The sequence below is a fragment of the Aristolochia californica genome, unplaced genomic scaffold, assembly GCF_029961685.1.
Source record: "Aristolochia californica isolate CCGP_79_NKW_82.1479 unplaced genomic scaffold, dmAriCali1.0.hap1 SCAF_4, whole genome shotgun sequence".
In the NCBI taxonomy this organism is placed as follows: Eukaryota; Viridiplantae; Streptophyta; class Magnoliopsida; order Piperales; family Aristolochiaceae; genus Aristolochia; species Aristolochia californica.
In genome coordinates, this window is record NW_027182103.1 from 29,095,862 (window position 1) to 29,167,950 (window position 72,089).

Consider the following 72,089-nt stretch of genomic DNA (forward strand, 5'->3'; position numbering starts at 1 on the left):
AAATTTTCATTTTGTTGTGATCTATTTGGCTTTTTTCTCTTCTTTTTTTTACCAGATGCAGGGATAATGAAATCTCAAGTTTTGATTTAAGAAAAAAGTATACATAAAAAATGGAAGTGCATAGTGCACAAATGTAGAGAGAGATAATTCAAAAAAGTGTATGTAATTTTTAAGGATTGTAAACTCTTTTTAGTTTTTATATATCAGGTTCTGCAATCGTTAGGAAAAGGGGGAGGTTGGGGATTTTTAATTGAGTGTAGAGTTCGGATTCATAAGTCATTCCTTATAAAAATATAGCTCATTACGCATGATAAATCACTTTATAATCATCTATGATCGTTAGGTCAGGTTTTTGTAAATGGGCAAAATAATGGCTTGTTTGACTCGGGTAAATATCCCATTGCACATTCACTTGGGAATTTAATGTTATTATCTTTAAAAGGTTTGGATCTGTAGGTCATTTGCATCTTTAACTTGTTTCAGGCATGCGTATCCATTTTTTAAAACGTGTAGAAAAATCTTTTTGTTATTAAATTCCTAGGTATTAGGCTTAAACTAGTGGAATTTCCCAAACTTGTATAACAAAACTTTTGTGTTCATTTGTGGTGTGTGAATAAATTTTGTTTACTTACATTTTTTATTGCCTTGATTTATTTCCATATATAAACTGTAAAATTTTCATTTTCCTATGATCAATTTGCCTTTTATCTCTTTTTTTGTTTACGACGTGGATGAAAAGTGAATAATCAAGTTTTGATTTATGAAAAGAGTACATCTAAAATGGAAATGCATAATGCATAAATGTTGGGAGAGATACAACCAATAAGGTGTCTGTAATTTTTAGGGATTGTAAACTCTTTTTAGATTTTACAAGTCAGGTTCAGCATTCGTCAGGAAAAGTGGTAGGCGGGGGATTTTTAACTGAGTGTTGACTCCCAATCCATAAGTCATTCCTTAAAAAAATATAGCCAGTTAAACATGATAAATCAATTTATAATCATCTATGATCGTTAGGTCAACTTTTTGTAAATGCGTAAAGTAGTTTGACTCAGGTAAATATCCCACCGCACATTCACTTGGGAATTTAATGTTATTCTCTTTAAAATGTTTGGATCCATAGGTCATTTGCATCTTTAACATGTTCAAGCATGCATATCCATTTTTTAAAACATGTGTAGAAAAATTTCTTTCTTATAAAATTCCGAGCTATTAGGGTTGAACCAGAGGAATTTCCCAAACATGGATAACAAAACTTTTCTATTCATTTGTGGTGGGAGAATAAATTTTCTTTACTTAAATTTGTTATTGCTTTAAATTCTTTCCATACATAAACTCTAAAATTTTCATTTTGTTGTGATCTATTTTTCTTTTATCTCTTCTTTATTTACGAGATGCAGCGAATGTGCAATCTCAAGTTTTGATTTAAGAAAAAAGTATACATAAAAAATGGAAGTGCACAGTACACAAATGTAGAGAGAGATAATTCCAAAAAGTTTCTCTAATTTTTAGGGATTGTAAGCTCTTTTCAGTTTTTATATATATGTTTCGCAATCGTTGGAAAAAGGGGGAGGCGGGGGATTTTTAATTAAGTGTTGAGTCCGAATCCATAAGTCATTACTTACAAAAATATAGCTCATTACGCATGATAAATCACTTTATAATCATCTATGATCGTTAGGCCAGGTTTTTGTAAATGGGTAAAATAATGGCTTGTTTGACTCGGGTAAATATCCCACCGCACGTTCACTTGGGAATTTAATGTTATTCTCTTTAAAAGGTTTGGATCCATAGGTCATTTGCATCTTTAACATGATTCAAGCATGCATATCCATTTTTTAAAACATGTGTAGAAAAATCTCTTTCTTATTAAATTCTGAGCTATTAGGGTTGAACTAGAGAAATTTCCCAAACTTGTATGACAAAACTTTTGTGTTCATTTGTGGTGTGTGAATTAAATTTCTATACTTAGATTTTTTATTGTTTTAAATTCAATCCATACATAAACTTTAAAATTTTCATTTTGTTGTGATCTATTTGCCTTTTATCTCTTTTTTTTTTTACGAGATGAATGGAAAGTGAAAACTCTAGTTTTTATTTATGAAAAAAGTATACATCTAAAATGGAAATGCACAATGCTGAAATATAGAGAGAGATAAATTCAAAAAGTGTCTGTAATTTTTAGGGATTGTAAACTCTATTTAGTTTTTTATATATCATGTTCTGCAATCGTCGGGAAAAGGGGGATGGAAGGGATTATTAACTGAGTGTTGACTCCATATCCATAAGTGATTACTTACAAAAATATAGCCCATTACGCATGATAAATAACTTTACAATCAACTATGATAATTAGGTTAGCTTTTTGTAAATGGGCATAATAATGGCTTGTCAAACTCGGGTAAATATCCCACCGCACGTTTAGAAGGGAATTTAATGTTATTGTCTTTAAAATGTTTCGATCCATAGGTCATTTGCATCTTTAACATGTTTCAAGCATGCATATCCATTTTTTAAAACAGGTGTAGAAAAATCTCTTTCTTATAAAATTTCGATCTATTATGGTTGAACTAGTGGAATTTTCCCAAACTTAGATAAATAAACTTTTGTGTTCATTTTTGGTGTGTGAATAAATTTTCTTTACTCAACTTTGTTATTGCTTTAATTTCTTTCCATACATAAACTCTAAAATTTTCATTTTGTTGTGATCTCTTTGCCTATTATCTCTTTTTTTGTATTTGAGACGAAGGGAAAGTGAAAATTCAAGTTTTGATTTAAGAAAAAAGTATACATCTAAAATGGAAATGCACAATGCAAAAATGTAGAGAGAGAAAATTCCATAAAGTGTTTGTAATTTTGAGGGATTGTAAACTCTTTTTAGTTTTTATATATCAGGTTCTGGAATCGTCGGGAAAAGGGGCAAGCGGGGGATTTTTGATTGAGTGTTGAATCCCAATCCATAAGTCATTCCTTACCAAAATGTAGCCCGGTACGCATGATAAATCACTTTACAATCGTCTATGATCATTAGGTCAGCTTGTTTTAAATGGGCAAAATAATGGCTTGTTTGACTCGGGAAAAAATCCCACTACAAGTTCATTTGAGAGTTTAAAGTTATTTTTTTTAAAAGGTTTGGATCCATTGTTCATTTGAATCTTTAACATGTTTCAAGCATGCATGTCCTTTTTTTAAAACATGTGTAGAAAATTCTCTTTCTAATAAAATTCCGAGCTATTAGGGTTGAACTAGTGGAATTTCCCAAATTTGGTTAACAATACTTTTTGGTTCATTTGTGAAGTGGGAATAAATTTTCTTTACTTAAAATTGTTATTTCTTTAAATTCTTTCCATACATAAACTCCAAAATTTTCTTTTTGTTGTGATCTATTTGCCTTTTATCTTTTTTTCTTTTTTACGAGATAAAGGGAAAGTGAAAACTCAAGTTTTGATTTAATAAAAAAGTACACATACAAAATGGAAATGCACAATGCACAAATGTAGAAAGAGTTAATTCCAAAAAGTGCCTGTAATTTTTAGGGATTGTAAGTTCTTTTTTATTTTTTATATATCAAGTTCTACAATCGTCGGGAAAAGGGGGATGCGGAAATTTTTAACAGAGTGTTGACTCCCAATCCATAAGTCATTCCTTACAAAAACATAGCCCCTTACACATGATAATTAACTTTACAATCATCTATGATCGTTAGGTCAGCTTTTTGTAAATGGGCAATCTAAGGGCTTGTCTGACTTGGGTAAATATTCCACCGCACGTTCACTAGGGAATTTAATGTTATTCTCATTATAAGGTTTGGATCCAAAGGTCATTTGAATCTTTAACATGTTTCTAGCATGCATATCCATTTTTTAAAACATGTGTTGAAAAATCTCTTTCTTTTAAATTTCCGAGCAATTAGGGTTGAACTAGTGGAATTTTCCCAAACTTGGATAACAAAACTTTTGTCTTCATTGGTGGTGTGTGAAAACTTTTTCTTTACTAATATTATTTTGCCTCAAATTCTTTCCATTCATAAATTTTATTTCCCTTTTTTCTATTTTTTTGTTTACGAGATGAAGGGAAAGTGAAAAATCAAGTTTTGTTTTAAGAAAAAAGTATGCATCTTAAAAGGAAATGCACACTGCACAAATTTAGAGAGAGATAATTCCAAAAGGTGTTTGTAATTTTTAGGGATTGTAAACTCTTTTTAGTTTTTATATATCTGGTTCTGCGATCGTCGGGAAAAGGGGGAGGCGGGTGATTTTTAACTGAGTGTTGACTCCCTCTCCATAAGTCATTCTTACAAAAATATAGCCCGTTACGTGTGATAAATCACTTTTCAATCATCCATCATCATTGGGTGAGCTTTTTGTAAATGGGCAAAATAATAGCATGTTTGACTCATGCAAATATCCCACCACATGTTCATTTGGGAGTTTAAAGTTATTCTCTTTAAATGGTTTGGATCAAAAGGTCATTTGAATCTTTAACTTGTTTCAAGCATGCATATCCTATTTTTAAAACATGTGTAGAAAAATCTCTTTCTTATAAAATTACGAGCTATCAGGGTTGAACTAGTAGAATTTCCGAAACTTGGATAACAAAACTTTTGTGTTGATTTGTTGTGTGTGAATAAATTCTCTTTCCTTAAATTTTTGATTGCTTTAAATTCTTGCCATACATAAACTCTTAAATTTTCATTTTGTTGTGATCTATTTGCCTTTTATCTCTTTTTTTTTTATACGAGAAGAAGGGAAAGTTAAAAAACAAGCTTTTATTAAAGAAAAAATTATACATCTAAATGGAAATGCACAATTCACAAATGTAGAGAGAGATAATTCCAAAAACATGTCTGTAATTTTAAGGGATTGTAAACTTTTTTTAGTTTTTATATATAGTGTTCTGCAATCATCGGGAAAAGGGGGAGGCGGGGGATTTTTAACTTAGTGTTGACTCCCAATCCATAAGTCATTCCTTACACTAAATATAGCCTGTTACGCATGATAAATCACTTTACAATCATCTATGATCAATAGGTCAGCTTTTTGGATATGGCAAAATAATGACTTATTTGACTCGGGTAAATATCCCACCGCACGTTCACTTGGGAATTTAAAGTTATTCTCTTTTAAAGCTTTAGATCCATAGGTCATTTGAATCTTAAACATGTTTCAAGCGTGCATATCCATTTTTTGAAACAAGTGTAGGAAAATCTCTTTCTTATAAAATTCCAAGCTATTAGGGTTGAACTAGTGGAATTTCCCAAACTTGGTTAACAAAACTTTTGTGTTCATTTGTGGTGTGTGAATAAATTTTCTTTACTTACATTTGTTATCGCTTTAAATTATTTCCATACATAAACTCTTAAAGTTTCATTTTGTTGTGATCTATTTTTCTTTTATCTCTTTTTTTGTTTACGAGTTGAAGTGAAAGTGAAAACTCAAGTTTAGATTTAAGGAAAAAGTATACACCTAAAATGGAATTGCACAATGCACAAATGAAGAGAGATAATTCCAAAAAGTGACTGTATTTTTTAGGGATTGTAAACTCTTTTTAGTTTTTTATATATCATGTTCTGCAATCATCGGGAAACGAGGGATGCAGGGGATTTTTAACTGAGTCTTCACTCCCAATCCATAAGTCATTTATTACAAAAATATAACCCATTACGCATGATAAATTACTTTATAATCATCTATGATCGTTAGGTCAGCTTTTGCTAAAAGGGCAAAATAATGGCTTGCCTGACTCGGGTAAATATACCACCGCACGTTCACTTCGCAATTTAATTTTATTCTCTTTAAAAGGTTTGGAACCATTGGTCATTTGCATCTTTAACATGTTTCGCACATGCATATCCATTTTTTAAAACATGTGTAGAAAAATCTCTTTCTTATAAAATTCCGAGCTATTAGGGTTGAACAAGTGGAATTTTCCCAAACTTGGATAACAAGAATTTTGTGTTCATTTGTGGTGTGTGAATAAATTTTCTTTACGAATATTTTTTTTGCTTTAAATTATTTCCATACATAAACTCTAAAATTTTCATTTTGTAGTGATCTATTCCCTTGTTTCTATTCTTTTTTACCAGATGAAGGGAAAGTGAAAATCAAGTTTTGTTTTAAGAAAAAAGTATACATCTTAAATGGAAAAGCACAATGTACAAATTTAGAGAGAGATAATTCCAAAAAGTGTTTGTAATTTTTAGGGATTGTATACTCTTTTTAGTTTTTATATATCAGGTTCAACAATCATCAGGAAAAGGGGGAGGCGAGGGTTTTTAACTGAGTGTTGACTCCCAATCTATAAGTCATTCCTTACAAAAATATACCCCGCTACACATGATAAATCTCTTTACAATCATTTCTGATTGTTAGATAAGCTTTTGGTAAATGGGCAAAATAATTTCACGTTTGATACGGGTAAATATCCCACCGAACGTTCATTTGGGAATTTAATGTTATTAACTTTAAAGGGTTTGGATCCATAGGTCAATTTAATCATCAACATTTTTCAAGCATGCATATCCATTTTTTAAAACATGTGTAGAAAAATCTCTTTCTGATAAAATTCCAAGCTTAAGGGTTGAACTAGTGGAATTTCCCAAACTTGGATAACAAAACTTTTGTGTTCATTTTTTGTGTGTGAATAAATTTCATTACTGAAATTTTTTATTGCTTTAAATTATTTCCATACATAGACTCTAAAATTTTCATTTTTTGTGATCTATTTACCTTTTTCTATTTTTTTGTTTACGAGATGAAGGGAAAGTGAAAAATCAAGTTTTGATTTAAGAAAAAGTATACATCATAAATGGAAATGCACAATGCACAAATTTAGAGAGAGATAATTCATAAAAGTGTTTATAATTTTTAGGGATTGTAAACTCTTTTTAGTTTTTATATATCAGGTTCAGCAACCGTCGGGAAAAAGGGGAGGTGAGTGATTTTTAACTGAGTGTTGGCTCCCAATCCATAAGTCATTCCTTACAAAAATATAGCCCGTTACGGATCATAAATCACTTTACGATCTATGATTGTTAGGTCAGCTTTTTTTATATGGGCAAAATAATGGCTTGTTTGACTCGGGAAAATATCCCACCGCACGTTCATTTGGGAGTTTAAAGTGATTCTCTTTAAAAGGTTTGGATCCATAGGTCATTTGAATCTTTAACATGTTTCAAGCATGCATATCCTTTTTTTAAAACATGTGTAGAAAAATCTCTTTCTTATAAAATTCAGAGCTATTAGGGTTGAACTAGTGGAATTTTCGAAACTTGGATAACAAAACTTTGGTGTTGATTTGTGGTGATCGAATAAATTTTCTTTCCTTACAACGGTGATTGCTTTAAATTCTGTCCATACATAAACTCTAAAATTTTCATTTTGTTGTGATCTATTTGCCTTTTATCTCTTTTTTTGTATACGAGAAGAAGGGAAAGTCAGAACTCAAGTTTTTATTTAAGAAAAAAGTATACATCTAAAATGTAAATGCACAATGCACAAATGTAGAGAGAGATAATTCCAAAAACATGTCTGTAATTTTTAGGGATTGTAAACTTTTTTTAGTTTTTATATATAGTGTTCTGCAATCGTCGGGAAAAGGGGGAGGCAGGGGATTTTTAACTTAGTGTTGACTCCAATCCATAAGCCATTCCTTACAAAAATATAGCCCATTACACATGAAAAATCACTTTACAATCATCTATGATCATTAGGTCAGCTTTTATTAAAAGGGCAAAATAATGGCTTGTCTGACTCGGGTAAATATCCCGCTGCATGTTCACTTGGGTATTTAATGTTATTCTCTATAAAAGGTTTGGATCCATAGGTCATTTGCATCTTTAACAAGTTTCAAACATGCATATCCATTTTTTAAAACATGTGTAGAAAAATCTCTTTCTTATAAAATTCTGAGCTATTAGCGTTAAACAAGTGGAATTTTCCCAAACTTGGATAACAAAACTAGTGTTTTCATTGTGTTGTCTGAATAAATTTTGTTTACTAACATTTTTTTTTCTTTAAATTCTATAGTGATCTGTGTGCCTTTTTTCTATTTTTTTTGTTTACCAGATGAAGGGAAAGTGAAAAATCAAGTTTTTATTTAAGAAAAAGTATACATCTTAAATGGAAATGCACAATGCACAAATTTAGAGAGAGATAATGCCAAAAAGTGATTGTAATTTTTAGGGACTGTATACTCTTTTTAGTTATTATACGTCAGGTTCTGCAATCGTCGAGAAAAGAGGAGGCGGGCACTTTTTAGCTGAGTGTTGACTCCCAAACCACAAGTCATTCCTTACACCATTATATCCTGTTACACATGATAAATCTCTTTACAATCATCTATGATCGTTAGGTCAGCTTTTTGTAAATGGGCAAAAAATGGCATGTTTGACTCAGGTAAATATCCCACCATACGTTCACTTGGGAATTTAATGTTATTATCTTTAAAATGTTTGGATCCATAGGTCATTTGCATCTTTAACATGTTCCAAGTATGCATATCCATTTTTTAAAACATGTGTAGAAAAATCTCTTCCTTATAAAATTCCCGAGCAACTAGGGTTGTACTAGAGGAATTTTCTCAAACTTGGAGAACTAAACATTTGTACTCATTTGTGGTGAGTGAATAAATTTTCTTTACTAAAATTTTTTATTGCTTTAAATTCTTTTCATACATAAACTCTAATATTTTCATTTTGTAGTGATCTCTTTGCCTTTTATCTCTTTTTTTGTTGAAGAGATGAAGGGCAAGTGGAAACTCAAGTTTTGATTTAAGAAAGAAAGTATAAATCTAAAATGCAAACGCACAATGAAATTGTAAGTGATTGTAATTTTAAGTGATTGTCAACACTTTTTAGTTTTTATATATCAGGTTCTGTAATTGTCGGAAATAGGTGGAGGCGAGGGATTTTTAACTGATTGTTGACTCCCAATACATAAGTCATTCCTTAAAAAAATATATCCTGTTACACATGATAAATCACTTTAAAATCATCTATGAACGTTAGGTCAGTTTTTAGTAAATGGGCAAAATAATGGCTTGTTTGACTCAGGTAAATATCCCACCGCACGTTCACTTGGGAATTTAATGTTATTTTCTTTAAAAGGTTTGGATCCATAGGTCATTTGCATCTTTAACATGTTTCAAGCATGCATATCCATTTTTTATAACATGTGTAGAAAAATCTCTTTCTTATAAAATTCCGAGGTATTGGGGTTGAACTAGAGGAATTTTCCAGAACTTGAATAACAAAACATTTGAGTTCATTTTGGGTGTGAGAAAAATTTTCTTTACTAATATTTTTTTGCTTTAAATTGTTTCCATACATAAACTCTAAAATTTTCATTTTTTAGTGATCTATTTGCCTTTTGTCTATTTTTTTGTTTACGAGATGAAGGGAAAGTGAAAAATCAAGTTTTGATTTCAGAAAAAAGTATACATCTTAAATGGAAATGCACAATGCAAAAATTTAGAGTGGGATAATTCGAGAAAGTGTCTGTAATTTTGAGGGATTGTAAACAGTTTTTAGTTTTTATATATCAGGTTCTGCAATCGTCGGGAAAAGTGGGAGGCGGGGGATTTTTAACTCGGTGTTGACTCCCAATCCATAAGTCATTCCTTAAAAAATATAGACCGTTACGCATGATAATTCTCTTTACAATCATCTATGATCGTTAGGTTAGGTTTTTATAAATGGGCAAAATAATAGCTAGTTTGACTTGGGTAAATATCCCACCGAACGTTCACTTGGGAATTTAATGTTATTATCTTTAAATGTTTTGGATGCATAGGTCATTTGCATATTCAACATCTTTCAAGCATGCATATCCATTTTTTTAAAACATGTGTTGAAATATCTCTTTCTTATAAAATTTCGAGCTATTAGGGTTGAACTAGTGGAATTTCCCAAACTTGGATCACAAAACTTTTGTGTTCATTTGTGGTGCGTGAATAAGTTTTCTTTACTTAAAATTTGTTATTGCTTTAAATTATTTCCATACATAAACTCTAAAATTTTCATTTTGTTCTGACTTATTTGCCTTTTTTCTCTTTTTTTTTACGAGAAGAAAAGAAAGTGAAAACTCAAGTTTTGGTTTAAGAAAAAAGTATACATCTAAAATGGAAATACACATTGCACAAATGTAGAGAGAGATAATTCCAAAAAGTGTCTGTAATTTTTGGGGATTGTAAACTATTTTTAGTTTTTATATATCAAGTTCTGCAATCGTCGGGAAAAGGGGGAGGCGGGGGATTTTTAACATAGTGTTGACTCCCAATCCATAAGTTATTCCTCACAAAAATATATCACGTTACACAAGATAAATCACTTTACAATCATCTATGATCGTTAGGTCAACTTTTTATAAATGGTCAAAATAATGGCTTGTTTGACTCGGGTAAATATGCTACGCACCTTCATTGGCGAATTTAATGTTATTATCTTTAAATTGTTTGGATGCATAGGTCATTTGTCGCTTCAACATGCATATCCATTTTTTTAAAACATGTGTAGAAAACTCTCTTTCTTAAAAAATTCCGAGCTATAAGGGTTGAACTAGTGGAATTTCCCAAACTTGGATAACAAAACTTTTGTGTTCATTGGTGGTGTGTGAATAAATTTTCTTTAATTACATTTGTTATTGTTTTAAATTCTTTCCATACATAAACTCTAAAATTTTCATCTTGTTATGATCTATTTGCCTTTTATCTCTTTTTTTTTTTACGAGATGAAGGGAAAGTGAAAAATCAAGTTTTGATTTAAGAAAAAAGTATTCATATAAAATGGAAATGCACAGTGCTCAAATGTAGAGAAATATAATTCCAAAAAGTGACTTTAATTTTTAGGGATTGGAAACTCTTTTTAGGTTATAAATATCAGGTTCTGCAATCGTCGGGAAAAAGGGGAGGTGCGAGATTTTTAATTGAGTGTTGACTCCCAATCCATAAGTCATTCCTTAAAAAAAGTATAACCCGTTACACATGATAAATCACTTTGCAATCATCTATGATCGTTAGGTCAGCTTTTTGTAATTGGGCAAAATAATGGTTTGTTTGACTCGGGTAAATATCCCTTCGAACGTTCACTTGGGAATTTAATGTTATTATCTTTAAAAGGTTTGGATCCATAAGTCATTTACATCTATAACATGTTTCAAGCATGCATATCTATTTATTAAAACATGTGTAGAAAAATCTCTTTCTTATAAAAGTTCGAGCTATTAAGGTTGAACTAGTGGAATTTGCCAAACTTGGATAACAAAACATTAGTGTTCATTTGTGGTGTGTGAATAAATTTTCTTTACTAAAATTTTTTATTTCTTTAAATTCTTTCCATACATAAACTCTAAAATTTTCATTTTGTTGTGATCTATTTGCCTTTTTTTCTCTTTTTCTGTTTACGAGATGAAGGTAAAGTGAAAACTCAAGTTTTGATTTACGAAAAAAGTATACATCTAAAAAGGAAATGCATAATGCATAAATATAGAGAGTTAATTCCAAAAAGTGTCAATAATTTTAAGGGATTGTAACTCTCTTTTTTATGTATATCAGGTTTTTCAATCGTTGGGAAAAAGGGGAGGCGGAGGATTTTTAACTGAGTGTTGACTCTCAATCCATAAGTCATTCCCTACAAAAATATAGCCCGTTACGCATGGTAAATAACTTTACAATCATCTATGATCGTTTGGTCAACTTTTTGTAATTGGGACAAATATTGGCTTGTTTGACTCGGGTAAATATCCCACCGGATGTTCACTTGGGAATTTAATGTTATTCGCTTTAAAAGGTTTGGATCCATAGGTCATTTGCATCTTTAACATGTTTCAAGCATGCATATCCATTTTTAAAACATGACTAGAAAAATCACTTTCTTATAAACTTCCGTTGTATTAGGGTTGAACTAGTGGAATTTACCCAAACATGGATAACTAAAATTTTGTGTTCATTTGTGGTTTGAATAAATTTTATTTACTTAAAATTGTTATTTCTTAAAATTCTTTCCATACATAAACTCTAAAATTTTCATTTTGTTGTGATCTATTTGCCTTTTATCTCTTTTTTTGTTTTCCAGATGAAGGGAAAGTGAAAACTCAAGTTTTGATTTAAGAAAAAAATATACATCTAAAATGGAAATGCACAATGCAAAAATGTTGAGAGAGATAAATCCAAAAAGTGTTTGTAATTTTTATATATAATAATTTCTTTTTAGGTTTTATATATGAGGTTCTGCAATCATCGGGAAAAGGGGGAGGCGGGGGATTTTTAACTGAGTGTTGACTCCCAATCCATAAGTCATTCCCAACAAAAATATAGCTCATTACACATGATAAATAACTTTACAATCATCTATGACCGTTAGGTCAGCTCATCGTAATTGGCACAAATAATGGCTTGTTTGACTCGGTTAAATATCCCGTCGGCCATTCACTTGGGAATTTAATGTTATTATTTTTTAAAGGTTTGGATCCATAGGTCGTTTGAATCTTTAACATGTTTCTAGCATGCATATCCATTTTTTAAAACATGAGTAGAAAAATCACGTTCTTATAAATTTCCGAGCTATAAGGGTGGAACTAGTGGAATTTTCCCAAACTTGGATAACTAAACTTTTGTGTTCAGTTGTGGTGTATGAATAAATTTTATTTACTTAAATTTCTTAATGCTTTCAAATCTTTCCGTACATAAAATCTTAAATTTTCATTTTGTTGTGATCTATTTGCCTTTTATCTCTTTTTTTTTTTTTTTTGAGATGAAGGGAAAGTGAAAACTCAAGTTTTGATTTAAGAAAAAAGTATACATCTAAAATGGAAAGGAAAAAACCAAAAATGTAGAGAGAGATAAATCCAAAAAGTGTCTGTAATTTTTAGGGATTGTAATTTCTTTCTAGTTTTTATATATTCTGCAATCGTTGGAAAAGGGGGATACGGTTGATTTTTAACTGAGTGTTGACACCCAATCCATAAGTTATTCCTTCCAAAAATATAGCCCGTTACGCATGATAAATCACTTTACAATCATCCATGATCGTTAGGTCAGCTTTTTGTAAAATGGAAAAATAATAGCTTGTTTGACTTGGCTAAATATCCCACCGATAGTTGGGAATTTAAAGTTATTCTCTTTAAAAGGTTTGGATCCATAGGTCATTTGAATCTTTAACATGTTTCAAGCATGCATATCCATTTTTTAATACACGAGTAGAAAAATCTCTTTCTTATAAAATTCCTAGCTATTAGGGTTGAACAAGTGGAATTTCCCAAACTAGTTTAACAAAACTTTTTTGATCATTTTTGGTGTGTGAATAAATTTTATTTGCTTACATTTTTTATTACTTGAAATTCTTTCCATACATAAACTCTAAAATTTTCATTTTGTTGTGATCTAGTTGCCATTTATCTATTTTTTTTACGAGATGAAGTGAAAGTAAAAACTCAAGTTTTGATTTAAGAAGAAAGTATACATCTTAAATGGAAATGTATAATGCACAAATATAGAGAGAGATAATTCAAAAATGTGTCCGTAATTTTTAGGGATTGTAAAATCTTTTTAGTTTTTATATATCAGGATGTGCAATCGTCGGGAAAAGGGGGAGGCGGGGATTTTTAACGGAGTGTTGACTCCCAATCCATAAGTCATTCCGTACAAAAATATAGTTCGTTACGCATGATAAATCACTTTACAATCATCTATGATGGTTAGGTCAGCTTTTTTTAAATGGGCAAAATAATTGCTTGTTTGACTCGGGTAAATATCCCATCAAACGTTCACTTTGGAATTTAATGTTATTATCTTTAAAAGTTTTGGATCCATAGGTCATTTGCATCTTGAACTTGTTTCAAGCATCCATTTCCATTTTTTAAAACATGTGTAGAAAAAATTTCTTTCTTATAAAAATCTGAGTTATTTGGGTTGAACTAGTGGAATTTTCGAAACTTGGATAACAAAACTTTTGTCTTCATTTTTTGTGTGGGAATAATTTTTTTTTACTTACATTTATTTTTGCTTTAAATTTTTTCCATACATAAACTCTAAAATGTTCATTTTGTTGAGATCTATTTTCCTTTTATCTCTTTTTTTGTTTATGAGATGACAGGAAAGTGAAAACTCAAGTTTCTATTTAAGAAAAAAGTATATATCTAAAATGGTAATGCACAATGCACAAATGTAGAGAGGTAATTCAAAAAAGTGTCAGTAATTTTTAGGGATTGTGAACTCTTTTTAATTTTTATATATCAAGTTCTATAGTCGTTGGGAAAAGGAGGAGACGGGGGATTTTTAACTGAGTGTTGACTCCCAATCCATAAGTCATTCCTTACAAAAATATAGCCCGTTACACCTGATAAATCACTTTACAATCATATATGATCGTTCGGTCAGCTTTTTGTAAATCGGTAAAATAATGGCTTATCTAACTGGGGTAAATATCCTACCGCACGCTCACTTTGGAATTTAATTTTATTCTCTTTAAAAGGTTTGAATCCATAGGTCATTTGCATCTTTAACATGTTTCAAGCATGCATATCTATTTTTTAAAACCTGTCTAGAAAAATCTCTTTCTGATAAAATTCTGATCTATTAGGGTTGAACAAGTGGAATTTTCCCAAACTTGGATAACAACACTTTTGTGGTTATTTGTGGTGTGTGAAAATTTCTCTTTACTTACATTTGTTATTGCTTTAAATTATTTCCATACATAAACTCTAAAATTTTCATTTTGTTGAGATCTATTTGCCTTTTATCTCTTTTTTTTTTTTACGAGATGAAGGGAAAATGAAAACTCAAGTTTTGATTTAAGAAAAAATTATACACTGAAAATGGAAATGCAAAATGCACAAATGTAGAGGGAGATAATTCCAAAAAGTGTCAGTAATTTTTAGGGATTGTAAACTCTTTTTAGTTTTTATATATCAGGTTCTACAATCGTCGGGAATAAGGGGAGGCGGGCACTTTTTAACTAAGTTTTGACTCCCAATCCATAACTCATTCCTTTCAAAAATATAGCCCGTTACGCATGATAAATCTCTTTACAATCAACTGTGATTGTTAGGTCAGCTTTTTGTAAATGGGCAAAATAATGGCTTGTTTGACTAGGGTAAATATCCCACAACACGTTCACTTGGGAATTTATTGTTATTCACTTTATAAGGTTTTGATCCATAGGTCATTTGAATCTTAAACTTGTTTCTATCACACAAATTCATTTTTTAAAACATGTGTAAAAAAATCTCTTTCTTTTAAAATTTCAAGCTAATAGGGTTAAACTAGTGGAATTTTCCCAAACATAGATAACAAAACTTTTGTGTTCATTTGTGGTGTGTGAATAAAATTTCTTCACTTACATTTGTTATAGCTTTAACTTCTTTCCATACATAAACTCTAAAATTTTCATTTTGTTGTGATCTATTTGCCTTTTATCTCTTTTTTTGTTTACCAGATGAAGGGAAAGTGAAAATGCAAGTTTTGATTTAAGAAAAAAGTTTACATCTAAAACGGAAATGCACAATGCACAAATGTAGATGGAGATAATTCCAAAAACTGTCTGTAATTTTTAGGGATTGTAAACTATTTTCAGTTTTTATATATCAGTTTCTTTAATCATCGGGAAAAAGGGGGAGGTGGGGGATTTTTAACTAAGTGTTGACTCCCAATCCATAAGTCATTCCGTACAAAAATATAGATCATTACGCATGATAAATCACTTTACAATCATCTATGATCATTAGGTCAGCTTTTTGTAAATGGGTAAAATAATGGCTTGTTTGACTCGGGTAAATATCCCACCGAACGTTCACTTGGGAATTTAATGCTATCATCTTTAAAAGGTTTGGATCCATAGGTTATTTGCATCTTTAACATGTTTCAAGCATGCATATCCATTTTTAAAAACTTGTGTAGAAAAATCATTTTCTTATAAAATTTTGAGCTATTAGGGTTGAACTAATGGAATTTCCCAAACTTGGTTAACAAAACTTTCATGTTCATTTGTGGTGTGTGAATAAATTTTCTTTACTTACATTTTTTATTACTTTAAATTCTTTCCATACATAAACTCTCAAATTTTCATTTTGTTGTGATCTATTAGCTATTTTTTTTTTTTACGAGATAAAGGGAAAGTGAAAACTCAAGTTTAGATTTTAGAAAAAATTATACATCTAAAATTGAAATGCACAGTGCACAAATGTAGAGAGAGATAATTCAAAAAAGTGTCTATAATTTTTAGCGATTGTAAACTCTTTTTAATTTTTATATATCAAGTTCTACAATCGTTGGGAGAAGGGGGAGGTGGGAGAGTTTTAACTGAGTGTTGACTCCCAATCCATAAATCATTTCTTACAAAAATATAGCTCGTTACACATGATAAATCACTTTACAATCAACTATGATTGTTAGGTTAGCTATTTGTAAATCGGCAAAATAAGGGCTTGTTTGACTTGGGTAAAAATCCCACAACACGTTCACTTTGGTATTTAATATTATTATCTTTAAAAAGTTTTGGATCCATAGGTTATTTGCATCTTCAACATGTTTCAGGCATGCATAGCCATTTTTTAAAACATGTGTAGAAAAATCTCTTTCTTCTAAAATTCCAAGCTATAAGGGTTGAACAAGTGGAATTTCCCAAACTTGGATAACATAACTTTGGTGTTCATTTGTCGTGTGTGAATAAATTTTCTTTACTTACATTTCTTATTGAATTAAATTCTTTCCATACATAACCTCTAATATTTTCATTTTGTTGTGATCTATTTGCCTTGTATCTCTTTTTTTGTTTACGAGATGAAGGGAAAGTGAAAACTCAAGTTTTGATTTAACAAAAAAGTATACATCTAAAATGGAAATGCACAATGCGCAAATGTAGAAAGAGATTTCCAAAACGTGTCTGTAATTTTTAGGGATTGTAAACTCATTTTAGTTTTTTTATATCAGGTTCTGCAACCATTAGGAAAAGGGGGAGGCGGGGGGTTTTTAACTGAGTGTTGACGCCCAATCCATAATTCATTCCTTACAAAAATTTTGCTCGTTACACATGATAAATCACTTTACAATCATCTTTGATCGTTACATCATATTTTTGTAAATGGGCAAAAAAATGGCTTGTTTCACTCGCGTAAATATCCCATCGCACGTTCACTTGGGAATTTAATGTTATTCTCTTTAAAAAGATTGGTTCCATAGGTCATTTGCATCTTTAACATGTTTCAAGCATGCACATCCATTTTTGAAAACATGTGTAGAAAAAACTCTTTCTTATAAAATTCTGAGCTATTAGGGTTGAACTACTTGAATTTTTCCAAACTTGGTTAACAAAACTTTAGTGTTCATTTGTAGTGTGTGAATAAATTTTCTTTAATTTCATTTGTTATCGCTTTAAATTCTTACCATACATAAACTCTAAAATTTTCATTTTGTTGTGATCTATTTGCCTTTAACATCTTTTTTCGTTTAGGAGATGAAGGGAAAGTGAAAAAGTCAAGTTTTGATTTAAGAAAAAAGTATAGATCTAAAATGGAAATGCCCAATGCAAAAATGTAGAGAGATATAATTCCAAAAAGTGTCTATAATTTTTGGGGATTGTTAACTCTTTTTAGTTTTTTTATATCAGGTTCTGCATTCGTTGGGAAAAGGGGGAGGCTAGGGATTTTTAACTGAGTGTTGACTCCCAATCCGTAAGTCATTCCTTAAAAAATATAGCCCATTACGCAGGATAAATCACTTTAAAATCACCTATGATCGTTTTGTCAGCTTTTTTTAATTGGGCAAAATAATGGCTTGTTTGACTCGGGCAAATATCCCACCGCACATTCACCAGGGAATTTAATGTTATTCTCTTTAAAAAGTTTGGATCCATAGGTCATTTGCATGTTTAATATGTTTCAAGCATGCATATCCATTTTTTAAAACATGTGTAGAAAAATCTCTTTCTTATAAAATTTCGAGCGACTAGGGTTGAACTAGTTGAATTACCCAAACTTGGATAACAAAACTTTTGTGTTCATTTGTGGTGTGCGAATAAATTTTCTATACTTACATTTGTTATCGCTTTAAATTATTTTCATACATGAACTCTAAATTTTTTTTTTTGTTGTGATCTATTTGCCTTTTATATATTTTTTTGTTTACGAGATGAAGGGAAAGTGAAAACTCAAGTTTTGATTTAAGAAAAAAGTATACATCTAAAATTGAAATGTACAATGCAATAATGTAGAGAGAGATAATTCCAGAAAGTGTCTGTAATTTGTAGGGATTGTAAACTCTTTTTAGTTTTTATATATCAGGTTTTGTAATCGTCGGGAAATGGGGGAGGCGGGGGATTTTAAACTGAGTGTTGACTCCCAATCCATAAGTCATTCCTCACATAAATATAGCTCGTTACGCTTGGTAAATCACTTAAAATCATCTATGATCGTTAGGTCAACATTTTCTAAATGGGAAAAATAATGGCTTGTTTGACTTGGCTAAATATCCCATCGCACGTTCACTTGGGAATTTAATGTTATTATCTTTAAAAATTTTGGATCTATAGGTCATTTGCATCTTTAACATGTTTCAAGCATGCATATCCATTTTTTAAAACATGTGTAGAGAAATCTCTTTCTTATAAAATTCTGAGCTATTAGGGTTGAACTAGTGTAATTTCCAAAACTTGGATAACAAAAATTGTGTGTTCATTTGTGGTGTGTGATTAAATTTTCTTTACTTACGATTTTTTATTGCATTAAATTCTTTCCAAACATAAACTCTAAAGTTTTCATTTTGTTGTGATCTATTTGCCTTTTAAGTTTTTTTTTTCGAGATGAAGAGAAAGTGAAAACTCAATTTTTGTTTTAAGAAAAAAGTATATCTAAAATGGAAATTCCCAATGCACAATGTAGAGAGAGATAATTCTAAAAAGTGTCTCTAATTTTTCGGGTTTGTAAACACTTTTTAATTTTTTTTATATCAGGTTTTGCAATCGTTGGGAAAAGGGGGAGGCGGGGGATTTTAACTGAGTGTTGACACCCAATCCATCAGTCATTCCTTAAAAAAATATAGCCCGTTACGTATGATAAATAACTTTACAATCATCTATGATCGTTATGTCATCTTTTTGTAAATCGGCAAAATAGTGGCTTGTTTTACTCAGGTAAATATCCCACTGCATGATCACTTGGGAATTTAATGTTATTCTCTATAAAAGGTTTGGATCCATAGGTCATTTTCATGTTCAACATGCTTCAAGCATGCATGCCATTTCTTATAAATGTGTAGAAAAATATCTTTCTTTTACAATTCCGAGCTATTAGGGTTGAACTAGTGAACTTTCCAAAACTTAGATAACAAAACTTTTGTGTTTATTTTTGGTTTGTGAATAAATTTTCTTTACTTACATTTGTTATCGCTATAAATTCTTTCCATACATAAACTCTAAAATTTTGATTTTTTGTGACCTATTTACCTTTTATATCTTTTTTTGTTTACGAGATGAAGGGAAAGTGAAAACTCAAGTTTTGATTTAAAAAAAAAGTATACATCTAAAATGGAAATGCACAATACACAAATGTAGATAAAGATAATTCTAAAAAGTTTTTATAATTTTTAGGGATTGTAAACTCTTTTTAGTTTTAATATTTCAGGTACTGCAATCGTCAGGAAAAGGGAGATTGGGGGATTTTTAATTGAGTGTTGACTCCCAATCCATTTGTCATTCCTTACAGAAATATAGCTCGTTACGCATGATAATTCACTTAAAAATCATCTACGATCCTTAGGTCAGCTTTTTGTAATTGGGCAAAATAACGGCTTGTTTGACTCGGGTAAATCTCCCACCGCACGGTCACTTGGGAATTTAATGTTATTCTCTATAAGAGGTTTGAATCCATAGGTCATTTTCATGTTAAACATGTTTCCAGCATGCATGTCCATTTTTTATAACATGTGTAGAAAAATCTCTTTCTTATAAAATTCCGAGCTATTAGGGTTGAACTAGTGGAATTTCGCAAACTAGGATAACAAAACTTCTGTCTTCATTTGTGGTGAGTGAATAAATTTTCTTTACTTACATTTTTTATTGCTTTATATTATTTTCATACATAAACTCTAAAATTTTCATTTTGTTGTGACAATTTTGCCTTTTATTTATTTTTTTGTTTACGAGATTAAGGGAAAGTGAAAACTCAAGTTTGATTTTAGAAAAAAGTATACATCTAAAATTGAAATGCACAACAGAAAAATGTAGAGAGAGATAATTCCAAAAAGTGTCTTTAAATTTTGGGGATTGTAAACTCTTTTTAGTTTTTATATTTTAGGTATTGCAATCGTCAGGAAAAGGGGGAGGCGCTGGATTTTTAACTGAGTGTTGATTCCCAATCCATAGGTCAATCCTTAAAAAAATATAGTTCGTTATGCATGATAAATCACTTTAAAATCATCTATGATCGTTAGGTCATATTTTTGTAAATGAGAAAAATAATGGCTTGTGTGACTTGGGTAAATATCCCACTGCACGGTCACTTGGGAATTTAATGTTATTTTCTTTAAAAGGTATGGATCTACAGGTCATTTTCCTCTTTACCATGTTTCAAGCATGCATATCCATTTTTTAAAATATGTATAGAAAAATGTCTTTCTTATAAAATTCCGTGCTATTAGGGTTGAACAAGTGGAATTTCCAAAACTGGATAAGAAAAATTTTGTGTTCATTTGTGGTGAGTGAATAAATTTTATTTACTTACATTTGTTATTGCTTTAAATTATTTCCATACATAAACTCTAAAATTTTCATTTTGTTGTGGTCTTTTTTCCTTTTATCTCTTTTTTTGTTTACGAGATGAAAGGAAAGTGAATACTCAAGTTTTTATTTAAGAAAAAAGTATACACCTAAAATGGAAATGCACACTGCACAAATGTAGAGAGAGATAATTCCAAAAAGTGTCTGTAATTTTTAGGGATTGTAAACTCTTTTCAGTTTTTATATATCAGCTTCTGCAATCGTCGGGAAAAGGGGAGGATGTGGATGTTTAACTGAGTGTTGACTCCCTATCCACAAGTCATTCCTTATAAAAATATAGCATGTTACGCAAGATAAAGCACTTTAAAATCATCTATGATTGTTAGGTTTGCTTTTTGTAAATGGGAAAAATAATGGCTTGTTTGACTGGGGTAAATATCCCGCTGCACATTCACTTGGGAATTTATTGTTATTCTCTTTTAAAGTTATGGATCCATAGGTCATTTACATATTTAAAATGTTTCAAGCATGCATATCCATTTTTTAAAACATGTGTTGAAAAATTTATTCCTTATAATATTCAAGCTATTAGGTTTGAACTAGTGGAATTTTCCACACTTGGATAACAAAACTTTTGGGTTCATTTTTGGTGAGTGAATAAATTTTATTTACTTACATTTGTTATTGCTTTAAATTCTTTCCAAAAATTTTCATTTTGTTGAGATATAATTGCCTTTTATCTCTTTTTCTTACGAGATGAAGAGAAAGTGAAAACTCAAGTTTTGATTTAAGAAAAAAGTGTATATCTGAAAAGGAAATGCATAATGCACAAATTTTAATGAGAGATAATTCAAAAAACTGTCAGTAATTTTTTGGGATTGTAAACTCTTTTTAGTTTTTAAATATCTGGTTCTGCAATTGTTAGGAAAAGGGGGAGGCGGGGGAATTTTAATTGAGTGTTGACTCCCAATCCATAAGTCATTCCTTACAAAAATATAGTCCGTTTCTCATGATAAATCACTTTTCAATCATCTATGATCGTTAGGTCAGCTTTTTGTAAATGAGCAAAATAATGGCTTGTTTGACTCATGTAAATTTCCCATCACACATTCACTTGGGGATTTAATGTTATTCTCAATAAAAGGTTTGGATCCTAGGTCATTTGCATCTTTAACATATTTCAAGCATGCATATCCATTTTTTAAAACATGTCAAGAAAAATCTTTCTTATAAAATTCCGAGCTATTTGGGTTGTACTAGTGGAATTTCCAAAACTTGGATAACAAAACTTTTATGTTCATTTGTGGCGGGTGAATAAATTTTCTTTACTTACATTTTTATTGCTTTATATTCTTTCCATACATAAGCTCTAAAATTTTCATTTTGTTGTGATCTATTCGCCTTTTATCTCTTTTTTTGTTTACGTGATGAAGGGAAAGTGAAAACTCAAGTTTTGATTTAATAAAAAATTATACTTATCAAATGCAAATGCACAATGCACAAATTTAGAGAGTGATAATTCCAAAAACTGTCAATAATTCTTAGGGATTGTAAACTCTTTTTAGTTTTTATATATCGTCGGGAAAAGGGGGAAGCAGGGGATTTTTAACTGAGTGTTGACTCCCAATCCATTTGTCATTCCTTAAAAAAATATATCCAGTTACACATGATAAATCACTTTACAATCATCTATGATCGTTATTTCTGTTTTTTGTAAATATGCACAATAATGGCTTGTTTGACTCGGGTAAATATCCCACTGCACGTTCCTCTGGGAATTTAATATTATTCTCTTTAAAAGGTTTAGATCAATAGGTCATTTGCATGTTTAACATGTTTCAAGTATACATATCCATTTTTTAAAACATGAGAAGAAAAATCTCTTTCTTATAAAATTCCGAGCTATTAGGGTTGAACTAGTGGAATATCCCAAACTTGGATAACAAAACTTTTGTATTCATTTGTGGTGTGAGAATTAATTTTCTTTACTTGCATTTGTTATCGCTTTTAAAAATCTTTCCATTCATGAACTCTAAAATTTTCATTTTGTTGTGATTTATTTGCCTTTTATCTCTTTTTTTGTTGACGAGATGAAGGGAAAGTGTGAACTCAAGTTTTTTTATTAAGAAAAAAGTATACATTTAAAATGGAAATGCACAATACACAAATTTAGAGAGAGATAATTCCAAAAAGTGTCTATAATTTTTAGGGATTGTGTCCTCTTTTTAATTTTTATATATCAGGTTCTGTAATCATCGTGAAAAGGGGGATTCGGGGGATTTTTAACTGAGTGTTGACTCCCAATCCTTAAGTCATTCCTTAAAAAAATATAGCCCGTTACACATGATAAATCACTTTACAATCACCTATGATTGTTAGGTCAGCTTTTTGTAAATGGGCAAAATAATGGCTCTTTTGGCTCGGGTAAATATCCCACCGCAAGTTCATTGGGAATTTAATGTTATTCTATTTAAATGGTTTGAATCCATAGGTCATTTGCATGTTTAACATGTTTCAAGCATGCATATCAATTTTTTAAAACATGTTTTGAAAAATCTATTTCTTATAAAATTCTGAGCTATTAGGGTTGAACTAGTGGAATTTCCCAAACTAGGATAACAAAAGATTTGTGTTCATTTGTGGTGTGTGAATAAATTTTCTTTTCTTACATTCATTATCGCTTTAAATTCTTTCCATACATAAACACTAAAATTTTCATTTTGATGTGATCTTTTTGCTTTTATATCTTTTTTTGTTTACTAGATGAAGGGAAAGTGAAAACTCAAGTTTTGATTTAAGAAAATAGTATAGATCTAAAAAGGAAATGCACAATGCACAAATGTAGAAAGATATAATTCCAAAAAGTGTCTGTGATTTTTAGGGATTGTGAACTCCTTTTAGGTTTTATATATCTGGTTCTGCAATCGTCAGGAAAAGGGGGAGGCGGGGGATTTTTAACTGAGTGTTGACTTCCAATCCATAAGTCATTCCTTACAGAAATATAGCCCATTATGCATGATAAATCACTTTAAAATCATCTATGATTGTTTGGTCAGCTTTTTGTAAACAGGCAAAATAATGGTTTGTTTGACTCAGGTAAATATCCCACCGCACGTTCACTTAGGAATTTAATGTTATTCGCTTTAAAAGGTTTGGATCCATAGGTCACTTGCATTTTTAACATGTTTCAAGCATGCATATCCATTTTTTAAAGCATGTGTAGAAAAATCACTTCCTTAAAAAATTCTGAGCAATTAGGGTTGAACTAGTGGTATTCCCAAGCTTTAATAACAAAACTTTTGTGTTCATTTGTGGTGTGGGAATAAATTTTCATTACTTACATTTGTTATTTCTATAAATTCTTTCCATACATAAACTCTAAAATTTTCATTTTGTGGAGATCTATTTGCCTTTTATATCTTTTTTTGTTTACGAGATGAAGGGAAAGTGAAAACTCAGGTTTTGATTTAAGAAAAAAGTATAGATCTAAAAAGGAAATGCACAATACATAAATCAAGAGAGAGATTTTTCAAAAAAGTGTCTATAATTTTTAGGGATTGTAAACTCATGTTAGTTTTTGTATATCAGGTTCTCCAATCAGCGGGAAAATGGGAGGTGGGGGATTTTTAACTGAGTGTTGACTCCCAATCCATAAGTCAGTCCTCACAAAAATATGGCCAGATACGAATGAGAAATCACTTAACAAACACCTACGATCGTTAGGTAAGCTTTTTATAAATGAGAAACTAATGGCTTGTTTGACTCCGGTAAATATCCCACCGCACGTTCACTTGGGGATTTAAATATTATTTTCTTTAAAAGTTTTGGATCCATAGGTGATTTTCATCTTTAACATGTTTCAATCATGCATATCCATTTTTTAAAACATGGGTATAAAAATCTCTCTCTTTTAAAATTCCGAGCTATTAGGGTTGAACTAATGGAATTTCCCAAACTTGGAAAACAAAACTTTTGTGTTCATTTGTGGTGTGTTAAAAAAATTTCTTTATTTAGATTTGTTATTGCTTTAAATTCTTTCCGTACATAAACTCTAAAATTATCATTTTGTTGTGATCTATTTGCCTTTTATCTCTTTTTTTTGTTTACGCGATGAAGGGAAAGTGAAAACACAAATTTTGATTTAATAAAAAATTATACATCTAAAATTTAAATGCACAATGCAAAAATTTAGAGAGAGATAATTCCAAAAAGTGTCTGTAATTTTTAGGGATTGTAAACTCTTTTTAGGTTTTATATATAAGGTTTTTCAATCGTCGAGTAAAGGAGGAGGCGGGGGATTTTTAATTGAGTGTTTAATCCCAATCCATAAGACATTCCTTACAAAAATATAGCCTGTTACACATGATAAATCACTTTACAATCATCTATGATAGTTAGGTCAGCTTTGTGAAAATGAGCAAAATAATGGCTTGTTTGACTCGGGTAAATATTGCACCACACGTTCACTAGGGGATTTAATGTTATTCTTATTAAAAGGTTTGGATCCATAGGTCATTTGCATCTTTAACATGTTTCAAGCATGCATATCCACTTTTTAAGACATGTCTAAAAAAATCTCTTTCTTTTAAAATTCCGACCAATTAGGGTTGAACTAGTGGAATTTCCCAAACTTGGACAAAAAAACTTTTGTGTTAATTTTTCGTGTGTGAATAAATTTTATTTACTTAAATTTGTTATTGCTTTAAATTCTTTCCATACATCAACTCTAAAATTTTCATTTTGTTGTGATCTATTTGCCTTTTATCTCTTTTTTTGTTTATGAGGTGAAGGGAAAGTTAAAACTCAAGTTTTGATTTAATAAAAAAAGTATAATTCTAAAAAGGAAATGCACAATGCACAAATATAGAGAAAGATACTTCCAAAAAATTTCAATAATTCTTAGGGAATGTAAACTCTTTTAATTTTTATATGTCAAGTTCTGCAATCGTCGGGAAAAGGGGGAGGCGAGGGATTTTTAACTGAGTGTTGACTCCCAATCCATAATTCATTCCTTACAAAAAAAATAGTCTGTTATGCATGATAAATCACTTTACAATCATCCATGATCGTTAGGTAAGCTTTTTGTAAATGGGCAAAAAAATAGCTTGTTTGTTCGGGTAAATATCCCACCGCACGTTCACCTGGGAATTTATTGTTATTCTCTTTAAAAGGTTTGGACCCATAGGTCAATTGCATCTTTAACATGTTTCAAGCATGCATATACATTTTTTAAAACATGTGTAGAAAAATCTATTTCTTATAAAATTCAGAGCTATTCGGGTTAAACTAGTAGAATTTAGGGTGTAGGGTTTAGGGTCAATAAATTTTTGTGTTCATTTGTGGTCTGTCAATAAATTCTCTTTAGTTACATTTTTATTGCTTTAAAATCTTTCCATACATAAACTCTAAAATTTTAATTTTATCGTGATCTATTTGCCTTTTATCTCTTTTTTTGTTTACGAGATGAAGGGAAAGTGAAAACTTAAACTTTGATTTAAGAAAAAGTATACATCTGAAATGAAAATGCAGAATGCACAAATGTAGAGAGAGAGTTCCAAAAAGTGTATGTAATTTTTAGGGATTGTAAACTCTTTTTAGTTTTAATATATCAGGTTCTGTATTAGCCAAGAAATGGGGGATGCGGGGAATTTTTAACTGAGTGTTGACTCCCAATCCGTAAGTCATTCCTTACCAAAATATAGCCCGTTACGCATGAGAAGTCACCTTACAATCATCTATGATCGTTATGTCAGCTTTTCGTATATGGCAAAATAGTGGCTTGTTTGACTCCGACAAAGATCACACCGCACGTTCACTGGGGAATTTAATTTTATTCTCTTTAAAAGGTTTGGATCCATAGGTCATTTGCATCTTTATTATGATTCAAGCATGCATATCCATTTTTAAAAACATGCATAGAAATATCTTTTTCTTTTAAAATTTCGAGCTATTAGGGTTTAACTAGTGGAATTTCCAAAACTTGGATAAAAAAACTTTTGTGTTAATTTTTGGTGTATGAATAAAGTTTCTTTACTTACATTAGTTATTGATTTAAATTCTTTCCATACGTAAACTCTAAAATTTTCATTATTGTGAGATCTATTTGTCTTTTATCTCTTTTGTTCTTTACGAGATGAAGGGAAAGTGAAAACACTTGTTTTGATTTAAGAAAAAAGTTTTCATCTAAAATGGAAATGCACAGTGTAAAATTGTACAGAGATATAATTCCAAAAAGTGTCTATAATTTTTAGGGATTATAAACTCTTTCTAGTGTTTATGTATCAGATTCTGCAATAGTCGGGAAAAGGGTGAGGCGGGGGAATTTTATGTGAGTGTTGACTCCCAATCATTAAGTCATTCCTTAAAAAAATATAGCCCGTTACGCAAGATAAATCACTTTATAATATTCTATGATCGTTAGGACAATTTTTTTAATGGGAAAAATAATGGCTAGTTTGAATTGGGTAAATATCCCACGTCACGTTCACTTTGGAATTTAATGGTATTCTCTTGAAAAGGTTTGTATCCATAGGTCATTTACATCTTTAACATATTTCAAGCATGCATATCCATATTTAAAAACATGCGGAGAAAAGTCTCTTTCTTTTAAAATTTTGAGCTAATAGGGTTGAACTAGTGGAATTTCCCAAACTTGGATAGCAAAATTTTTGTATTCATTTGCTGTGCGTGAATTAATTTTCTTTACTTACATTTATTATTTCTTTAAATTCTTTCCGTACATAAACTCTAAAATTTTCATTTTGTTTTGATATATTTGCCTTTTATCACTTTTTTTGTTTACGGGATGAAGGGAAAATGGAAACTCAAGTTTTAATTTAAGAAAATAGTATACATCTAAAATGGAAATGCACAATGCACAAATGTAGAGAGAGATAATTCCAAAAAGTGTCAGTAATTTTTGGGGATTGTAAACTCTTTTTAGTTTTTATATATTTGGTTCTACAAACGTCGGGAAATGGGGGAGGCGGGGAATTTTTAACTGAGTGTTGACTCCCAATCGACATGTCATTCCTTACAAAAATAAAGCCCATTTAGCATGATAAATTACTTTAGAATCATCTATGATCGTTAGGTCAGCTTTTTGTATATGGGCAAAATAATGGCTTGTTTGACTCGGGTAAATATCCCACCGCATGTTCACTAGGGAATTTAATGTTATTCTCCTGAAAAGGTTTGGATCCATAGGTCATATGATTCTTTAACATGTTTTAAGCATGGACATCCATTTTTTAAAACATGCGTTGAAAATTCTCTTTCTTGTAAAATTCTGAGCTATTAGGGTTGATCTAGTGGAATTTGCCAAACATGGACAACAAAAATTTTGTGTTCATTTGTGGTGTGTGAATAAATTATCTTTACTTACATTTGTTTTTGCTTTAGATTTTTTCCATTAATAAACTCTAAAATTTTAATTTTGTTGTGGTCTATTTGCTTTTTATCTCTTTTTTGTTTACGAGATGAAGGGAAAGTGAAAACACAAACTTTGTTTAAGCAAAAGGTATATATCTAAAATGGAAGTGCACAATGCACAAATATAGAGAGAGTAATTCGAAAAAGTGTCTATAATTTTTAGGGATTGTAAAGTCATTATAGTTTTTATATTTCTTGTTCTGGAATCGTTGGGAAAAGGGGGAGGCGGGGGATTATGAACTGAGTGTTGACTCCGAATCCATAAGTAATTCTATACAAAAATATAGCCCATTATGCATGATAAATCACTTTACAATCATCTATGATCGTTAGGTCAACTTTTTGTAAATGGGCAAAATAATGGCTTGTTTGACTCGAGCAAATATCCTACCGCACGTTCACTTGGGAATTTATTGTTATTATCTTAAAAATGTTTGGATCCATAGGTCATTTGCATCTTTAACATGTTTCAAGCATGCATATCAATTTTTTAAAACATGTGTAGAAAAATCTCTTTCTTATAAAATTCCGAGATATTAGGGTTGAACTAGTGAAATTTCCAAAACTAGGATAACAAAACTTTTGGCTTCATTTGTGGTGTGTGAATAAATTTTATTTACTTACATTTAGTATTTCTTTAAATTCCTTCCATACTTAAACTCTAAAATTTTCATTTTGTTGTGATATATTTGGCTTTTCTCTCTTTTTTTTACGAGATGAAGGGAAAGTGAAAACTCAAGTTTTTTTTTAAGAAAAAAGTATATATCTCAAATGGAAATACCCAATTCACAAATGTAGAGAGTGATAATTCCAAACATTTTCTGTAATTCTTAGAGATTATAAACTCTTTTTAGTTTTTATATATCTGGTTTTGCAATCGTCGGGAAAAGGGGGAGGCGGGTGATTTTTTACTCAGTCTTGACTCCCAATCCATAAGTCATTCCTTAAAAAAATATAGCCCATTACACATGATAAATCTATTTATATTCTTTTATGATTGTTAGGTCAGCTTTTTGTAAATGGGCAAAATAATGGCTTGTTTGACTCGAGCAAATATCCAACCGAACGTTCACTTGGGAATTTAATGTTATTCTCTTTAAAAGTTTTGGATCCAGAGGTCATTTGCATCTTTAACATGTTTCAAACATACATATCCATTTTTTAAAACAAGTGTACAAAAATCTCTTTCTTATAAAATTCCAAGCTATAAGGGTTGAACTAGTGGAATTTTCCATAACTTAGATAACAAAACGTTTGTGTACATTTGTGGTGTGTGAATAAATTTTATTTACTTTCATTTTTCATTTCTTTAAATTATTTCCACACATCAACTCTAAAATTTTCATTTTGTTGTGATCTATTTGCCTTTTATCTCTCTTTTTTCTTTACGATATGGAGGGAAACTGAAAACTCTAGTTTTGATTTAAGAAAAAAGTATGCATCTAAAATGGGAATGCATAATGCACAAACGTAGAGAGAGATAATTCCAAAAAGTGTCAATAATTTTTAGGGATTGTAAACTCTTTTTAGTTTTTATATATCAGTTTCTACGATCTTCAAAAAAAGATCGTTAACTGAGTATTGACTCCCAATCCATAAGTCATTCCTTACAAAAATATAGCCCATTATGTATGATAAATCACTTTACAATCATCTATGATTGTTAGGTCAGCTTTTTGTAAATGGGCAAAATAATGGCTTGTTTGACTCGGGCAAATATCCTACCGCACCACTTGGGAATTTATTGTTATTATCTTTAAAATGTTTGTATTCGTAGGTCATTTGCATCTTTAACTTGTTTCAAGCATGCATCTCAATTTTTTAAAACATCTGTAGAAAAATCTCTTTCTTATAAAATTCCGAGATATTAGGGTTGAACTAGTGGAATTTCCAAAACTAGGATAACAAAACTTTTGGGTTCATTTGTGGTGTGTGAATAAATTTTATTTACTTACATTAAGTATTTCTTTAAATTCTTTCCATACTTAAACTCTAAAATTTTCATTTTGTGGTGATATATTTGCCTTTTCTTTTTTTTTTGTTACGAGATGAAGGGAAAGTGAAAACTCAAGTTTTGTTTTAAGAAAAAAGTATATATCTAAAATGGAAATACCCAATTCACAAATGTAGAGAGTGATAATTATGAAAAAATTTTGTAATTCTTAGAGATTATAAACTCTTTTTAGTTTTTATATATATGCTTCTACGATCGTCGGGAAAAGGGGGAGGCGGGGGATTTTTTACTCAGTCTTGACTCCCAATCCATAAGTCATTCCTTAAAAAAATCTAACCCATTACACATGATAAATCTCTTTACATTCTTTTATGATCAGTAGGTCAGCTTTTTGTAAATGGGCAAAATAATGGCTTGTGTGACTCGGGTAAATATCCCACCGCACGTTCACTTGGGAATTTAATGTTATTCCCTTTAAAAGGTTTGGATCCATAGGTCTTTGCATCTTTAATATGTTTCAAGCATGCATATCCATTTTTTAAAACATGTGTAGAAAAATCCCTTCCTTATCAAATTCCGAGATATTGGAGTTGAACTAGTGGAATTTCTCAAACTAAGATAACAAAACTTTTGTGTTCATTTAAATTTTCTTTACTTACATTTGTTATTGCTTTAAATTCTTTCTATACATAAACTCTAAAATTTTCATTTTGTCGTGATCTATTTGCCTTTTATCTTTTTTTTTTATGAGATGAAGGAAAACTTAAAACTCAAGCTTTTATTTAAGAAAAAAGTATTCAACTAAAATGGAAATGCACAATGCACAAAAGTAGAGAGAAAAAATTCAAAAAAATGTTTGTAATTTTTAGGGATTGTGAACTTTTTTTAGTTTTTATATATCAGTTTCTGAATTCGTTTTGAAAAGAGGAAGGTGGGGGATTTTTAACTAAGTGTTGACTCCCAATCTATAATTCATTCCTTACAAAAATATATCCCGTTACGCATGATAAATCACTTTACAATCATCTATGATCGTTAGGTTACCTTTTTGTAAATGGGCAAAATAATCGCTTGTTTGACTCGGATAAATATCCAACCGCACGTTCACTTGGGAATTTAATGTTATTCTCTTTAAAAGGTTTTGATCCATAGGTCATTTGCATCTTTAACCTGTTCCAAGCATGCATATCCATTTTTTAAAACAAGTATAGAAAAACCTCTTTCTTATAAAAGTCCAAGCTATAAGGGTTGAACTAGTGGAATTTTCCATAACTTAGATAACAAAACGTTTGTATACATTTGTACTGTGTGAATAAATTTTATTTACTTACATTCGTCAATTCTGTAAATTCTTTCCACACATCAACTCTAAAATTTTCATTTTGTTGTGATCTATTTGCCTTTTATCTCTCCTTTTTCTTTACGATATGAAGGGAAACTGAAAACTCCAGTTTTGATTTAAGAAAAAAGTATACATCTAAAATGGGAATGCATAATGCACCAATGTAGAGAGAGATAATTCCAAAAAGTGTATATAATTTTTAGGGATTGTAAACTTTTTTTAGTTTTTATAAATCAGTTTCTACGATCTTCAAAAAAAGAGGGTGGCAGGGGATTTTTAACTGAGTATTGACTCCCAATCCATAACTCATTCCTTACAAAAATATAGCCCATTACTCATTATAAATCACTTTACAATCATCTATGATCGTTAGGTCAGCTTTTTGTAAATGCGCAAAAAAATAGCTTGTTTGACTCGGGTAGGAGGGGGATTTTTAACTGAGTGTTTGCTCCCAATCCATAAGTCATTCCTTACCAAAATATAGCTCGTTATGCAGGAGAAATCACTTTACAATCATCTATGATCATTATGTCAGCCTTTTGTAAATGGCAAAATAATGGCTTGTTTGACTCCGACGAATATCACACTACTCGTTCACTTGGGAATTTAATGTTATTCTCTTTAAATGGTTTGGATCCATAAGTCATTTGCATTTTTAACATGTTTCAAGCATGCATATCCATTTTTTAAAACATGCATAGAAAAATCTATTTCTTATAAAATTTTGAGCTATTAGGGATGAACTAGTTGAATTTCCAAAACTTGGATAAAAAAACTTTTGTGTTAATTTTTGGTGTGTGAATAAATTTTCTTTACTTACATTAGTTATTGCTTTAAATTCTTTCCATACATAAACTCTAAAATTTTCATTATTGTGAGATCTATTTGCCTTTTATCGTTTTTGTTGTTTACGTGATGAAGGGAAAGTGAAAGCACATGTTTTGATTGAAGAAAAAATTTTACATCTAAAATGGAAATGCACAGTGTAAAATTGTACAGAGATATAATTCCAAAAAGTGTCTGTAATTTTTAGGGATTATAAACTCTTTCTAGTTTTTATTTATCAGATTCTGCAATCGTCGGGAAAAGGTGAGGCGGGGGAATTTTATGTGAGTGTTGACTCCCAATCATTAAGTCATTCCTTAAAAAAATATTGCCCGTTATGCAAGATAAATCACTTTTTAATATTCTAAAATTGTTAGGTCAATTTTTTTAATGGGAAAAATAATGGATAGTTTGAATTGGGTAAATATCCCACGGCACGTTCACTTAGGAATGTAATGGTATTCTCTTTAAAAGGTTTGGATCCATAGGTCATTTACATCTTTAACATGTTTCAAGCATGCATATCCATTTTTTAAAACATGCGGAGAAAAGTCTCTTTCTTATAAAATTTTGAGCTATTAGGGTTGAACTAGTGGAATTTCCCAAACTTGGATAGCAAAAGTTTTGTGTTCATTTGTGGTGTGTGAATTAATTTTCTTTACTTACATTTATTATTTCTTAAAATTCTTTCCAATCTTAAACTCTAAAATTTTCATTTTTTTTTATCTATTTGCCTTTTATCACTTTTTTTGTTTACGGGATGAAGGGAAAATGGAAACTCAAGTTTTAATTTAAGAAAAAAGTATACATCTAAAATGGAAATGCACAATGCACAAATGTAGAGAGAGATAATTCAAAAAAGTGTCTGTAATTTTTGGGGATTGTGAACTCTTTTTAGTTTTTATATATTTGGTTCTACAAACGTCGGGAAATGGGGGAGGCGGGGAAGTTTTAACTGAGAGTTGACTCCCAATCCACATGTCATTGCTAACAAAAATAAAGCCCGTTTAGCATTATAAATTACTTTACAACCATCTATGATCGTTAGGTCAGCTTTTTGTACATGGGCAAAATAATGGCTTTTTTGACTCGGGTAAATATCCCATCACAGGATCACTAGGGAATTTAATGTTATTCTCTTTAAAAGGTTTCGATCCATAGGTCATTTGATTCTTTAACATGTTTTAAGCATGGATATCCATTTTTAAAAACATGCGTTGAAAAATATCTTTCTTGTAAAATTCTTAGCTATTAGGGTTGATCTAGTGGAATTTGCCAAACATGGACAACAAAACTTTTGTGTTCTTTTGTGGTGTGTGAATAAATTATCTTTACTTACATTTGTTATTGCTTTAAATTCTTTCCATTAATAAACTTTAAAATTTTAATTTTGTTGTGATCTATTTGCTTTTTATCTCTTTTTTGTCTACGAGAAGAAGGGAAAGTGAAAACACAAACTTTGTTTAAGAAAAAGGTATATATCTAAAATCGAAGTGCACAATGCAAAAATATAGAGAGAGTAATTTCAATGGGCAAAATAATGGCTTGTGTGACTCGGGTAAATATCCCACCGCACGTTCACTTGGGAATTGAATGTTATTCTCTTTAAAAGGTTTGGATCCATAGGTCTTTGCATCTTTAATATGTTTCAAGCATGCATATCCATTTTTTAGAACATGTGTAGAAAAATCCATTCCTTATCAAATTCCGAGATATTGGAGTTGAACTAGTGGAATTTCCCAAACTAAGATAACAAAACTTTGTGTTCATTTAAATTTTCTTTACTTACATTTGTTATTGCTTTAAATTCTTTCCATACATAAACTCTAAAATTTTCATTTTGTCATGATCTATTTGCATTTTATCTCTTTTTTTGTTTTATGAGATGAAGGGAGAGTGAAAATTCAAGCTTTTATTTAAGAAAAAAGTATTCAACTAAAATGGAAATGCACAATGCACAAAATTAGAGAGAAAAAATTCAAAAAAATGTCTGTAACTTTTAGAGATTGTGAACTCTTTTTAGTTTTTATATATCTGTTTCAGAAATCGTCTAGAAAAGGGGAAGGTGGAGGATTTTTAACTAAGTGTTGACTCCCAATCTATAATTCATTCCTTACAAAAATATTTCTTGTTACGCATGATAAATCACTTTACAATCATCTATGATCGTTAGGTTACCTTTTTGTAAATGGGCAAAATAATCGCTTGTTTGACTCGGATAAATATCCAACCGCACGTTCACTTGGGAATTTAATGTTATTCTCTTTAAAAGGTTTGGATCCATAGGTCATTTGCATCTTTAACCTGTTCCAAGCATGCATATCCATTTTTTAAAACAAGTGTAGAAAAATCTCTTTCTTATAAAATTCCAAGCTATAAGGGTTGAACTAGTGGAATTTTCCATAACTTAGGTAACAAAACGTTTGTGTACATTTGTGGTGTGTGAATAAATTTTATTTACTTACATTTGTCATTTCTTTAAATTCTTTCCACACATCAACTCTAAAATTTTCATTTTGTTGTGATCTATTTGCCTTTTATCTCTCTTTTTTCTTTACAATCTGAAGGGAAACTGAAAACTCTAGTTTTGATTTAAGAAAAAAGTATACATCTAAAATGGGAATGCATAATGCACAAACGTAGAGAGAGATAATTCCAAAAAGTGTCTATAATTTTTAGGGATTGTAAACATTTTTTAGTTTTTATAAATCAGTTTCTACGATCTTCAAAAGAAGAGGGTGGCAGGGGATTTTTAACTGAGTATTGACTCCGAATCCATAACTCATTCCTTACAAAAATATAGCCCATTACGCATTATAAATCACTTTACAATCATCTATGATCGTTAGGTCAGCTTTTTGTAAATGCGCAAAAAAATAGCTTGTTTGACTCGGGTAGGAGGGGGATTTTTAACTGAGTGTTTGCTCCCAATCCATAAGTCATTCCTTACCAAAATATAGCTCGTTACGCAGGAGAAATCACTTTACAATCATCTATGATCGTTATGTCAGCCTTTTGTAAATGGCAAAATAATGGCTTGTTTGACTCCGGCGAATATCACACTACTCGTTCACTTGGAAATTTAATGTTATTCTCTTTAAATGGTTTGGATCCATAAGTCATTTGCATTTTTAACATGTTTCAAGCATGCATATCCATTTTTTAAAACATGCATAGAAAAATCTATTTCTTATAAAATTTTGAGCTATTAGGGTTGAACTAGTTGAATTTCCAAAACTTGGATAAAAAAACTTTTGTGTTAATTTTTGGTGTGTGAATAAATTTTCTTTACTTACATTAGTTATTGCTTTAAATTCTTTCCATACATAAACTCTAAAATTTTCATTATTGTGAGATCTATTTGCCTTTTATCGTTTTTGTTGTTTACGAGATGAAGGGAAAGTGAAAGCACTTGTTTTGATTTAAGAAAAAAGTTTACATCTAAAATGGCAATGCACAGTGTAAAATTGTACAGGGATATAATTCCAAAAAGTGTCTGTAATTTTTAGGGATTATAAACTCTTTCTAGTTTTTATTTATCAGATTCTGCAATCGTCGGGAAAAGGGTGAGGCGGGGGAATTTTATGTGAGTGTTGACTCCCAATCATTAAGTCATTCCTTAAAAAAATATTGCCCGTTATGCAAGATAAATCACTTTTTAATATTCTATGATCGTTAGGACAATTTCTTTAATGGGAAAAATAATGGCTAGTTTGAATTGGGTAAATATCCCACGGCACGTTCACTTAGGAATGTAATGGTATTCTCTTTTAAAGGTTTGGATCCATAGGTCATTTACATCTTTAACATGTTCAAGCATGCATATCCATTTTTTAAAACATGCGGAGAAAAGTCTCTTTCTTATAAAATTTTGAGCTATTAGGGTTGAACTAGTGGAATTTCCCAAACTTGGATAGCAAAAGTTTTGTGTTCATTTGTGGTGTGTGAATTAATTTTCTTTACTTACATTTATTATTTCTTAAAATTCTTTCCAATCTTAAACTCTAAAATTTTCATTTTTTTTTATCTATTTGCCTTTTATCACTTTTTTTGTTTATGGGATGAAGGGAAAATGGAAACTCAAGTTTTAATTTAAGAAAAAAGTATACATCTAAAATGGAAATGCACAATGCACAAATTTAGAGAGAGATAATTCAAAAAAGTGTCTGTAATTTTTGGGGATTGTGAACTCTTTTTAGTTTTTATATATTTGGTTCTACAAACGTCGGGAAATGAGGGAGGCGGGGAATTTGTAACTGAGAGTTGACTCCCAATCCACATGTCATTCCTTTAAAAAATAAAGCCCGTTTAGCATGATAAATTACTTTACAATCATCTATGACCGTTAGGTAAGCTTTTTGTAAATGGGCAAAATAATGGCTTTTTTGACTCGGGTAAATATCCCACCACAGGATCACTAGGGAATTTAATGTTATTCTCTTTAAAAGGTTTCGATCCATAGGTCATTTGATTCTTTAACATGTTTTAAGCACGGATATCCATTTTTAAAAACATGCGTTGAAAAATATCTTTCTTGTAAAATTCTTAGCTATTTGGGTTGATCTAGTCGAATTTGCCAAACATGGACAACAAAAATTTTGTGTTCTTTTGTGGTGTGTGAATAAATTATCTTTACTTACATTTGTTATTGCTTTAAATTATTTCCATTAATAAACTCTAAAATTTTAATTTTTTTGTGATCTATTTGCTTTTTATCTCTTTTTTTGTTTACGAGATGAAGGGAAAGTGAAAATACAAACTTTATTTAAGAAAAAGGTATATATCTAAAATGGAAGTTCACAATGCAAAAATATAGAGAGAGTAATTTGAAAAAGTCTCTATAATTTTTAGGGATTGTAAAGTCATTTTAGATTTTATATTTCATGTTCTGGAATCGTTGGGAAAAGGGGGAGGCGGGGGATTATGAACTGAGTGTTGACTCCGAATCCATAAGTAATTCTATACAAAAATATAGCCCATTATGCATGATAAATCACTTTACAATCATTAATGATCGTTAGGTCAACTTTTTGTAAATGGGCAAAATAATGGCTTGTTTGACTCGGGCAAAATAATGGCTTGTGTGACTCGGGTAAATATCCCACCGCACGTTCACTTGGGAATTTAATGTTATTCTCTTTAAAAGGTTTGGATCCATAGGTCTTTGCATCTTTAATATGTTTCAATCATGCATATCCATTTTTTAAAACATCTGTAGAAAAATCTCTTTCTTATAAAATTCCGAGATATTGGAGTTGAACTAGTGGAATTTCCCAAACTAAGATAACAAAACTTTTGTGTTCATTTAAATTTTCTTTACTTACATTTGTTATTGCTTTAAATTCTTTCTATACATAAACTCTAAAATTTTCATTTTGTCATGATCTATTTGCCTTTTATCTCTTTTTTTGTTTTATGAGTTGAAGGGAGAGTGAAAAATCAATCTTTTATTTAAGAAAAAAGTATTCAACTAAAATGGAAATGCACAATGCACAAAAGTAGAGAGAAAAAATTCAAAAAAATGTTTGTAACTTTTAGGGATTGTGAACTCTTTTTAGTTTTTATATATCTGTTTCTGAAATCGTCTGGAAAAGGGGAAGGTGGGGGATTTTTAACTAAGTGTTGACTCCCAATCTATAATTCATTCCTTACAAGAATATATCTCGTTATGCATGATAAATCACTTTACAATCATCTATGATCGTTAGGTTACCTTTTTGTAAATGGGCAAAATAATCGCTTGTTTGACTCGGATAAATATCCAACCGCACGTTCACTTGGGAATTTAATGTTATTCTCTTTAAAAGGTTTGGATCCATATGTCATTTGCATCTTTAACCTGTTCCAAGCATGCATATCCATTTTTTAAAACAAGTGTAGAAAAATCTCTTTCTTATAAAATTCCAAGCTATAAGGGTTGAACTAGTGGAATTTTCTATAACTTAGGTAACACAACGTTTGTGTACATTTGTGGTGTGTGAATAAATTTTATTTACTTACATTTGTCATTTCTTTAAATTCTTTCCACATATCAACTCTAAAATTTTCATTTTGTTGTGATCTATTTGCCTTTTATCTCTCTTTTTTCTTTACGATATGAAGGGAAACTGAAAACTCTAGTTTTTATTTAAGAAAAAATTATACATCTAAAATGGGAATGCATAATGCACAAACGTAGAGAGAGATAATTCCAAAATGTGTCTATAATTTTTAGGGATTTTAAACTTTTTTTAGTTTTTATATATCATTTTCTACGATCTTCAGAAAAAGAGGGTGGCAGGGGATTTTTAACTGAGTATTGACTCTCAATCCATAAGTCATTCCTTACAAAAATATTGCCCATTATGCATTATAAATCACTTTACAATCATGTATAATCGTTAGGTCAGCTTTTTGTAAATGGACAAAAAAATTGCTTGTTTGACTCGGGTAAATATCCCACCGCACATTCACTTGGGAATTTAATTTTATTCTCTTTAAAAGATTTGGATCCATAGGTCATTTGCATCTTTAACATGTTTCAAGAATGCATATCCATTTTTTAAAACATGTGTAGAAAAATCTCTTTCATATAAAATTCCAAGCTATTAGGGTTGAACTAGTAGAATTTAGGGTGTAGGGTTTAGGGTCAATAAATTTTTGTGTTCATTTGTGGTCTGTCAATAAATTCTCTTTAGTTACATTTTTATTGCTTTAAATTCTTTCCCTACATAAACTCGAAAATTTTAATTTTATTTTGATCTATTTGCCTTCTATCTCTTTTTTTGTTTACGAGATGAAGGGAAAGTGAAAGCTCAAACTTTGATTTAAGAAAAAAGTATACATCTGAAATGAAAATGCAGAATGCACAAATGTGGAGAGAGAGATTTCCAAAAAGTGTATGTAATTTTTAGGGATTGTAAACTCTTTTTAGTTTTTATATATCAGGTTCTACATTAGCCAAGAAAAGGGGGATGCGGGGGATTTTTAATTGAGTGTTGATTCCCAATCCATAAGTCATTCCTACCAAAATATAGCCCGTTACGTATGTGAAATCACTTTACAATCATCTATGATCGTTATGTCAGGTTTTCGTAAATGGCAAAATAATGGCTTGTTTGACTCCGACAAAGATCACACCGCACGTTCACTTGGGAATTTAATGTTATTCTCTTTAAAAGGTTTGGATCCATAGGTCATTTGCATCTTTCACATGTTTCAAGCATGCATATCCATTTTTAAAAACATGCATAGAAAAATCTCTTTCTTTTAAAATTTCGAGCTACTACGGTTTAACTAGTGGAATTTCCAAAACTTGGATAAAAATACTTTTGTGTTAATTTTTGGTGTGTGAATAAAGTTTCTTTACTTACATTATTTATTGCTTTAAATTCTTTCCAAACATAAACTCTAAAATTTTCATTATTGTGAGATCTATTTGTCTTTTATCTCTTTTTTTGTTTACGAGATGAAGGGAAAGTGAAATAACTTGTTTTGATTTAATAAAAAAGTTTTCATCTAAAATGGAAATGCACAGTGTAAAATTGTACAGAGATATAATTCCAAAAAGTGTCTGAAATTTTTAGGGATTATAAACTCTTTCTAGTTTTTATGCATCAGATTCTGCAATCGTGGGGAAAAGGGTGAGGCGGGGGAATTTTATGTGAGTGTTGACTCCCAATCATTAAGTCATTCCTTAAAAAAATATAGCCCGTTACGCAAGATAAATCACTTTATAATATTCTATGATCATTAGGACAATTTTTTTAAAGGGAAAAATAATGGCTAGTTTGAATTGGGTAAATATCCCACGGCACGTTCACTTAGGAATGTAATGGTAGTCTCTTTAGAAGGTTTGGATTCATAGGTCATTTACATCTTTAACATGTTTCAAGCATGGATATCCATTTTTAAAAACATGCGGAGAAAAGTCTCTTTCTTATAAATTTTTGAGCTATTAGAGTTGAACTAGTGGAATTTCCCAAACTTGGATAGCAAAAGTTTTGTGTTCATTTGTGGTGTGTGAATTAATTTTCTTTACTTATATTTATTATTTCTTTAAAATCTTTCCATACATAAACTCTAAAATTTTCATTTTGTTTTGATCTATTTGCCTTTTATCACTTTTTTTGTTTACGGGATGAAGGGAAAAAGTTTTAATTTAAGAAAATAGTATACATCTAAAATGGAAATGCACAATGAACAAATGTAGAGAGAGATAATTCTAAAAAGTGTCAGTAATTTTTGGGGATTGTAAACTCTTTTTAGTTTTTATATATTTGCTTCTACAAATGTCGGGAAATGGGGGAGGCGGAGAATTTATAACTAAGTGTTGACTCCCAATCCACATGTCAATCCTTACAAAAAATAAAGCCCGTTTAGCATGATAAATTACTTTAGAATCATCTATGATCGTTAGGTCAGCTTTTTGTATATGGGCAAAATAATGGCTTGTTTAACTCGGGTAAATATCCCACCCCACGTTCACTAGGGAATTTAATGTTATTCTCTTTAAAAGGTTTGGATCCATAGGTCATTTGATTCTTTAACATGTTTTAAGCATGGATATCAATTTTTTAAAACATGCGTTGAAAAATCTCTTTCTTGTAAAATTTTGAGTTATTAGGGTTGATCTAGTGGAATTTTCCAAACATGGACAACAAAACTTTTGTGTTCATTTGTGGTGTGTGAATAAATTAGCTTTACTTACATTTGTTATTGCTTTAAATTCTTTCCATTAATAAACTTTAAAATTTTAATTTTGCTGTGATCTATTTGCTTTTTATCTCTTTTTTGTCTACGAGAAGAAGGGAAAGTGAAAACACAAACTTTGTTTAAGAAAAAGGTATATATCTAAAATCGAAGTGCACAATGCAAAAATATAGAGAGAGTAATTTGAAAAAGTCTCTATAATTTTTAGGGATTGTAAAGTCATTTTAGTTTTTATATTTCATGTTCTGGAATCGTTGGGAAAAGGGGGAGGTGGGGGATTATGAACTGAGTGTTGACTCCGAATCCATAAGTAATTCTATACAAAAATATAGCCCATTATGCATGATAAATCACTTTACAGTCATCAATGATGGTTAGGTCAACTTTTTGTAAATGGGCAAAATAATGGCTTGTTTGACTCGGGCAAATATCCTACCGCACGTTCACTTGGGAATTTATTGTTATTATCTTTAAAATGTTTGGATCCATAGGTCATTTGCATCTTTAACATGTTTCAAGCATGCATCTCAATTTTTTAAAACATCTGTAGAAAAATCTCTTTCTTATAAAATTCTGAGATATTAGGGTTGAACTAGTGGAATTTCCAAAACTAGGATAACAAAACTTTTGGGTTCATTTGTGGTGTGTGAATAAATTTTCTTTACTTACATTTAGTATTTCTTTAAATTCTTTCCATACTTAAACTCTAAAATTTTCATTTTGTTGTGATATATTTTCCTTTTCTCTCTTTTTTTTACGAGATGAAGGGAAAGTGAAAACTCAAGTTTTGTTTTAAGAAAAAAGTATATATCTAAAATGGAAATACCCAATTCACAAATGTAGAGGGTGATAATTCCAAACATTTTCAGTAATTCTTAGAGATTATAAACTCTTTTTAGTTTGTATATATCTGCTTCTACGATCGTCGGGAAAAGGGGGAGGCGGGGGATTTTTTACTCAGTCTTGACTCCCAATCCATAAGTCATTCCTTAAAAAAATATAGCCCATTACACATGATAAATCTCTTTACATTCTTTTATGATCATTAGGTCAGCTTTATGTAAATGGGCAAAATAATGGCTTGTGTGACTCGGGTAAATATCCCACCGCACGTTCACTTGGGAATTTAATGTTATTCTCTTTAAAAGGTTTGGATGCATAGGTCTTTGCATCTTTAATATGTTTAAAACATGCATATCCATTTTTTAAAACATGTGTAGAAAAATCTCTTCCTTATCAAATTCCGAGCTATTAGAGTTGAACTAGTGGAATTTCCCAAACTAAGATAACAAAACTTTTGTGTTCATTTAAAGTGTACATCTAAAATGGGAATGCATAATGCACAAACTTAGAGAGAGATAATTCCAAAAAGTGTCAATAATTTTCAGGTATTGTAAACTTTTTTTAGTTTTTATATATCAATATCTACGATCTTTAAAAAAAGAGGGTGACAGGGGATTTTTAACTGAGTATTGACTCCCAATCCATAAGTCATTCCTTACAAAAATATAGCCCATTATGCATTATAAATCACTTTACAATCATCTATGTTCGTTAGGTCGGCTTTTTGTAAATGGGCAAAAAAATGGCTTGTTTGACTTGGGTAAATATCCCACCGCACATTCACTTGGGACTTTAATTTTATTCTCTTTAAAAGGTTTGGATCCTTAGGTCATTTGCATCTTTAACATGTTTCAAGAATGCATATCCATTTTTGAAAACATGTGTAGAAAAATCTCTTTCATAGAAAATTCCGAGCTATTAGGGTTGAACTAGTAGAATTTAGGGTGTAGGGTTTAGGGTCAATAAATTTTTGTGTTCATTTGTGGTCTGTCAATAAATTTTCTTTACTTACATTTTTATTGCTTTAAATTCTTTCCATACATAAACTCTAAAATTTTAATTTAATTGTGATCTATTTGTCTTTTATCTCTTTTTTTGTTTATGAGATGAAGGGTAAGTGAAAACTCAAATTTTGATTTAAGAAAAAAATATACATCTGAAATGAAAATGCAGAATGCACAAATGTAGAGAGAGAGATTTCCAAAAAATGAATATAATTTATAGGGATTGTAAATTCTTTTTAGTTTTTATATATCAGGTTTTGCATTCGCCAAGAAAAGGGGGAGGTGGGGGATTTTTAACCGAGTGTTGACTCCCAATCCATAAGTCATTCTTTACCAAAATATAGCCCATTACGCATGAGAAATCACTTTACAATCATCTATGATCGTTATGTCAGCCTTTTGTAAATGGAAAAATAATGGCTTGTTTGACTCCGGCGAAGATCACACTGCACGTTCACTTGGGAATTTAATGTTATTCTCTTTAAAAGGTTTGGATCCATAGATCATTTGCATCTTTAACATGTTTCAAGCATGCATATCCTTTTTTTAAAACATGCATAGAAAAATCTCTTTCTTATAAAATTTCAAGCTTTTAGGATTGAGCTAGTGGAATTTCCAAAACTTGGATAAAAAAACTTTTGTGTTAATTTTTGGTGTGTGAATAAATTTTCTTTACTTACATTAGTTATTGCTTTAAATTCTTTCCATACTTAAACTCTAAAATTTCCATTATTGCGAGATCTATTTGCCTTTTATCTCTTTTGTTGTTTATGAGATGAAGGGAAAGTGAAAGCACTTGTTTTGATTTAAGAAAAAAGTTTACATCTAAAATGGAAATGCACAGTGTAAAATTGTACAGAGATATAATTCTAAAAAGTGTCTGTAATTTTTAGGGATTATAAACTCTTTCTAGTTTTTATGTATCAGATTCTGCAATTGTCTGGAAAAGGGTGAGGCGGGGGAATTTTATGTGAGTGTTGACTCCCAATCATTAAGTCATTCCTTAAAAAACTATAGCACGTTATGCAAGATATATCACTTTATAATATTCTATGATCGTTAGGACATTTTTTTTAATGGGAAAAATAATGGCTAGTTTGAATTGGGTAAATATCCCACGACACGTTCACATGGGAATTTAATGGTATTCTCTTGAAAAGATTTGGATCCATAGGTCATTTACATCTTTAACATGTTTCAAGCATGCATATCCATTTTTTAAAACATGCGGAGAAAAGTCTCTTTCTTATAAAATTTTGAGCTATTAGGGTTGAACTAGTGGAATTTCCCAAACTTGGATAGCAAAAGTTTTGTGTTCATTTGTGGTGTGTGAATTAATTTTATTTACTTACATTTATTATTTCTTTAAATTCTTTCCATACATAAACTCTAAAATTTTCATTTTTTTTTTATCTATTTGCCTTTTATCACTTTTTTTGTTTACGGGATGAAGGGAAAATGGAAACTCAAGTTTTAATTTAAGAAAAAAGTTCCTTGGAGGTGGGCAGCATTACTTCATGGGACACATTAGTCACAAATTTTTTGTCCAAGTACTTTCCCATTCAGGGAACTACAACTCTCAAGAGAGAAATCTCCAACTTTATGCACTAGGAGGGTGAACACTTTTATGAAGCTTGGGAGAAATGGAAGGATTTGATCCATAGGTTTCCGCATCATGGGTTTGAGATATGGCATTTAGTGCAATACTTTTATCAAGGTCTTACACCCCAGGTTAGATCCATGGTAGATGCAACGAGTGGTGGGAGTTTGATGGGTAAGAGTGCTAGTGAGGTGTGAGACTTCTTTGAAACGTTGAGTGATTAATCTCAGCAATGGGTTTTGTCATTTAATGTTGATAGGAGATCCCACGAAGCCAAAAGAGGGGGTCTCTACGAGGTTAGTGAAACACCCATGCTCATGGCCAAGATTGAGGGGTTGACTAGAAAAATTGATGCCCTTATGGTGTCCAAGAGTTCACCTGCTCCTAACCCATCTACTGTCTGTGCCATATGCTCTGGTTCATCTCATCCCACACAAATGTGTCCATCTAGTTCATCCTACCTGGAGCTTATTAAGGACTTGAATGCAGTCCTGAATTTTCATAGCCCAAACCGGAACGATCCTTTTTCGGAAACATATAATCCGGATTGGGCTAGGCACCCAAATTTCTCATGGTCCAAGGGCCCACAGGTTGGGGGTCCTCCAGGGTTTACTCAACCCCAAGCTCCGTGCCCACACTTCACTCAATAGCTATTGATTCCATAAAAACCTTCACTTGAGGATACACTTCAAGTATTCATACAGAATACACAGTCCTCCATTGCTAAACTAGAAATGCAAGTGAGTCAGTTGGCCAGCCACATGAGTGAACAGGCACAAAATAGACTCCCGAGTCAAACCATTCCTAACCCCAAAAGCACACATGAGAGTGGGTTGAGTTCCAAACCCCACCATGAGCAAGCCAAAGCCATAATCACCCTTAGGAGTGGTCGTGAGTTGAACAATGGGGTAGGGACCACTAAGTCTAAGGAGTCAAAGGATGACAATGGGGACACATCATTGAGTGAAGAACCTCTAAGTTCTCCACCAAGAATTAGGCAGATCCCTAACCAAGTCCCACCAGCTCCTTATCCGCAGAGGTTATCGGGCCCACCTAGGAAAGGAGATACCATGCATGAAACGTTGGAACTGTTTAGTAAGGTTCACATTAACATTCCACTTCTTGATGCTATTAGGCAAGTCCCTGCCTATGCCTGATTTTTGAAAGACCTTTGTACACAGAAGAGAAAACAACATGTTAACAAAAAGTTCTTTCTTACTGAGAATGTAAGCTCAATTCTGAAGCACAACACTCCTCCTAAAGTTAAAGATCATGGATGCCCCACAATTTCATGTGTCATTGGTGAACATACCATCCAGAGAGCTCTTCTTGACTTAGGGGCAAGTGTGAATTTGCTTCCTTTCTTTGTGTACCAGTAATTAGGTTTGGGGGAATTGAAGCCTACTCCCATCATACTTCAACTAGCTGACCGTTCTGTCAAGATACCATGAGGAATAGTTGAAGGTGTTTTGATAAAAGTGGACAAATTTCTGTTCTCGGTTGATTTCATTGTTCTTGATACAGAACCAGTAGTCAATGTGACCAACCAAATTCCTGTCATCCTAGGACGTCCCTTCTTAGCCACATCTAATGCTACCATTCATTGTAAAAGTGGTGAGTTGGAGTTGTCTTTTGGAAATTTTAGGTCTCGTTGAATGTGTTTAATGCCGGGCACCATCCACTTGAGTCTGATGATCTCAGTCCTGCATTTAAGATAGAGACTGTTATGCTTGATGACGATTCCACTCTTGAATCTTTTGAGTCTTACATAACATCTTTAGACATGGACTATTTTGATGAGGAAACATATTTATGAGAGGTTAACTCTTTACTCAGTTCTGTACCTCTATTGAAGGAAGCTTATGAGGTTGTCACAACTGATAATCCACAGGATCTTCATCTTGACTTGGACAAACTTCTTGAAACTTCCAAGCTAGATCTTAAGCCACTTCCTCCCTCGTTGAAGTATGCATTCTTGGGGCCCATGAACTCATTGCCAGTCATTATTGCCTCTGATTTGAGTACTGAGCAGAAGCAACAATTGACTGAAATTTTACAAGCACACAGAGAGGCATTGGGGTGGACTCTTGATGCCTTAAAAGGGATTAGCCCCACCATATGCATGCATCGTATTCATTTGGAGGAGGGGACTAAAGCCTCACATGAGATGCAACGTAGGTTAAATCCCCATATGATGGAGGTTGTGAGAGAAGAAGTCATCAGGTTGCTTGTGACAGGAATCATTTACCCTATTTCTGATAGCACCTGGGTGAGTCCAATTCAAGTTATCCCTAAGAAAGGGGGGATAACGATAATGAAAAATGAGAGTGGTGAATTGATTCCCACAAGAACTACCATCAAGTGGCGTGTCTGCATTGACTATAGAAAACTTAATTCCGCCACTTGGAAGGATCACTTCCCACTACCTTTCATTGATCAGGTGCTAGAGCGATTGGCCGGCCACAATTTTTATTGCTTCTTAGATGGATACTCCGGCTACAATCAAATTCTCATTGCTCCAGAAGACCAGGAAAAGACCATATTCACGTGTCCATTTGGCACCTATGCTTACAGACGCATGCCTTTTGGTTTATGCAATGCGCCTGCCACTTTCCAACGGTGCATGATGAGTATCTTTTCTGACATGATTGGTGATTTTATAGAGGTCTTTATGGATGACTTTTCTGTGTTTGGCTCTAGTTTTGATACAAGTCTGCACAATCTTTCACTCGTATTGTCCCGTTGCATTAAGTCCAATTTAGTCTTGAATTGGGAGAAATGCCACTTCATGGTAAAAGAAGGAATTGTTTTAGGACATGTAGTGTTTGAGAGGGGTGTAGAAATGGACAAAGCCAACATTGACCTAATTGCCAATCTGCCACCACCTACTTTTGTGAAGGTGGTGCGTTCTTTACTTGGCCATGCTGGGTTCTATGGGCGCTTCATTAAGGACTTTAGCAAAATTTCTCGTCCTTTGACGAATTTCCTTGCTCAAGATGTTGTTTTTGCCTTTGATGATGCCTGTATTCATGCTTTTGAGACACTTAAGAAATGTTTGTCCACCGCACCCATTGTCCAACGCCCTACTTGGTCTTTGCCTTTTGAGTTTTTGTGTGATGCTTGTGATTATGCATTGGGGGCTGTTTTGGGGCAAAAGATGGATAAAATTCCCTATGTCATTCAGTATGCTAGCCGCACTCTTCATGATGCTCAATTGAATTACACTACCACTGAGAAGGAGTTGCTAGCTATTGTGTTTGCCTTGAAAAAATTCAGATCATATCTGTTAGGGTCAAAGGTTATAGTGTTCACTGATCATTCTGCTTTGAAGTACTTATTATCCATCAAGGACACTAAACCTTGCTTGATTAGATGGATCTTGCAATTGCAAGAATTTGACCCTGAGATTCGAGATAAGAAGGGTTGTTAGAATGTTGTTGCTGATCATCTATCTAGGATCTGTGTAGCATTTCAGAAAGGATTCCTTCCTTTAAATGATTCCTTCCCTGATGAACAACTTCTCCAAGTATCCCAGTTGCCTTGGTTTGCTGACATAGTCAACTATCTTGTAACTCATAGGATTACTGATTATTGGAGTAAACAAGATCGGTTGAAATTCTTTTCCCAAGTCAAACATTTTTTTTGGGATGACCCTTATTTGTTCAAGGTGTGTCCTGACCAAGTCATTAGGCTTTGTGTACCTGAGCACGACTTTGCCAACATTCTTGAATTTTGTCATTCCCACGCATGTGGTGGACATTTTGGTGCTAGAAAAACCGCGACTAAAGTCTTGCAATGTGGTTTCTATTGGCTTTCATTATTTAGAGATGCCCATGAATTTTTTCGTGTGTGTGATAGATGCCAACAGACTGGTTGTTTGTCTAGGAAGAACATGATGCCTCTTAACCCCATTCTTATTGTTGAATTGTTTGATGTGTGGGGTATTGACTTCATGGGTCCTTTTCCTGTCTCATTCAGCTATCAATACATCCTTGTTGTTGTTGAATATGTCTCTAGATGGATTGAAGCTATTGCATTTAAGATAAATGATCACAAAGTGGTGGTAAAGTTTTTAAAAGAAAACATCTTTAATCGGTTTGGTACCCCGAGAGCGATCATCAGTGATGGGGGATCTCATTTTTGTAACAGAGCATTTGAGACCTTATTGAAGAAATAATCCATCACTCATTGGGTGTCCACTCCGTACCACCCGCAAACTTGTGGTCAAGTGGAAATCTCTAATAGGGAGATCAAACGGATTTTGGAGAAGTCGGTTCATTTTGATAGGAAAGATTGGTCCACTCGATTGGACGATGCTTTATAGGCCTATCGAACCGCTTATAAAACTCCTATTGGGATGTCTCCATTTCGCCTAGTGTTCAGCAAAGCATGTCATCTACCTGTTGAGCTTGAGCATAGAGCTTATTGGGCCATTAAGGCTTTGAATTTTGATTTGACTCAAGCGAGTGAGGAGAGGAAATTGCAATTGAATGAGTTGGAGGAGATACGTCATGATGCTTATGAGATTGCCAAACTGTATAAGGAGCGAACAAAGCTTTTACATGATAAATCTATTTTTCGCAAGTCTTTTACTGTTGGGTAGAATGTTTTACTTTATAACTCACGATTGCATTTGTTTCCAGGGAAACTGAGATCCAAGTGGTTCGGTCCATTTGAGGTTACACAAGTGTTTCCTCATGGCGCTATTGAGATCCGCAATCACGGAGACGGGTCGGTCTTCAAAGATAACGGTTAGAGGCTCAAACCGTATCATGAGAATATCCCCACACCGGAGGAGGTGATGGTGATTTTCTTGGAGAAACCTGTCATTTCATCTCGACTGCGTCAGAGTCTTGCTTATGACTATAAACTTAGCACATTGTGGGCAATCCCCACGTTTCTATCCATTTGTACATTACAGTTTTTATTTTTGGTTTATTCATTCTTATTTGGGATAACCTTTGGTGTACTCTGGTCTTGATTGATTGGAGGTCCCCCAACGATGCCGGCCCCGTCATGGACTCAGGGTACTCTCTTGCCGGCTGAGAGCATAAATGCTTCCGGTAGTCAATGACCAGACTTTTGGTCCCTAGTTTGAGAGGTATGTACTCAAACGACCGTTGTGGGATTGACCAGTTCGATCTTGAAGTATTGAATGAAAACCTTATGGTGAGTAACTAAGGACTTGTGTTCAGCGCGTGATTCCTGCTGCCTTCAATGGCCAGTCACACGGAGATTTTTTGAAAGTGTGATGTGGGATAGCGATTTCATCTACGGATGATTACCTACGGATATGATTGATATGAGTAAACCTTCTTCGAGGGAGACTATGTATCATTCCTGGGGGTCTTTATTGACTATTCGGTATTATTATTGATGACCAAACACATATGGTCCCACCTATCTCTTTTCCTTGCACTGTTTTGGCTTTGCTTTACTTCTTGTGTGCCAATGGAGCATGTGGTTTCCATGAGTTTTATTATTCTTTAGATGTTATTTCTTTTTGTAGTCGTTCTTGTGTTTTAACTTTTTCCCATTGAGGACAATGTCAGGTTTAGGTTTGGGGGGGGGGGGGGGGGGGGGGGGGGGGGGGCGTTGGGGAGGGAGGGGAGGGGGAACGACTATTTTATGTCTTAGCAATGATTTTTTTTTATTTTTGTTCGTGGTTTTCAAATTACTCCTCTCAGTATGTGGTTAACTTTAGTAGAGTTAAAATAAGTTGCTCAAATGTGTTTCAAATTTTTTTGTAAAACTATGTAGAATTTGCCTATTAGAAATATGATATCATTTGTTGTGATCCATGGGAATTCAGTGGGATAACTTACTATTGCGTTAAACTTGGAACTTAGTTGCAAAAGAGAACATGTAAATCTAGTGTTGATCTATGTTAGTCTGAATAGTCTTGTATGCCTGTTTGAACTCATTCCTTTTTATATCTCAGTGAAATTCCTTGTTGTAATGTATCAATGCAAATGGAAATGCTCTTGCTTGCAAAAGACAGATAACTTAAGAAACAGCCTGGGCTAACCCGAGGACATGCAACGGAATAGTCAGTTACTTAAAAATAAGTGCATGTGCAGTGAAGACGAATACAAAATGGTGATGATACCAAAAGTATTTAGTGAAACAAAAATTACGCTGGTAATAGAAAAATGCGCTGGTAATAGCGTAAAATGGTTTTAAATCTGGAAGCAATGAGTTTGCTTAACTTTGATGATGAATTGTAATTTGAAAGAAGTTGCAAGTCAAGATTGAAATTGGTATACTTCTGTTGTAAGATTGTCAAACAACAGGCTTACTCTACTATATTCTCTTAATTGTGATGTGACCAGGATTTTATTGTTATTTGTTGCCTCTTTATTCTGTTGAAGTAATTGCTTATGGGTCACATTGGTTCAGGTGGAGTAACAATGAGTGTATTTGGATTGATAATGTGTTATATTTTACACAGGTTTTCAAATTGAGCAGGGTTTCAAATGATTTTCAGATATTTTACGATACTAAGTGTTAGTCATATGCTAATGAGGAGTAAATTCTCTTCACTTTTCTTTTTATATTATTGATTTAGATGAATTTTGTGGGTAAATTCCATGCAAACCCTCACGAGACATAACTCGTCCACTACTGTAAAGTAGGGGTTTAATGGCTTGTTGCATGCGCTAAATGCAATCGTGTTCCCTACGAAAGTGGCATTTTGTTTTCCTAGGCTTAATTTAGGTTCTATTGTTGTTTTGCTAGGGACTGGCAAAGATTTAGGTTTGGGGGTGTGATAGATGTCATATTCTGACATGAGAACTAGGCTAATTATAATAGAATAACCCTTATAATTGTGTTATAGGTGGTTATTTATCGGTTTTCAAATGAAACGTGCATTTATTGAATTTGGCATTAATCACTATCTATATTGCATATTTATCTCTCTTGAATTATATTTCATTGCTTTTAGGGTTTATTTCTTCCTGAAATGCTTTTTATGGATTCAATTATGGAATTTCAGGAGAATTTTGGTGGAGAAGGAGATATTTACCAAAATGCCATTAGTGAAAGGGAGGTGATTTTTTAGGGCAATTTTTTAGGGCAAATCGTAATGAAAAGGGGAGACCGTCGACCGAAACAGGGGAGGCCGCCGACCGAAAGAAGGGAGATCTGAGAGGTTTTCTAGCCGTCGTTCACCATGCCACCGTCGTCCACTGCCGTTCGGCAACTAAGAACAGATCCGAGGAGTGCTCGAGAGAGTCTCCATCGCGGTGAGTTCGACACTGGCAGTTTCTGCTCGCCAGGCCGAGAGGTGACCCGAGAGGGCTCCTCCGGCGCCGATTCCGCATTCCGACCATCCTCCGGTGTCGATTACCCATTTCCGACCATTTCCAAAGCTATTCCGACTCCGACCGAGACTTGAGAGAGCCGGTTAGAGGACTTCGACTCCGTTCCGTTCTTTTCCGGTCGTCACCTCTGTCCATGGGTTTCTATCCTTCTTCTTCGGCGTCGTATCGACCTCGAGCCACTCGTTCTTGCTACCCGAAGCCATCAATTTTGGGAAATTGGAGCACCTGTGAGAACGAGTCTGCTGCCCGAACGAGAGGAAGGAGAAGGGGTGTAATCTGTCATTTTGGAATTTAATTTTCCTATAGTTTGAACTTAGGTTTTGAATGTTTATTAAATTTTATTTGAGAATTAATGTTTATCGAATATTTGTTTTCCAGATATTTGATTAAATTAGATAGTTAGGGTAGGATTGTAATCTAGGTTGGATTTTGGTATTTTAATCTGATTTCTGTCTTTCACTCTATGCGCCTGAGAGGGGATAGATGCAAGGATTGATAAATTGGATTCATGGTTATGTGGCACTCGAGAGAGGCACGAATCACGGTAAAATCCAGAGTTGATAATTTTAGCATCATCATAATAGGAAATTGATTCTCTGCATTCTATTGTAATCCGATCTCTGTCATTAACTCTAGGCGCCCGAGAGGGGCTAGGTGCAAGGATTGAGAATCCGGATTCGTGGTTACGTGGTGCTCGAGAGAGGCACGTATCACGATAAAATCAAGAGTTGACATTTCCTGTTGTGCAAGTAGTTAATCAGATTATTGCTTAGTAATTTAGGATATAATTAGTGCTTAGTTCAGAGTAATTCATCATATTTGGTTAGGCTAGTTGACTGAAGAATACACAAAATTCAGTCCTCCTTGTGGATATGACCCTCGCTTCCCGCTAGATTACATGAACAATTCGTATGCTTGCGAGATATAAAAACCGATGTAATTAAATTTCACATCACATGTTCACTTGAGAATTTAATATTAGTCTATTTTAAAGGTTTGGATCCATAGGTCATTTGCATCTTTAACATGTTTCAGGCATGCATATCCATTTTTTAAAACATATCTAGAAAAATCTCTTTCTTATAAAATTCCGAGCTATAAGGGTTGGATTAGTGGAATTTTCCCAACCATGGAAAACAAAAATTTTGTGTTCATTTGTTGTGTGTGAATAAATTTTCTTCTCTTACATTTTTTATTGCTTTGAATTCATTCATACATAAACTCTAAAATTTTAATTTTTTTGTGATATCTTGGACGTTTATCTCTTTTTTTGTTTACAAGATGAAGGGAAAGTGAAAACTCAAGTTTTGATTTAAGAAAAAAGTATACAACAAAAATAGAAATTCACTATGCACAAATGTAGAGAGAGATAATTCAAAAAAGTGTCTATAATTTTTCGTGACTGTAAACTCTTTTTAGCTTTTATATATCAGGTTTTGTAATCATCGGGAAAAGGGGGAGGCGGAGGAATTTTAACTGAGTGTTGACTCCCAATCCATCAGTCATTCCTTACAAAAAAAATAGCCTGTTACGCATGATAAATCACATTACAATCATCAATGATCGTTAGGTCAGCTTTTAGTAAACGGGCAAAATAATGGCTTGTTTGACTTAGGTAAATATCCCACTGAACGTTCACTTGAGAATTTAATGTTTTTCTCTTTATAAGGTTTGGATCCATATGTCATTTGCATCTTGAACATGTTTGAAGTATGCATCTCCATTTTTTAAAACATGTCTAGAAAAATCACTTACTAATAAAATTCCAAGCTATTAGGGTTGAACTAGTGGAATTTTGCCAAACTTGCATAACAAAACTTTTGCGTTCATTTGTTGTGTGTGAATAAATTTTCTTTACTTAAATTTGTTATTGCTTTAAAATCTATTCATTTTGATGTGATCTATTTGACTTTTATCTTTTTTTTTGTTTACGAGATGAAGGGAAAGTGAAAACTCAAGTTTTGATTTAAGAAAAAAGTATGCATCTCAAATGGAAATCCACAATGCAAAAATTTTGGCAAAGATAATTCCAAAAATTGTCTATAATTTTTAGGGATTTTGAACTCTTTTGGTTTTTATATATCAAGTTTTGCAAATGTCGAGAAAAGGGGGAGGCGGGGGATTTTTAACAGAGTGTTGACTCCCAATCCATCAGTCATTCCTTACAAAAATATAGCCCGTTACGCATGATAAAGTCACTTTACAATCATCTATGATCATTTGGTCAGCTTTTTGTAAGTGGGCAAACTAATTGCTTGTTTGACTCGGGTAAATATCCCACCGCACGTTCACTTGAGAATTTAATGTTATTCTCTTTAAAAGCTTTGGATCCATAGATCATTTGCATCTTTAACATGTTTCAAGCATGCATATCCATTTTTTAAAACATGTGTAGAAAATTCTCTTTCTTATAAAATTCCAAGCTATTAGGGTTGAATTAGTCGAATTTCCCCAACTTCGATAAAAAAACTTTTGTGTTCATTTGTGGGGTGTGAATAAATTTTCTTGACTTACATTTGTTATTGCTTTACATTTTTCAATACATAAACTCAAAAGTTTTCATTTTATTGTGATCTATTTGCCTTTTATTTTTATTTTTGTTTACGAGATGAAAGGAAAGGGAAAACTCAAGTTTTGATTTAAAAAAAAGTATACATCTCAAATGTAAATGAACAATCCACAAATGTAGAGAGAGATAATTCAAAAAAGTTGTCTCTAATTTTTAGTGATTGTAAACTCTTTTTAGTTTCTATATATCAAGTTTTGCAAACGTCAGGAAAAGGGGGAGGCGGGGGATTTTTAACTGAGTGTTGACTTCCAATCCATATGTCATTCCTTACAAAAATATATCCCATAATGCATGATAAATCACTTTACAATCATCTATGATCGGTAGGTCAGCTTTTAGTAAATTGGCAAAATAATGGCTTGTTTGACTCGGATAAATATCCCACCGCACGTTCACTTGAGAATTTAATGTTATTATCTTTAAAAGGTTTTTATCCATAGGTCATTTGCATCTTTAACAAGTTTCAAGCATGAATATCCATTTTCTAAAACACGTGTAGAAAAATCTCTTTCTTAAAATTCCGAGCTATTAGAGTTGAACTAGTGGAATTTCCCAAACTTGGATAACAAAAATTTTGTGTTCATTTGTGGTGTGTGAATAAATTTTCATTACTAACATTTTTTATTGCTATAAATGCTTTCCATACATAAACTCTAAAAATTTCATTTTGTTGTGATCGATTTGCCTTTTATATCTTTTTTTGTTTACGAGATGAAGGGAAAGTGAAAACTCAAGTTTTGATTTAAGAAAAATGTATACATCTTAAATGGAAATGCACAATGCGCAAATGTAGAGAGATAATTCCAAAAAGTGTCTATAATTTTTAGGGATTGTAAACTCCTTTTAGTTTTTATATATCAAGTTCTGCAATCGTCGGGAAAAGGGGGAGGCTAGAGATTTTTACCTGAGTGTTGACTCTAAATCTATAAGTCATTCCTTAAACAAATATAGCCCGTTACGCATATAAATCACATTACAATCATCTATGATCGTAAAGTCAGATTTTTGTAAATAGGCAAAATAAGGGTTTATTAGACCCGGGTAAATACCCATCGCACGTTCACTTGGGAATTTAATGTTATTCTCTTTAAAAGGTTTGAATCCATTGGTCATTGGCATATTTAACATGTTTAGAGCATGCATATTCATTTTCTAAAACATGTATAGAAAAATCTCTTTCTTATAAAATTCCATTCTATTAGGGTTGGACTAGTGGAATTTCTCAAACATGGATAACAAAAGTTTTGTGTTCATTTGTTGTGTGTGAATAAACGTTTTCTATTGCTTTAAATTATGTCCATACATTAACTCTAAAATTTTCATTTTGTTGTGATCTATTTCCCTTTTCTCTCTTTTTTTGTTGCCGAGATGAAGGGAAACTGAAAACTCAAGTTTTGATTTAAGAAAAAAGTATCCATCTAAAATGAAAATTCACAATGCAGAAATGTAGAGAGAGATAATTCCAAAATGTGTTTGTAATTTTTAGGGATTGTAAACACTTTTTAGTTTTTATATATCAGGTTTTGCAATCGTCTGGAAAATTGGGAGGCGGGAGATTTTTAATTGAGTGTTGACTCCCAATCCATAAGGTATTCCTTAAAAAAATTTAGCCCATTACGCATGATAAATCACTTTACAATCATCTATGATCATTAGGTCAAGTTTTGGTAAATGAGAAAAATAATGGCTTGTTTGAATCGGGTAAATATCCCACCGCACGTTCACATGAGAATTTAATGTTATTCTATTTAAAAGGTTTGGATCCATAGGTCATTTTCATTTTTAAGATGTCTGAAGCATGGATATATATTTTTTAAAACATGTGTAGAAAAATCTCTTTCTTATAAAATTCCATGCTATTAGGGTTGAACAAGTGGAATTTCCAAAACTTGCAAACAAAAATTTTGTGTTCATATGTGGTGTGTGAATAAATTTTCTTTACTTACATTTTTTATTGCTTTAAATTTTTTGCATACATAAACTCTAAAATTTTCATTTTGTTGTGATGTATTTGCCTTTTATCTCTTTTTTTGTTTCTGAGATGAAGGGAAAGTGTAAACTCAATTTTTTATTTAAGAAAAAAGTATACATCTAAAATGGAAATGCACAATGCACAAATGTTGAGAGAGATAATTCCAAAAATTGTCTATAATTTTTAGGGATTGTAAACTCTTTTTAGTTTTTATATATCAGGTTTTGCAATCGTCGAGAAAAGGAGGAAGCGGGGATTTGTAACTAAGTGTTGACTCCCAATCCATAAGTATTTCCTTACAAAAAATATAGCCCATTCCGTAGGATAAATCATTTTACAATCATCTATGACCATTAGGTCAACTTTTTGTATGTGGGCAAAATAATGTCTTGTTTGACTCGGGTAAATATCCCACCACATGTTCACTTGATAATTTAATGTTATTCTCTTTAAATCGTTTGGATCCATAAGTCATTTGCATCTTTAACATGTTTCAATCATGCATATCCATTTTTTAAAACATGTGTAGAAAACAAATTCTTATAAAATTCCAAGCAATTAGGGTTGAACTAGTGGAATTTACCAAACTTGGATCACAAAACTTTTGTGTACATTTGTGGGGTGAAATTAAATTTTCTTTACTTACATTTTTTATTGCCTTATATTATATCAATACATAAACTCTAAAATTTTCATTTTGTTATGATCTATCTGCCTTTTATCTCTTTTTTCATTTACGAGATGAAGGGAAAGTGAAAGCTCAAGTTTGGATTTAAGAAAAAATTATACATCTAGAAAGGAAATGCAGATTGCACAAATGTAGGGAGAGATAATTCCAAAAAATTTCTATTATTTTAAAGGATTGTAAACTCTTTTTAGTTTTTATAGATCAGGTTTTGCAATCGTCGGGAAAAGTGGGAGGCGGGGGAATTTTTAACTGAGTGTTGACTCCCAATCCATAAGTCATTCCATACAAAAATATAGCCCATTACGCATGATAAATCACTTTGAAATCATCTATGATCGTTAGGTCTACTTTTTGTAAGTGGGCAAAATAATGGCTTGCTTGACTTGGGTAAATATCCCACCGCACGTTCACTTGAGAATTTAATGTTACTCTCTTTAAAAGGTTTGGATACATAGGTCATTTGCATATTTAACATGTTTCAAGCATGCATAACCAATTTTTTAAAACATGTTTAGAAAAATCTCTTTTTTATAAAATTCAAGCTATTAAAGTTCAACGAGTGGAATTTCCCAAACTTGGATAAAAAAACTTTTGTGTTCATTTCTGGTGTGTGAATAAATTTTCTTTACTTACATTTGTTATTGCTTCAAGAATTTTCCATATATAAACTCTGAAATTTTAAATATTGTTGTGATCTATTTGCCTTTTATCTCTTTTTTTTATTACAAGAAAAAAGGAAAGTGAAAACTCAAGTTTTGATCAAGACAAAAGTATACATCTAAAATGGAAATGCACAATGCACAAATGTAGAGAGAGATAATTCCAAAAATTTGTCCCTAATTTTTAGGGATTGTAAAATCTTTTTAGTTTTTATATATTTGGTTCTGCAAACGTTAGGAAAAGGGGGAGGCGGGATTTTTAACTGAGTGTTGACTCCCAATCCATATGTCATTCCTTGCAAAAATATATCCCGTAATGCATGATAAATCACTTTACAATCATCTATGATCGTTAGGTCAGCTTTTAGTAATTGGACAAAATAATGGCTTGTTTGACTCGGGTAAATATCCCACCACATGTTCACTCGAGAATTTAATGTTATTCTCTTTAAAAGGTTTGGATCCATAGGTCATTTGCATCTTTAACAAGTTTCAAGCATGCATATCCATTTTTTAAAACATGTTTAACTGAGTGTTGACTCCCAATCCATAAGTCATTCCTTGCAAAAATATATCCCTTAATGCATGATAAATCACTTTACAATCATCTATGATCGTTAGGTCAGCTTTTAGTAATTGGGCAAAATAATGGCTTGTTTGACTCGGGTAAATATCCCACCACATGTTCACTCGAGAATTTAATGTTATTCTCTTTAAAAGGTTTGGATCCATAGGTCATTTGCATCTTTAACAAGTTTCAAGCATGCATATCCATTTTTTAAAACATGTGTAGAAAATTCTCTTTCTTAATATTCCGAGCTATTAGAGTTGAACTAGTGGAATTTCTCAAACTTGGAAAACAAAACTTTTGTGTTCATTTTTGGTGTGTGAATAAATTTTCTTTACTAACATTTGTTATTGCTTTAAATTCTTTCCATACATAAACTCTAAAATTTTCATTTTGTTGTGATCTGTTTGCCTTTTATCTCTTTTTTTTGTTTACGAGATGAAGGGAAAGTGAAAACTCAAGTTTTGATTTAAGAAAAAAATATGCATCTTAAATGGAAATGCACAATGAAAAAATGTCGAGAGAGATAATTCCAAAAGTGTTTGTAATTTTTAAGGATTGTAAACTCTTTTTAGTTTTTATATATCAAATTCTGCAATTGTCGAGAAAAGGGGGAATCGGGGGATTTTTAATTGAGTGTTGACTCCAAATCCATAAGGCATTCCTTATAAAGATATAGCCCGTTATGCATATAAATCACTTTACAACCATCTATGATCGTTAGGTCAGATTTTTGTAAATGTTCAAAATAAAGGCTTATTAGACCCGGGTAAATATCACATCGCACGTTTACTTGGGAATTTAATGTTATTTTCTTTAAGGGGTTTGGATCCATATGTCACTGGCATCTTTAACTTGTTTAGAGCATGCATATCCATTTTCTAAAACATGTGTAGAAAAATCTCTTTCTTATAAAGTTGAATTTAATGTTATTCTCTTTAAAAGGTTTGGATCCATAGGTCATTTGCATCTTTAAGATGTTTCTAGCATACATATCCAATTTTTAAAACATGTGTAGAAAAATCTCTTTTTTATAAAATTCCAAGCTATTAGGGTTGAACTAGTGGAATTTCCCAAACTTTGATAACAAAAATTTTGTGGTCATTTGTGGTGTGGATAAATTTTATTTACTTAAATTTGTTAATGTTCTAAATTCTTTCCACAAATAAACTCTAAAATTTTCATTTTGTTATCAATTTTCCATTTATTTCTTTTTTTGTTTACGAGATGAAGGGAAAGTGAAAACTCATGTTTTGATTTAAGAAAAATGTATACATCTAAAATGGAAATTAAAAATGCAGAAATGTAGAGAGAGATAATTCCCAAAATTGTCTGTAATTTTTAGGGATTGTAAACTCTTTTTAGTTTTTATATATCTGGTTTTGCAATCGTCGAGAAAAGGGGGAGGTAGGGATTTTTAACTGAGTGTTGACTCCCAATCCATACGACATTTCTTACAAAAATATAGCCCGTTTCGCTTGGTAAATCACTTTACAATCACCTAAGATTTGTTAGGTCAGCTTTTTGTAGGTTGGAAAATAATGGCTCTTTTGACTCGGGTAAATATCCCTCCACACGTTCACTTGAGAATTTAATGTAATTCTCTTTAAAAGTTTCGGATCCATAGGTCATTTGAATCCTTAACATGTTTCAAGCATGCATATCCATTTTTTAAAACATGTGTAGAAAAATCTTTCCAATAAAATTGCATGTTATAAAGGTTGAACTAGTCGAATTTCCCAAACTTGTATAACAAAACTTTTGTGTTCATTTTTTGTGTGTGAATAAATTTACTTTACTTACATTTGCTATTCCTTTAAATTATTTCCATACATGAACTCTAAAATTATCATTTTAATGTGATCTATTTGCCTTTTATCTCTTTTTTTGTTTATGAGATGAAGGGAAAGTGAAAATTGAAGTTTTGATTTAAGAAAAAAGTATACATCTAAAATGGAAATGCACAATGCACAAATGTTGAGAGAGAAAATTCCAAAAAGTGTCTGTAATTTTTATGGATTGTAAACTCTTTTTAGTTTTTATATACCAGCTTTTGCAAATGTCGAGAAAATAGGGGGGGGGGGGGGGGGGGGGGGGAGATTTTTAACTGAGTGTTAACTCCCAATCCCTATGTCATTGCTGACAAATATATATTCTGTTACACATGATAAATCACTTTACGGTCATCTATTATCGTTAGGTCAGCTTTTTGTAAATTGGCAAAATAATGTCTTGTTTGACTCGGGTAAATATCCCAACGCACGTTCACTTGAGAATTTAATGTTATTATCTTTTAAAGGATTGGATGCATAGGTCATTTACATCTTTAAGATGTTTCAAGCATGCATATCCATTTTTTAAAACAGGTGTAGAAATATCTCCTTCTTATAAAATTCCAGCCTATTTGGGTTGAACTAGTGGAATTTCCCAAACTTGGATAACAAAAATTTTGTGTTTATTTGTGGTGTGTGAATATATTTTCTTTACTTACATTTTTCATTTCTTAAAATTATTTCCATACATAAACTCTAAAATTTTCATTTTTTTGTGATCTATTTTCCTTTTATCTCTTTTTTTATTTACGATATGAAGGGAAAGTGAAAACTCAAGTTTTGATTTAAGAAAAAGTATAGTTAGAAAATGAAAATGAAAAATTCAAAATTGTTGAGAGAGATAATTCCAAATAGTGTCTGTAATTTTTAGGGATTTTAAACTCTTTTTAGTTTTTATATATCTCGTTTTGCAATCGTCGGGAAAAGGGGGAGGCATGGGATTTTTAACTGAGTCATGACTCCCAATCCATAAGTCTTTCCTGAAAAAACTATAGCCCGTTACACATGATAAATCACTTTACAATCATCTATGATTTTTAGGATAACTCTTTGTATGTGGGCAAAATAATGGCTTGTTTGACTCGGGAAAATATCCAACCGCACGTTCACTTGAGAATTTAATGCTATTCTCTTTAAAAGGTTTGGATCCGTAGGTGATTTGCATCTTTAACATGTTTCAATAATGCATATCCAATTTTTTAAAACATGTGTAGAAAAATCTCTTTCTTTTAAAATTCTAGCTATTAGGGTTGAACTAGTGGAAGTTTCCAAACTTGCATAACAAAACTTTTGTGTTCATTAGTGGTGTCTGAATAAATTTTCTTTACTTACATTTTTTATTGCTTTAAATTCTTTCCATATATAAACTCTAAAATTATCATTTTGATGTGATCTATTTGCCTTTTATCTCTTTTTTTGTTTATGAGATGAACGGAAAGTGAAAACTGAAGTTTTGATTTAAGAAAAAAGTATACATCTAAAATGGAAATGCACAAAGCACAAATGTAGAGAGAGATAATTCCAAAAAGTGTCTGTAATTTTTAGGGATTGTAAACTCTTTTTAGTTTTTATATATCAGGTTGTGTAATCGTCGGGAAATGGTTAAGGTGGGGGACTTTTAACTGAGTTTTTACTCCCAATCCATAAGCAATCCTTACAACAATATAGCCCTTTAGGCATGATAAATCACTTTACAATCTTCTATGATCGTTAGGTCACCTTTTTGTCAGTGGGCAAAATAATGGCTTCTTTGCCTCGGGTAAATATCCCACCGAACGTTCACTTGAGAATTTAATGTTGCTCTCTTTAAAAGGTTTGGATCCATAGGTCATTTGCATCTTCATCATTTTCAAGCATGCATATCCATTTTTTAAAATATGTGTAGAAAAATCTCTTTCTTAAAAAATTCCAGGCTTTTAGGGTTGAACAAATGGAATTTCCCAAAATTGGATACAATCCTTTTGTGTTCATTTTTGGTGTGTGAATAAATTTTCTTTACTAACATTTGTTATTGCTTTAAATTTTTTCCATACATAAACTCTAAAATTTTCCACTATTTGCCTTTAATCTCTTTTTTTGTTTACGGATGAAGAGAAAGTGAAAACTCAAGTTTTTATTTAAGAAAAAAGTGTACATCTAAAATGGAAATGCTCAATGCACAAATGTAGAGAGATTTAATTCCAAAAAGTGTCTGTAATTTTTAGGGATTTTAAACTCTTTTTAGTTTTTATATAACAGGTTTTGATAAGGTCGGGAAAAGGGGGAGGCATGGATTTTTAACTGAGTGTTAACTCCCAATCCCTTAGTCATTGCTTACAAATATATATCCCGTTACACATGATAAATCACTTTACAATCATCTATCATCGTTAGGTTAACTTTTTGTAAATGGGAAAAATAATGGCTGGTTTGAATCTTATTCTCTTTAAAAAGTTTGGATCCATAGGTCATTTGCGTCTTTAACATGTTTCAAGCATGCATGTCCACTTTTTTAAAAAATTGTAGAAAAATCACATTCTTTTAAAATTCCAAGTTATTAGGGTTGAACTAGTGGAATTTCCCAAACTAGGATAACAATTTTTTTTTGTTCATTTGTGGTTTGTGAATAAATTTTGTATACTTAAATTTGTTATTGCTTTAAATTCTTTCCATACATAAACTCTAAAGTTTTCATTTTGTTGAGATCAATTTCCCTTTTATCTCTTTTATTGTTTACGTAATGAAGGGAAAGTGAAAACTCAAGTTTTGATTTAAGAAAAAAGTATACATCTAAAATGGAAATGCACAATGCAAAAATGTAGAGAGAAGTAATTCCAAAAAGAGTCCGTAATTTTTAGGGATTGAAAAGTCTTTTTAGTTTTTATATATCAGGTTTTGTAATCATCGAGAAAGGAGGTTTGGATTTTTAACCAAGTGTTGACTCCCAATCCATAAGTCATTCCTTACAAAAACTATAGTCCGTTTCGCATGATAAATTACTTTACAATCATCTATGATCGTTAGGTCAGCTTTTTGAAAGTGGGCAAAATAATCGCTTGTTTGACTCGGGTGAATATCCCACCGCACATTCATTTGAGAATTTAATGTATTCTCTTTAAAAGGTTCGTATCCATAGGTCATTTGAATATTTAACATGTTTCAAGCATGCATATCCCTTTTCTAAAACTTGTGTAGAAAAATCTTTCTTATAAAATTCCATGCTATAAGGCTTGAACTAGTGGAAATTCCCAAACTTGGATAACAAAACTTTTGTGTTCATTTGTCGCGAGTGAATAAATTTTCTTTACTTGCATTTGTTATTGCTTTATATTCTTTCCATACATAAACTCTAAAATTTTTATTTTGTTGTGATCTATTTGCCTTTTATCTCTTTTTTTCTTTTCGACACGAAGGGATAGTCAAAACTCAAGTTTTGATTTAAGAAAAAAGTATACATCTAAAATGAAAATGCACAATGCACAAACGTAGAGAGAGATAATTCAAAAAGTGTCTATAATTTTTAGGGATTATAAACTATTTTTACTTTTTATATAACTGGTGTTGCAATCGTCAGGAAATTACATTTGTGGCGGGGGATTTTTAACTGAGTGTTGATTCCCAAACCATAAGTCATTCCTTACAAAAAAATATAGCTAGTTATCCATGATAAATAACTTTACAATCATCTATTATTGTTAGGACAACTTTTTGTAAGTGGGCAAAATAATGGCTTGTTTGACTCAGGTAAATATCCCACCGCACGTTCACTTGAGAATTTAATGTTATTCTCTTTAAAAGGTTTGGATCCATAGGTCATTTGCGTCTTTAACATGTTTCAAGCATGCATATCCATTTTTTAAAACATGTGTAGAAAAATCTCTTTCTTATAAAATTCCAAGCTATTAGAGTTGAACTAGTGGAATTTCCCAAACTTGGATAAAAAAACTTTAGAGTTCATTTGTTGTGTGTGGAAAATTTTCTTTACTTACATTTGTTATTGCTTTATATTCTTTCCATACATAAACTCTAAAATTTTCATTTAGTTGTGACCTATTTGCCTTTTATCTCTTTTTTTGTTTACAAGATGAAGGGAAAGTGAAAACTCAATTTTTAATTTAAGAAAAAAGCATACATCTAAAAAGGAAATGCACAATGCACAAATGTAGAGAGAAAATTCCAAAAAGTGTCTATAATTTTTAGGGATTGTAAACTCTTTTTAGTTTTTATATATCAAGTTGTGCAATCATCGAAAAATGGGGGAGGTGGAGGATTTTTAACTGTGTGTTGTCTCCTAATCCATAAGTCATTCCTAATAAAAATATAGCCCATTACGCATGATAAATCACTTTACAATTCTATGATCGTGAGGTCAACTTTCTATAAATGGGAAAAATTACGGCATGTTTGACTCAGGTAAATATCCCACCGCACGCTCACTTGACAATTTAATGTTATTCTCTTTGAAAGGTTTGGATCCATAGGTCATTTGCATCTTTAACTTGTTTCAAGCATGCATATCTATTTTTTAAAACATGTGTAGAAAAATCTCATTCTTATAAAATTCAGAGCTATTAGGGTTGAACTAGTGGAATTTCCCAAAGTTGGATAACAAAAATTTTGTGTTCATTTGTGGTGTGTGAATAAATTTTCTTTATTTACATTTGTCATTGCTCAAAATTATTTCATACATAAACTCTAAAATTTTCATTTTGTTGTGATCTATTTGCCTTTAATCTGTTTTTTTGTTTACAACATGAAGGGAAAGTGAACACTCAAGTTTTTATTTAATAAAAAAGTATACATCTAAAATTGAAATGAACAATGGACAAATGTTGAGAGAGATAATTCCAAAAATTATATGTAATTTTTAGGGATTGTATACTCCTTTTAGTTTTTATATATCAAGTTTTGAACTCATAGGGAAATGGGTGAGCTGGGGGATTTTTAACTGAGTGTTGACACCCATTGCATAGTCATTCCTTAAAAAAATATAGCCTGTTAGGTATGATAAATCACATTACAATCATCTATGATCGTTAGGTCAGCTTTTTTTAAATGGGCAAAATAATGGTTTGTTTGACTCAGGTAAATTTCCCACCGGACGTTCACTTGAGAATTTAATGTTGCTTTCTTTAAAAGGTTTGGATCCATAGGTCATTTGTATCTTTAACATGTTTCAAGCATGCATATCCATTTTTTAAAACATGTGTAGAAAAATCTCTTTCTTATAAAATTCCAAGCTATTAAGGTTGAACAAGTGGAATTTTCCAAACTTGGATAAAATAACTTTTGTGTACATTTGTGGTGAGTGAATAAATTTTCTTTACTTACATTTGTTATTGCTTTAAATTGTATCCATACATAAACTCTAAAATTTTCCACTATTTGCCATTTATCTCTTTTTTGGTTTACCAGATGGAGGGAAAGTGAAATCTCAAGTTTTTATTTAAGAAAAAATTATACGTCTAAAATGGAAATGCACAATGCACAAATGTTGAAAGATATATTTTCAAAAAGTATCTGTATGTTTTAGGGATCTTAAATCTTTTTAGTTTTTATATATCTGGTTTTGCAAACGTTGAGAAAAGTGGGGGGGGGGGGGGATTTTTAACTGAGTGTTAACTCCCAATCCCTAAGTCATTGCTTACAAAAATATATCCCCTTACGCATGATAAAACACTTTACGATCATCTATGATCATTAGGTCAGGTTTTTGTAAATGGGCAAAATAATGGCTTGTTTGACTGGGGTAAATATACCACCGCATGTTCACTTAACAATTTAATGTTATTCTCTTTAAAAGGTTTGGATCCATAGGTCATTATGCATCATTAACATGCTTTAAATAGGCATAACCATTTTTTAAAACATGTGAACAAAATTCTTCCTTATAAAATTCCAAGCTATTAGGGTTGAACTAGTCGAATTTCCCAAACTTGGATAACAAAACTTGTGTTCATTTGTTATGTATGAATAAATTATCTTTACTTACATTTGCTTTTGCTTTAAATTCTTTCCATACATAAACTCTAAAATTTCCATTTTGTTGTGATCTATTCGCCATTTATCTCTTTTTTTGTTTAAGAGATGAAGGGAAAGTGAAAACTCAAGTTTTTATTTAAGAAAAAAGTATACATCTGAAATGGAAATGCACAATGCACAAATGTAGAGAGATTTATTTTCAATAAGTGTTTGTATGTTTAAGGGATTTTAAACTATGTTTAGTTTTTATATATCAAGTTTTGCAAATGTCAAGAAAAGGGGGGGGGGGGGGGGGGGGGGGGGGGGGATTGATCTGAGTGTTAACTCCCAATCCCTAAGTCATTGCTTACAAAAATATATCCCCTTACGCATGATAAATCACTTTACAATCATCTATGATCGTTAGGTCAGGTTTTTGTAAATGGGCAAAATAATGGCTTATTTGACTCGGGTAAATATCCCACCGCATGTCACTTGAGAATTTAATGTTATTCTCTTTAAAAGGTTTGGATCCATAGGTTATTTAAATATTTAACATGTTTCAAGCATCCATATCCATTTTTTAAAACATGTGTAGAAAAATCTTTTTCTTATAAAAGTCCAAGCTATTAGGGTTGAACTAGTGGAATTTCCAAAACATGGATAACAAAAATTTTGTGTTCATTGTGGTGTGTGAATAAATTTTCTTTACTTACATTTGTTATTGCTTTAAATTCTTTTCATACATAAACTCTAAAATTTTCATTTTGTTGTGATCTATTTGCCTTTTATCTCTTTTTTTCTTTTCGACACGAAGGGATAGTCAAAACTCAAGTTTTGATTTAAGAAAAAAGTATACATCTAAAATGAAAATGCACAATGCACAAACGTAGAGAGAGATAATTCAAAAAGTGTCTATAATTTTTAGGGATTATAAACTATTTTTACTTTTTATATAACTGGTGTTGCAATCGTCAGGAAATTACATTTGTGGGGGGGGATTTTTAACTGAGTGTTGATTCCCAAACCATAAGTCATTCCTTACAAAAAATATAGCTAGTTATCCATGATAAATAACTTTACAATCATCTATTATTGTTAGGACAACTTTTTGTAAGTGGGCAAAATAATGGCTTGTTTGACTCAGGTAAATATCCCACCGCACGTTCACTTGAGAATTTAATGTTATTCTCTTTAAAAGGTTTGGATCCATAGGTCATTTGCGTCTTTAACATGTTTCAAGCATGCATATCCATTTTTTAAAACATGTGTAGAAAAATCTCTTTCTTATAAAATTCCAAGCTATTAGAGTTGAACTAGTGGAATTTCCCAAACTTGGATAAAAAAACTTTAGAGTTCATTTGTTGTGTGTGAAAAATTTTCTTTACTTACATTTGTTATTACTTTATATTCTTTCCATACATAAACTCTAAAATTTTCATTTAGTTGTGACCTATTTGCCTTTTATCTCTTTTTTTGTTTACAAGATGAAGGGAAAGTGAAAACTCAATATTTAATTTAAGAAAAAAGCATACATCTAAAAAGGAAATGCACAATGCACAAATGTAGAGAGAAAATTCCAAAAAGTGTCTATAATTTTTAGGGATTGTAAACTCTTTTTAGTTTTTATATATCAAGTTGTGCAATCATCGAAAAATGGGGGAGGTGGGGGATTTTTAACTGTGTGTTGTCTCCTAATCCATAAGTCATTCCTAATAAAAATATAGCCCATTACGCATGATAAATCACTTTACAATTCTATGATCGTGAGGTCAACTTTCTATAAATGGGAAAAATTACGGCATGTTTGACTCAGGTAAATATCCCACCGCACGCTCACTTGACAATTTAATGTTATTCTCTTTGAAAGGTTTGGATCCATAGGTCATTTGCATCTTTAACTTGTTTCAAGCATGCATATCCATTTTTTAAAACATGTGTAGAAAAATCTCATTCTTATAAAATTCAGAGCTATTAGGGTTGAACTAGTGGAATTTCCCAAAGTTGGATAACAAAAATTTTGTGTTCATTTGTGGTGTGTGAATAAATTTTCTTTATTTACATTTGTCATTGCTCAAAATTATTTCATACATAAACTCTAAAATTTTCATTTTGTTGTGATCTATTTGCCTTTAATCTGTTTTTTTGTTTACAACATGAAGGGAAAGTGAAAACTCAAGTTTTTATTTAATAAAAAAGTATACATCTAAAATTGAAATGAACAATGGACAAATGTTGAGAGAGATAATTCCAAAAATTGTATGTAATTTTTAGGGATTGTATACTCCTTTTAGTTTTTATATATCAAGTTTTGAACTCATAGGGAAATGGGTGAGCTGGGGGATTTTTAACTGAGTGTTGACACCCATTGCATAGTCATTCCTTAAAAAAATATAGCCTGTTACGTATGATAAATCACATTACAATCATCTATGATCGTTAGGTCAGCTTTTTTTAAATGGGCAAAATAATGGTTTGTTCGACTCAGGTAAATTTCCCACCGGACGTTCACTTGAGAATTTAATGTTGCTTTCTTTAAAAGGTTTGGATCCATAGGTCATTTGTATCTTTAACATGTTTCAAGCATGCATATCCATTTTTTAAAACATGTGTAGAAAAATCTTTTTCTTATAAAAGTCCAAGCTATTAGGGTTGAACTAGTGGAATTTCCAAAACATGGATAACAAAAATTTTGTGTTCATTGTGGTGTGTGAATAAATTTTCTTTACTTACATTTGTTATTGCTTTAAGTTCTTTTCATACATAAACTCTAAAATTTTCATTTTGTTGTGATCTATTTGCCTTTTATCTCTTTTTTTCTTTTCGACACGAAGGGATAGTCAAAACTCAAGTTTTGATTTAAGAAAAAAGTATACATCTAAAATGAAAATGCACAATGCACAAACGTAGAGAGAGATAATTCAAAAAGTGTCTATAATTTTTAGGGATTATAAACTATTTTTACTTTTTATATAACTGGTGTTGCAATCGTCAGGAAATTACATTTGTGGCGGGGGATTTTTAACTGAGTGTTGATTCCCAAACCATAAGTCATTCCTTTCAAAAAATATAGCTAGTTATCCATGATAAATAACTTTACAATCATCTATTATTGTTAGGACAACTTTTTGTAAGTGGGCAAAATAATGGCTTGTTTGACTCAGGTAAATATCCCACCGCACGTTCACTTGAGAATTTAATGTTATTCTCTTTAAAAGGTTTGGATCCATAGGTCATTTGCGTCTTTAACATGTTTCAAGCATGCATATCCATTTTTTAAAACATGTGTAGAAAAATCTCTTTCTTATAAAATTCCAAGCTATTAGAGTTGAACTAGTGGAATTTCCCAAACTTGGATAAAAAAACTTTAGAGTTCATTTGTTGTGTGTGGAAAATTTTCTTTACTTACATTTGTTATTGCTTTATATTCTTTCCATACATAAACTCTAAAATTTTGATTTAGTTGTGACCTATTTGCCTTTTATCTCTTTTTTTGTTTACAAGATGAAGGGAAAGTGAAAACTCAATTTTTAATTTAAGAAAAAAGCATACATCTAAAAAGGAAATGCACAATGCACAAATGTAGAGAGAAAATTCCAAAAAGTGTCTATAATTTTTAGGGATTGTAAACTCTTTTTAGTTTTTATATATCAAGTTGTGCAATCATCGAAAAATGGGGGAGGTGGGGGATTTTTAGCTGTGTGTTGTCTCCTAATCCATAAGTCATTCCTAATAAAAATATAGCCCATCACGCATGATAAATCACTTTACAATTCTATGATCGTGAGGTCAACTTTCTATAAATGGGAAAAATTACGGCATGTTTGACTCAGGTAAATATCCCACCGCACGCTCACTTGACAATTTAATGTTATTCTCTTTGAAAGGTTTGGATCCATAGGTCATTTGCATCTTTAACTTGTTTCAAGCATGCATATCCATTTTTTAAAACATGTGTAGAAAAATCTCATTCTTATAAAATTCAGAGCTATTAGGGTTGAACTAGTGGAATTTCCCAAAGTTGGATAACAAAAATTTTGTGTTCATTTGTGGTGTGTGAATAAATTTTCTTTATTTACATTTGTCATTGCTCAAAATTATTTCATACATAAACTCTAAAATTTTCATTTTGTTGTGATCTATTTGCCTTTAATCTGTTTTTTTGTTTACAACATAAAGGGAAAGTGAAAACTCAAGTTTTTATTTAATAAAAAAGTATACATCTAAAATTGAAATGAACAATGGACAAATGTTGAGAGAGATAATTCCAAAAATTGTATGTAATTTTTAGGGATTGTATACTCCTTTTAGTTTTTATATATCAAGTTTTGAACTCATAGGGAAATGGGTGAGCTGGGGGATTTTTAACTGAGTGTTGACACCCATTGCATAGTCATTCCTTAAAAAAATATAGCCTGTTAGGTATGATAAATCACATTACAATCATCTATGATCGTTAGGTCAGCTTTTTTTAAATGGGCAAAATAATGGTTTGTTCGACTCAGGTAAATTTCCCACCGGACGTTCACTTGAGAATTTAATGTTGCTTTCTTTAAAAGGTTTGGATCCATAGGTCATTTGTATCTTTAACATGTTTCAAGCATGCATATCCATTTTTTAAAACATGTGTAGAAAAATCTCTTTCTTATAAAATTCCAAGCTATTAAGGTTGAACAAGTGGAATTTTCCAAACTTGGATAAAATAACTTTTGTGTACATTTGTGGTGAGTGAATAAATTTTCTTTACTTACATTTGTTATTGCTTTAAATTGTATCCATACATAAACTCTAAAATTTTCCACTATTTGCCATTTATCTCTTTTTTGGTTTACCAGATGGAGGGAAAGTGAAATCTCAAGTTTTTATTTAAGAAAAAATTATACGTCTAAAATGGAAATGCACAATGCACAAATGTTGAAAGATATATTTTCAAAAAGTATCTGTATGTTTTAGGGATTTTAAATCTTTTTAGTTTTTATATATCTGGTTTTGCAAACGTTGAGAAAAGTGGGGGGGGGATTTTTAACTGAGTGTTAACTCCCAATCCCTAAGTCATTGCTTACAAAAATATATCCCCTTACGCATGATAAAACACTTTACGATCATCTATGATCATTAGGTCAGGTTTTTGTAAATGGGCAAAATAATGGCTTGTTTGACTGGGGTAAATATACCACCGCATGTTCACTTAACAATTTAATGTTATTCTCTTTAAAAGGTTTGGATCCATAGGTCATTATGCATCATTAACATGCTTTAAATAGGCATAACCATTTTTTAAAACATGTGAACAAAATTCTTCCTTATAAAATTCCAAGCTATTAGGGTTGAACTAGTCGAATTTCCCAAACTTGGATAACAAAACTTGTGTTCATTTGTTATGTATGAATAAATTATCTTTACTTACATTTGCTATTGCTTTAAATTCTTTCCATACATAAACTCTAAAATTTCCATTTTGTTGTGATCTATTCGCCATTTATCTCTTTTTTTGTTTAAGAGATGAAGGGAAAGTGAAAACTCAAGTTTTTATTTAAGAAAAAAGTATACATCTGAAATGGAAATGCACAATGCACAAATGTAGAGAGATTTATTTTCAATAAGTGTTTGTATGTTTAAGGGATTTTAAACTATGTTTAGTTTTTATATATCAAGTTTTGCAAATGTCAAGAAAAGGGGGGGGGGGGGGGGGAGGATTGATCTGAGTGTTAACTCCCAATCCCTAAGTCTTTGCTTACAAAAATATATCCCCTTACGCATGATAAATCACTTTACAATCATCTATGATCGTTAGGTCAGGTTTTTGTAAATGGGCAAAATAATGGCTTATTTGACTCGGGTAAATATCCCACCGCATGTCACTTGAGAATTTAATGTTATTCTCTTTAAAAGGTTTGGATCCATAGGTTATTTAAATATTTAACATGTTTCAAGCATCCATATCCATTTTTTAAAACATGTGTAGAAAAATCTTTTTCTTATAAAAGTCCAAGCTATTAGGGTTGAACTAGTGGAATTTCCAAAACATGGATAACAAAAATTTTGTGTTCATTGGTGGTGTGTGAATAAATTTTCTTTACTTACATTTGTTATTGCTTTAAATTCTTTTCATACATAAACTCTAAAATTTTCATTTTGTTGTGAT

At 31.6% G+C, this 72,089-nt stretch overlaps 1 non-coding gene across 1 annotated transcript; it reads right to left on the bottom strand.

The window, feature by feature from the left end:
• Positions 1-44,366: 44,366 nt before the first annotated feature.
• Positions 44,367-44,473, bottom strand: LOC137964360 (small nucleolar RNA R71). Its single transcript, XR_011115556.1, has one exon. It is a non-coding gene; the product is annotated as a small nucleolar RNA R71 (small nucleolar RNA).
• Between the last annotated feature and the right edge of the window lie 27,616 nt (positions 44,474-72,089).